The sequence below is a fragment of the Micromys minutus genome (assembly GCF_963924665.1).
Source record: "Micromys minutus genome assembly, chromosome: 21".
Classification (NCBI taxonomy): domain Eukaryota; kingdom Metazoa; phylum Chordata; class Mammalia; order Rodentia; family Muridae; genus Micromys; species Micromys minutus.
Genome location: NC_137956.1, coordinates 3,385,370 through 3,441,945, shown reverse-complemented (window position 1 = coordinate 3,441,945; position 56,576 = coordinate 3,385,370). Strand labels below are relative to the sequence as shown.

Here is a 56,576-nt window from a genome sequence, read left to right as displayed (position 1 = left end):
GTAGCAGAAGCCAGAGGCCTCAAGCCAGACCAATGACTCACTGCAACGGACATTGCAAGTAATGCTGTTTGGCCAACAGGGGATGTACACTGTGTGACACACCGTGACACACTGTGGTTTCCATGGTGAGATTTTCTTTTTCAAGTTTGTTTTTTGTTTTCTTTTGTGGAGGGGGTTGCAAGGGAGGAGGACAGATAGAAAGGGACGGGGAGATGAGTGGGGACGGAGTGTATGATGTGAAATTCGCAAAGAATCAATATGTTTAAAAAATAGCTGACGGAGCTAGTTGTTCCCTTATAATCTCTGGCCAGTCAGCCCACCCTACTTGGCCAGCTGCTGGCCACTGAGTGATCCTACTTCAAAAGAGCACCCAAGGAAATGTAATAAAGGCTGTTCTCTATGCACACATGTACACACACATACTCATACACACTCACACATTCACACACACAGTCACATACACTCACACACTCACACACACTCATTCACATATACCCTCATACATACACACATACACACATACACACTCACACACTCATATACTCACACACATTCATACACATACATTCATACACTCACACATTTACACAGTCACACACACACATACTCATGTACACACTCATACACATTCACATGCACACTCATGCACACACATACACACATTCATATACACACTCACACATTCACACACACTCACATACACCCACACATACATATTCACATACACTCATTCACATATTCACTTGTCTTGGTCAAGGTTTCGATTCCTGCACAAACATCATGACCAAGAGGCAAGTTGGGAGGAAAGGGTGTATTCAGCTTACACTTCTATTCAGCTTACACTTCCACATTGCTGTTCATCACCAGAGGAAGTCAGGACTGGAACTCAAGCAGGTCAGGAAGCAGGAGCTGATACAGAGGCCATGGAGGGATGTCACTTACTGGCTTGCTTCCCCTGGCTTGCTCAGCCTGCTTTCTTATAGAACCCAGGTCTACCAGCCCAGGGATGGCTCCACCCACAATGGGCTGGGCCCTTCCCCCCTTGATCACTAGTTGAGAAAATGCCTTACAGCTGGATCTCATGGAGGCATTTCCTCAGCTGAGGCTCCTTTCTCTGTGATAACTCCAGCTTGTGTCAAGTTGACACAAAACCAGCCAGTACAACATTCATACATACACTCCCACACACATACACACATACACACATACACACACACACATGCATACACATTCACACACACTTGCATATGCACTCATACATGCACACACACACACACACACACACACACACATACACACACACACTCACACACGCTCACACAGGAAGAGCTCTCATCCCAGCCTGACAGCAGCACTTTGTAAAAATGTCCGGAAAGCTTTGTGGCCAGGTAGGCCTCGGAAAAGCCAGTTTTCTCCTCAGCTGCTCTAGCACTGACTCCCTGCAGTGGCCATTTTACTACCTTTAAGTTTCTTCAGCTCTAGCAACTCTGGACTTGTAATAAGACCTCAGGCAGTTAAGTTAAGTTCGTGTCATGACCTAAGCCACATGGAGGCCACCACGTGGACAAACCACTTTGTTTTAAGTTCAGAAACATCTGCAGGACACCATTGGTGTTCTCAAACATCACAGGTCCTTTGTCCTCCCCCTAATTTGTTACAAAGCAGCTGGAACGATTTTGCTAAAAGGCATTTCAGGGTGTTTTGAGTTTGTCTGGTTTGGATATTATTTGTTTATGAAGTAGGGTCTCATGCTTCCCTGGCTGGACTTGAATTCACAGAGTACTCTAGGATGACCTGGACCTCTGATCTCCCAGTCTCTGCTGCTTCAGTGCTGGGTTTACGGGCGTACATCATCACCGTTGCATTTTTATAATGGCAGGATTGAAACCAGGACCTTGTGCACACTGGGCAAGCACTGTATCTGCTGGGCTACACCACCAGACCTCTGACAACTTGGCAAAATGACCCACATTTCTGACATTTTTTTCCCTTTGCCCCGAGGATTGTGCCAGGACTCAGGCTGATTCTGTGCATGCTTCTCTTCCCTGTGCACACTTCTCTCCCCTGTACATGCTTCTCTTCCCTGTGCACACTTCTCTTCCCTATACATGCTTCTCTCCCCTGTACATGCTTCTCTCCCCTGTTCATGCTTCTCTCCCCTGTGCACACTTCTCTCCCCTGTGCACACTTCTCTCCCCTGTGCACACTTCTCTCCCCTGTTCATGCTTCTCTTCCCTGTGCACACTTCTCTTCCCTGTGCACACTTCTCTCCCCTGTTCATGCTTCTCTCCCCTGTGCACACTTCTCTTCCCTGTTCATGCTTCTCTTCCCTGTGCACACTTCTCTCCCCTGTGCACACTTCTCTCCCCTGTACATGCTTCTCTTCCCTGTGCTCCATTAATCATTCTTAGGCCAACTCACAGGGATGCTTCCTGAGCTAAAGACAGCTTACTGTTTCAATCTCTCTCTCTCTCTCTCTCTCTCTCTCTCTCTCTCTCCCTCCCTTCCTCCCTCCCTCCCTCCCTAATTTTTATTTTATATGTATGGGTGTTTTGCCTGCATGTATATCTGTATACCTACCACATGCATGCCCTATGTCCACGAAAGCCCAAAGGGCATGTTGGGTCCTCTGGGATTGTAGGCACTAGAAAATCTTAGCTATCTGGAGGAACAGCCAGTGAGTGTTCTTAACCACTGAGCCATCCCTCCAGCCCCCAGCAGCTTAGTTCTTAGTGCATTTCACCGCAATTGAGGGAATGGGCAGTGTTGGGAATTTAACCCAGGACCTTTCAAGTTTGGGAGAAGTATCCTAGCTCTTGATAGTTTTTAATATATTTAAATTTTAAATACCACATTCCATTGGCTGTAATTTTAAAAAACAAAAGCTAAACAGAGTATGATATTAGTAATTTGATTATATCCATGTTATAATGTAAATACATAAATGTGTGTGGGTATGAACATGTATACACAGGTGTGTGTAAGAACACAGAAGAATAGAACAAACTGATAATGGTTACCTTTTGGAAAGCACACATCAAAAGAATGATCACCTTTTAAACATACTTAAAAATACAAGTGTATTCATTTATTAACATGTGTATAAATGTTTGCCTGCACGTATGTCTGTCTATACACCACACTAGTGCACAGCCTACATAGGGGAGAAGAAGGCATCAGATCCCCTGGAACTGGAGTTAGAGGTGGTTGTGAGCCACCATGTAGGTGCTGAAAACCAAAGTAGAGTCCTTGGGCAGGGCAGTCTGTGCTCTGAACCACAGAGACATCTCTCCAACCTCATTATATTTTGAGTAGTGTCTCATGTATACCAAGCTAGTTTGGAACTTGGATCTCTATCTCCCAAATGCTGGGATTACAGGGACATGGCCCCTCTCCTAGTTTTATGCAATCCAAGCTTCATAATATGAGGCAAGCATTCAGCCAACTTAGGCACACATTAATATTTAACATAACTACTTCTATAATATTAGAGAGAGCTGAAAAAAGAAAACAGATAAACAGCCAGGTAAAGATGAGACGCCTTCTTAAGACATTAGGATTACGATAGACTGTGATGGCTTATATATGCTTGGCCCAGGGAGTGGCACTATTAGAATGTGTGGCCCTATTGGAGTAGGTGTGTTACAGTGGGTATGGGCTATAAGAAACCCTAAATGCCTGCAAGTCAGTCTTCCAGTAGCAGCCTTCAGATGTAGAACTCGCAGCTGTGCCTGCACCATGCCTGCCTGGATGCTGCCTTGCTCCCCTCTTGATGATAATGGACTGAACCTCAAATATATGTTGTCCTTTATAAGACTCGCCTTGGTCATGGTGTCTATTATGGCAGTAAAACCCTAACGAAGACACAGACAGTGCCAGGACTGGAGGAACACTCAACTCTCTTAAGAAATGTCATTATTATGCCTGCGAGTGTATGGTACATGTATGGGTGTGCACACCTCATGCGTGGTGGTCATCAGTTGTCTTTTTTCATCTTTTCATGGGGTCCAGGAACTAAACTCCGATCTCCGGACTTATGCAGTAAGCACCTTCTTCACCCACTGAGTCATCTTATCAGCATTCAAATATTTTTAATATATTTCCTTCACACGAAGGAAATCCAATTATTAAGAAAAGCATCTGTTGATAAAGGGCAGGTTGGAACACCATAGCACTCTCTGCTGACAAAGAAAACACTGCAAACTTAGAAGACGAGGATATAGGAAAAAAAAAATCTCACTTGAGGTTGAACCTCTTGAGGTGATTTATGATTGGACAGTCAAGGCAGGGCGTACATGGAGAGTTTATGGAGATCACAAGAACATGCTGTCACATAACATAACAAGACAGGTGGCGGCACGAAGTTTACGGGAGGGGTACAGTTGACTCGGTTCCCACGACTCTGTCTTGCTTGTGTTGTGTCTTATCTCCTGGTGCTATGCATGTGTGTTGGGCTTTACTCTCAGATGAGACGCTGCCAGGTCTTTTTTGTAAAGCCCTGCCCCTAGCCAGTGTGGGCCTCCTAACAAATGCCTCCGTGCTGGGGAGCTGACCTAGTCAAAAGGGACTCTAGTGGGCACTGGGAACATGGAGTAGCAAAGGAGCATCACATTCTCTTTTAGCTTTAAACCTAGATCCTTGATGTGCACAGTGTGCTCAGTTTAGGTTTAGTGATCTTGTACCCACATACGAGCACTGATTCACAGAAACAGGCTTTATTTATTTATTAAAAAGTATGCATATGTTTTTCTAAGTGGAAGTGCTTTGAATTATTAAACACTAGCCAACAAATAGATCAATAGATCAGTTTTTTCCAAGTATAATTAGACTTTGTCTTTTTCAGATTTGTTTTCTGTGAAAACCAGAAAGAGCACCCCTTGTGTTAGTGAAGATTACTGCCCCTTCACACCATGGGTCTTATACCCAGGTGTCCAGACATCTACTCACAGCAAACCTGTGAAAATGAATCATGTACTGAACATGTACACCACCCCCTAAACAATACACTAGTACAGCTACTTACAGGGTGTTCACCTTACATTTGATTTTATAAGCAATAAAGACGGTTTAAAGGAAGAATGTCCAACCTTTTCACATTGCAACATCATGTCACAGTGTGTGAAAATGTTGGGCCACGTTGGAAGCTCTCTATGGGCTACAGGTTGCACATATCTGGAAAATACATGGGGCAGTGTGCACACCTATAATGGGAGAGTGTGCAGATACCATGTCATTTTGTGTAATTTTATTTTCATTTCATTTCAAAACACTGGTATTAAATAGAGTCCAAGTGGTACTGAGTTGGCCTTTGGCCTTCATTGTTAAAGATGAAGCAGATCCAAGCCCAGGAGCACAAGAACACCATCTTACAGAGGCGACTAACCGAACAGGGGGATCTAGCATCAAAATCATCCGCTGGGATAAAGCACGTGAGCACCGGCTCTTCTTCCTTTTATGGTACTGACTGAGACTGACTCCAGCAGGAGCTACTTAGATGCCATCAGGGAATCACTGGGCCACCCGTGGTTAGTCAAATGGCATTGTCATGGGGTGGGATGCTAGCCCCTGGAAGGGAAACTAATGGGTCCAGTTTCTACCCAGGCTGTTCCCCAGCTTCTTGGATTTCCTCTTGTCTGGCTTTCTCCAGGTTTTCATAATCCACAATGACCTTGTTTCTGAGGAGCCAAAGACCGGAAGACCTCAACCTTGACAATTTCATACATTGTGTGTATGCCAACAGCTTCTGTCCCCAGCTTCTGTGGCAGAATGGTGGCCCTACCAACATCATATAGTGGCTTTCCACTATATTGCTCTAATTGTTTTCATTTCCTAAATCTGAGAGCCTTCCACCTCATTCAGCCATCATGAGTATCAGATATGGCAGAGAAATGAACCCCAGATCTTCTATCACTGGGTCCTTTGATGGCATTTTGCCTATTGGAACTACCAGATTGGTTGATGTGGTCATAGATCAACATGGTACCCCCAACCTTAGATTTTGGGGTGAGCCTCAGAATTGCATTAGGGACCACACAATTGTCTACAGCCAGAAACCAGAAAAACCCAATTGGGAATGTCACCTTCCACAGTGCCTACACTGCATGAACATGGTATCTGTCCTGCAGTGTCACAGGCTGACAGGGTCAGCCATGCAGGAAATTAAACCCCAGCTGATCAGCATGACCTGGCCCTATGCTTTGGTCAAAGTTAGCTGTCTCAGTGTGGTCAACGATCTGGGCTAGTGCTAACTGATCAGTTAGACTTCCTAACTCGTTGCTCAGTGTAAGAGAGAAGCCATCAGACAGCATACTAGAATCATATGTAACTCTGTCCCCAGGTCTTAGCAGTGCCTGCCCAGTGACTTTGAATTTACCTGGTCCAATTTGCTCTGTTTCTAGACTTCATCTTCATGGTTCTCCTGTGTCATTTTAAATAAAGGAACTGAGCACCCTTAAATTATGTTACCTCTGGGAAGGGGAACCCCAGAACTCATTTCAACATATTGGAAAACAAGGACTGACTATGTACAAGAAGTTAACACTTTAGTTCACACTCTTTGGATTATAGGATCCCAACACGTTTTCAGATTCTGCATTATTTAATTGTGTATCTGTTATTAAGAAATATTTTTAATTGAACAACTTTATTTTATAAAACAAAGATAAATGTACAGATTTTAAGCATTTTTGTATAAAAGGATACGAATACATTTTTGTCAGTGCTTTGTTTTTTTTTTTTAAGGTTTAATAGTGTGCATTAAGTCTTACTAGTTAAACGAGCATAAAGTACATGTAAAACAGGATGTAACCTGGAATTAGTCAAAGTTTTCTTGGTGTGTAAGGATTAAGCGTAATGGTTTTTTCTTTTCTTTTTTTCTTTTCTTGAACTTCATATAGTCTGTGAGTTGTTTCTGGGATGTTCAGAGCTTTCTGGGTTTAGTATCCAATTATCAGTGACTGCATATTATGTCTGTTCTTTTGTGACTGGGTTACCTCACTCAGGATGATATTCTCTAGATGCATCCATTTTCTTAAGAATTTTGTTAAGTCATTGTTTCTGATAGCTGAGTAGTACTCTATTGTGTAAATGTACCACAATTTTTGTATCCATTCATCTACTGAAGGACATCTGGGTTCTTTCCAGCTTCTGGCTATTATAAATAGAGCTGCTATGAACATTGTGGTGCATGTGTCTTTGTTGTATGTTGGAGCTTCTCTGGGGTATATGCCCAGAAGTGGAATAACTGGGTCTTTGGGTAGTACTATGTCCAATTTTCTGAGGAATCGCCAGACTGGTTTCCAGAGTGGTTGTACCAGTTTACAACCTCACCAACAGTGGAGAAGTGTTCCTATTTCTCCACATCCTCGCCAGCATCTGCTGTCATCTGAATTTTTGATCTTGGCCAATCTGACTGGTGTGAGGTGGAATCTCAGGGTTGTTTTGATTTGCATTTCCCTGATGGCTAATGATGTCAAGCACTTCTTCAGATATTTCTTGGCCATTCAGTGTTCCTCCACTGAGAACGCTTTGTTTAGCTCTGTACCCCATTTTTTAATAGGGTTATTTGATTCTCTGGTGTCTAGCTTTTTGAGTTCTTTGTATACCTTAGATATTAGGCCTCTATCAGATGTGGGGTTGGTAAAGATCTTTTCCCAATCTGTTGGCTGCCGTTTTGTTTTCTTGACAGTGTCCTTAGCCTTACAGAAACTTTGCAATCTCATTAAGTCCCATTTGTCAATCTTTGACCTTGGAGCACTAGCCATTGGTGTTTTGTTCAGAAAATTTTCTCCTGTGCCTATGTGTTCTAAGGTTTTCCCCACTTTCTCATCTAATAGTTTCAGTGTACCTGGTTTAATGTGGAGATCTTTGATCCACTTGCACTTGAGCTTTGTACAAGGAGATAAGAAAGGGTCTATTTCCATTCTTTTGCATGCTGAGTGTCAGTTGGACCAGCACCATTTGTTGAATAGGCTGTCTTTTTCCATTGAATGTTTACAGCTCCTTTGTCAAAAATCAGGTGACCATATACGTGAGGGCTCATTTCTGAATCTTCTATTCTATTCCATTGATCCACGTGTCTATCTCTGTACCAGTACCATGCAGTTTTCAGCACAATTGCCTTGTAATATAGCTTGAGGTCAGGGGTAGTGATTAGTGGTTGCTGTTTCCTGCTATTTTTGCTTTTAGAGGTAGAATTGTGCCTGTGTGTCTTTCTTCTTTTGGTTTTCTTGCTTAGGAGTTTTCTTGTTTTTACTAGGATGTAAAAATATGGAACACTTCACGAATTTGCGTGCCATCCTTGTGCATGGGCTATGCTAATCTTCTCTGTATCGTTCCAATTTTAGTATATGTGCTGCCAAAGTGAGCACAAGAAATATTTTTTATAGTCAAATGAATTTGGACAAAGTTATCATCATCATCACCATTATCATTGACAAGAGTCTCTCTACATAACCCTGGCTATCTGGGAACTCACTATATAGTCGAGGCTGGCACTGAACTCACAGAGATCCACCTGTCTCTCCCAGATGCTTGGATTACTGTGCTTGCCAGACACAGCATTATTAACACCAGAGAGCTGTTAAATATTCTTGATGCCCTGTACTGGCTGGTTTTGTGTCAACTTGACACAAGCTGGAGTTATCACAGAGAAAGGAGCTTTCCTTGAGGAAACGCCTCCATGAGATCCAGCTGTAAGGCATTTTCTCAACTAGTGATCAAGGGGGCAGGGCCCAGCCCATTTTGGGTGGTGCCATTCCTGGGCTGGTAGACCTGGGTTCTATAAGAAAGCAGACTGAGGAATCCAGGGGAAGCAAGCCAGTAAGTGACATCCCTCCATGGCCTCTGCATCAGCTCCTGCTTCCTGACCTGCTTGAGTTCTGGTCCTGACTTCCTCTGGTGATGAACAACAATATGGATGTATAAGTTGAATAAACCCTTTCCTCCCCAACTTGCTTCTTTTTGGTCATGATGTTTGTGCAGGAATAGAAACCCTGACTAAGACATGCCCTGTATTTCTAACAATATGTGACATGCCTCTGAGAACATGGGTAGACAGCTAGAGACAGGTGGGGGACACAAGGCTATCACCATCAATAGGCACAGCGAGAGCAGGAAAGAGTAAAGAAAGATTGTTACTCACAAGGCCAGAGCTAACACAGAAGGACTAGGCCATAAGAGGATGCAGGGAACTGAGGTGGAACTCAGCTAGATGCTGACGGAAGCCTAGGGCACTATATGATTCATTAACAATATCTACAGGGTGTGTGTGAGGGGGTGTAAAGCAGAAACAGGAAGTGAAATCAGGCTCCACAGGTGGAAGAACAGAGAAACTGCCAGGAGGGAAGTCAGGAAGGGGGACGATAGGCTGCATGTGGGCTAAGGGGGTTCACGTGCTCTGTGATGCTCACTGCAGGGAGACAGCAATCAGGTCTAGAGTGAACAGCTAGTTACAAAGTCACCTCTGCCATTTCTTCAGAAAACAGAGCCAGGAGAGAACAAGGAAGAAATGGAGACTTAAGGATGAAGGGGGAGGTGAGGGAAAGCCCAGGAGGGTGGATACTGTGCACAAAAAGATAGGGTGGATCTGGGTTTCTGCCCTGGGTACACCTGGGGTTTCTTACCTTCCCAATGTTAGTCTCTCAATGTCTGGGAACTATGCATTTTGGCCCAGGTTACCTTGAAGTTCCTTACAATCTCTCTAGTATTATTCTTACTAAGACTGTTAGATTAATCACTGAATGATTCACAATCCAGCCTTATTACTTGGGTGATTGAACTTCAGCACCATACTTTAGCATGCCAGCATCTGTTTTTCCCAGAGCAGCAGGGGATACCTCACCGCTTTCTAAGAGGGTGGGTCTCAGGAGTGTGCTAGAAGACAACGGCAAAGCTATTCACTCAACCCTAGCTGCATCTTTTCTCTCTCTTCTTGGTCATCCCCACATGCCAGTGCTCTACTCCTTGATCTGGAGCTTAGCCAGATGATCTCACTGGTCTTTCCCGAGTCTGGTTTCTATGATTCATCAGCTATAGCAACCAGGGTGGGGTCAAAGACACAATTCCAGCCTTAGGCTATGTGGCCCAGAAGGAAAGACTCAGAAACACTGTTAGGATGAGAGAGAAGAGGAGGGAGGGAGAAGAGGGAGAGAGGGAATTAATTTTCTTTCTTATCAAAATTTTTATAAATATTTTGCTATGAAATTTGAGACAAAAAAAGCTTATTCTGTAATAGATGAAAACATTCTTGGTTTTGATCCTCAGTGTACCCCCCCCCCCCGCAAAAGAAACCCTGCCAGGATCAATCTGGTTATAACTGTCATGGACTTCCAGGATGGGTTCATCCACTGTAGCCATCACTAGACTTCACTAAGTGTCTAGCACTGGGCAGGGCTGGGTAACAGGAAATATGGGAGCAATAATTATAGGTTAGCAAACATCAGAAAAGACACACAAGAGTCCAAGAACACAGGGGGTGGGGGAAGACTAGCCCTGTAAGGGACAGTTAACCATTAGAGAAAAGCAAGCCACTCCTTTCTGAACCAATGCTTCAGTTACTCAGAATTCTTTGAAGTTACTGTACAACCTAAAAGTCAAAGAGGAAACAGAATACACACCCATGCACTCTGGATAGGCAGGAAGTGGCTGGGCAGAGTGTGACTGTTTATTTTTATACAACCCATCCAGAATAAAGGCTGGTGGCAAGGCTGGTCACTAGGGATATGATTAATCACTCCATTGTGAGACTATCTTCCTCTGCTTAAGTATTTCTGTCAAAAGCAAATCCTGGTCACTGGAACAGAGTTTCGTGGAAAAGCTAATGACTATTCCCAGCCAAGGCTGGTCACTAAGAGGGTAGAAGTTAGCAGGAGGATGAGCAACTGTCCAGTTGGGGTTAAAGGTATACAAATCGTGGCCAGACCCTTAGCTGAGGACACATATTTATGAGTGCAGCAGAATTGCTTTTGTTTTAAAGACATTTAACCATTTCGATGAGGTTCAAAGTAGAGATCTATTGGCCCAATCAAGCTTTTATAGTTTGCTGATACACTAAATAATTCAGAAAGAGCAATATTACTTTAAAATGACCTGTTTCGAGGGAAGGATAAAGTGGTAAAGGTTCAAGGGCTGAGGTGGACTCTTCAGTGGTGCCATAGTTATGTAAGGACACAACAAAAGACTCTTAAGAGCTAACCCTCCAGGGTCTGAATAGGGGCACAGACTTGTAGTGCTAATAGAGGCAGGAAGATAGTCCAAAGCCTTTCTCAGTCACATATCCAGGCTAGCCATGAGCTCAATATATAGCCAAGGATGATCCTGAACTGATCTTCCTACTTCAACCTCCTCAGTGCTAGGGTTATAGGAACACACCACTATACTTAATCAAGCCATGGTTACATGCTAGCTGGGCATTCTCCTGAGATACAAAAAAAACAACTTATGTTTGAAAATGCATTTTTTAATTTTTATTTTGTGTGTATGAACCATTTCCCTGTGTACATGTATGTATAAAACATGCATGTCTTTTGGATCCCCTGGCATTGGGATTATAGATGGTTGTGAATCATCACATGGTACTGGGAATTGAACTTGGGTCCTCTGAAAAAGTAATAACTGTTCTTAATTGCTGAGCCATCTCTCCAGCCCCTGAGCCATTATTTCTTATGCGACTTTCCTAGAAAGTCACCAGTCTTTTTCAGCATCAGTTTCTTCAAATGTTGCATTTGGAGTTCAGTTCTCCATAGAGAAAGCGTGGAAAGAGACCTGCACTTTACTTAGCTCTATGCTCTCAAGTAATCACAGCCATCTGCACAAGAAGCTGTAGAACTCCACACCCCATGACTTACCTCTCTCTAGTACATTTGCCACTGAACCTCCCATTAGGGCATGGGAGCATTCCAATAAATTATGGCATTAAAGACATAGGGTAGTTGGCTTGCCCAGGGAAGTTTTCATTGTGCTTTTGGGTTTACATCAAAAGGTAGCTTCCCAATACTACCCTCAGACTTCCTTCATTCCCAACCTTCCCCCATCTCTTGTACAATGAATCATTTTAGGGAAGGTCACCTATGTTGCCTACTTTACCCAAGTCCCATGAAAAGCTTTTGATTAACCCCTAAATCAGCACAATGGCTCACAATGTTCCCCCCACCCCAGAATGTCCTGTGGGCTGGCTCTTCCTCTCCTTCCCCAATGGAGAGGCCTTCATCCCACTGGGTGACCTATATTGCAACAGCTCATGATTATACATGTTCCTCTGCAGTGCTATACTTTAGCTCCCAGCTTAAAATTTCCAAAACTTCTTTCAAAGTTTAATCCCAATGATAGCATTCCTTTTATTCAATCTGACATCATCTCACATTTACACTAGCTTGCCACCTAGAAGGAAAATTTCTATTTATTATCTATTAAGTTGCTACTCGGTAATTTAAGTATTAGTGGCTAGCTTGTAGAATATGCTGAAAAGCATGAGATCTTTAGAGATAAAAAGGCCGAGGCTTGAGGAGAGAAGGGATGGGTCATATCCACTGGTAGGGTTGAGTGTCAACCACTCTCTCCCCCATTCCCTCTTCCAACAGTGGCCAGCTCTGGAGGGCTGGGAGAGAGCTCATTTGGTAAAATGCATGCTGTACAACCCACAGAACCCTCAGAAAAAAAGCTGCACATGGACTTTCTGTGAACTTGGACACAGAAAGAGACTCTGTCTCAAAAACAAGGTGGAGAAAAACTAAAATGATACCCAAAGTTGACCTCTGGCTTCTACACCCACCCCACACATGGCTGGCTACCTCAGAGCTTACCCTCTCACATTTCTTAACCCTTCGCGGTGGTAGCTGACAGCCTGAGCCAGCTGGATAAGAATTAGCAGTAGCAGGGGCTGCTGGGAGGCAGAAGGCTTCCTGTCAGCAAACTCAGCACTCCCCTGGATACAGAATGACATTTTGGCCCCAGGCACTGACTAAGTTACACAGTGCTGGCTCCTTATGAGTAAAAGTTTCCAGGCACTGGGGTGTAGCATTAGAAAGAGCCAAAGTGAATTAGGGCCTGACCGACCACTCTATTAGCCTCCCCACCCCCACTCCCGCACACACTGGGACACTAAGACAGTCAAGCCTAATGCTCTGTGATTTCACAACTTCCTTCAGCACTGTTACTGTACTCTGAAGCCACTAACTCGTTGTGCAACTGTGAGACTGTAGGCTGGAGCTGGACAGAAAGAACTGTCATCTGCCTACAGAGGCACCGGGAGTTACAATTCTCACTTTTGGTGGGGCAGAGGGCAGACATACTTGGGAAATGCATTCTGTCGTGTCATTTTGCACTACAGCCAATATGTTTGCAGTATTTGAGGCCCTAGACTACCTGGTTAAACAGCAAAAACTGATTCTATAATATACAAACTAGATGCAAAATAGACTATATTTCAAAGGACCTTTTATTTTCATGCAGGCTGTTTTGCCTGCACTGTGTACTATGTGCATGTAACGTGCAGTGCTTTTGGAAGCCAGAAGAGGCGGTCCATATCCTGGCACTGGAATTAAAGACATTTGTGAACGGCCATATTGGAGCTGGAGCAGCCGGAGCTCTTAACCATGGAGCCATCTCTTTAGACTCAATGTTTTCTATGTCTCAGCCATACAGGAGAATTAACTGTCGCCCAAACACACCTTAAAGCCATCAGTAAATCTGAATCCACTTACATCCTAGCCTCTGTTACTAAAGATGCTTCCCAATGATGTTTTTAGTTGACATATGAAACTCAAGTAATTATGGAGTATCATCTCATGTCTTAAGTCATATACACATAATATTCAAACTGGGTGAGCATATCTGCCTCGTTAAGCATTCTCCATTTAAGTTTCAATCTTTTTTTTTAAATTATTGAAATAAAACAGTAGCATGTCTTTTCCCGTTGTGCCTCTGAGGGGTAGCAGCACTTCAGAGCATATTTCTTCTACCCAGGAAATGCTCTGTATCTACTGATTAGCCCTTTCTCACTTTCTGTTGAAACCCTCAGAGACAAAGGTAAATACTGCCTCATAAATTATAGAGGCATTAAAACTGGTAGTGGACACCATATTGGCTTTGTTTATTGGAATCATAGCTAATAGGAGAAATGGAAAAAAAGGTTACAGTTTAAAGTCTGTTTCAGCAGTTCATGTCGGACGCAGGTCTGTGCAAAGGACGGACAGTTTGCAAACACTCACGGTCACTGGAGAACATTCTGTGCAGGTATTTTTCTCAGCATTCCAAGAACTGTAACAAGCTTTCGGCCCTTGGTGGTGGTATTGCATGAAGAAGCAAAGGCTATATATTCAAGTTCAGACAAGCTTTGCAGCTGGGAAGAATGTCTTCAAAGTATGTTATCTTCCAAATTGTTGACTCTAACCTGAATCTTTACTTTTGCTCCTTCTCTTTTCTTGGAGACAGGGTCTCACTGTGTAACTCAGGCTGACTTTGAATCCATTGAGTTAGGCTAACATTTAACTAGTATTGTAAAAATGTGTCTGAAAATGCAAGTTCAGGCCGTTCTAAAATCACAAAGCCCTTCCCCTAGTACTCTTTCTGCTCAGGGCCTCTCAACTCTACGGTGTCCTTTCTCACCATTCACTCTCCTTCTTTGTCTTTATTTTCCCCAAATTCCATGATAATGCAAACAGTACCTTTCAAAACGATCTAGTCTGCAATCTGCCCTAATTCATGACAACATTGCAGAAATACATACAAATACATACACTGCTCCCCACTGTCCTTAGACTTCCATGTCTAAGTCTTCAGATTTGTAAATAAATTAGACATATCTCATATCAATATACACATAGGCATTTACTTCCCAAGCATGGCCACTTTCTGGCCTCGCAAGGTTAAAATGAGATTAGCCTTCATCTACCAGTACTCACATGTGCCCAGGAAGGCTGCTCTGATAATACCCTCCACTGGACCAGGAATCAAGTCCAAACCATGGCCAATGAGTCAGTTAGCTAGAGTCCACATAAAGAACAACTTGGCAGCCTTCCTCTGTCTTTCATAGAAAAGATGGGATTTTTGAAAATCTCCAACCACCTACTTTATAGACTGTCTTGGTTGGGTCCTCTGGGTGTGTCCATGCTGCACACCTTTATGCCAAGACCCTACATGACTGACATCACTTCCTCCAAGTATAAGCAGGGAGCACACCTGATACGTTCCTCAGTCTTATTAGTGGCCACCTTTCATCTTAGCATAGTTCCTAACACACTTCTTAAACTCTACGTAAATTAATAAACACACTATATTTACCAAATAATAACAATTTTCAGGGTGATTCTTTACAGAACTATGTAACTGTTCCTATTTATCATCAAACTCTTGCTAACTCTAACATCTGCTGACTGCTGAATAACTGTTACTTTAGCACTAACTCCATCATTCATTTGCTGTGTGGCCTTCTGTAGAATGGACAGCCTCCTGTTGTTTACTCATTTATGATCAGTACAGACTCTTGAATTACTAGTTTACCCAGAGGACTGCAGATTACGATAGTCATTTACTGTTTAAATGTTCCTGCACCTGGGACTCCTTTTCAGCTAGCCCTGTGTCCTTCTGATTTGCCCTCGCCACTCTCTGGGCATCTTCTGGTACAATCAAAATGTCCATTTTCCCTGCTACCCTTTTTCTTATTCATTTCTGCTGGTCTGTCTTGCCCTTTGCTTCGATTTCAATCACCATGGAACACAAGTTGACTCTGAAATATGTATTGATGTCCCTTCTAGCTCAAATTCAAGTCTTTAAGATATAAGTCACCTGTGCCTCAGTTTCATGTGTTGATAGTAACTGACAACTTTTGAACCCGGGTCCTGTTGTGTAGCTCAGGTTAGCCTTAGCCTTCCAGGTGCTGAGATGGTTCCTTTAAAAGTTTCTTTTTTCCCTATGTACTAGGTCTCTTTTACACCCCTAAATGTGTACATAACATGTATGGCCGCTTAAAAATATTCATACCTGTGGGCTACCATTATGGCTACTGGTGCAATAGCGGCACAAATGGTATAGAAATAACCAACTACTGTCTGACTGGCTTTAAGTCCCACTCCATGAGACAGAACTGTATCTGCCAGAACTGTGACTAGCTAGGTCATAGGCCCCAGGAGAGAATCCTCCATTAGTTTGCTAAATGAACGTAGTATTAAAAAGACTCATAATAATTTTCTGCTATTGACACAGATCAGTGCATCTTTTGATCCTCATCAGAGACGCTACTTCTTAGAGCAGATGGACATAAACAGAGACCTACGGCTGGCCAGCGTACAGAGAACAAGAGAACAGGGAGTGCTCATTCCTAAGTGGAATGCCTATATCACACCCTTTGCCACAAAGGCTCCAGGATCTTCATGGGAGAAGGGGTAGAAGGATTTTAAGAGCCAGAATGGTGGGCAACAGAAAGGAAAGAGCACTTCTGAGGCACAATAGAACAGACGTACACATGACTTTCAGAGACTGTGATAGCGTGCACAGGCTCCAGCCAGACAAGCCTCAGCATAGAAGAGGGAAGGCGAGGACCAAGGCTTATCCCTAAAGCTATTATTATGCCACTGACAACTATTAGAGCTGCTGGCAGAGGGAGTCAGTTTTCTTTCAGGGTGTGACCCTTGGTAAGCTGACCATGCTCTAGGATAGGTCTTAGAACTAAGAGCATCTGGACAACACAAACCAAAACAAACAAGCCATAATCCAAAATTGAGTAGGAAGGAACATGGAGTAGATCCAGGAAGAGCTGGAGAAGGGGAAGTGAATATGACCAAAACATACTGTATGAAATTCTTAATTAATAAATGTTATTTAAATACTTACATAGTCTACTTCTCTCCTTTCAAGACTGTGGACCTAGTGACTCATTTCTAACCAGAAGAATATGGCAGAGATCAGTGCTTGACTTCTAAGACACCATCACTGCCTGCTGCTCCTTTCTGGGGCTGCTAATGCTGGGGGATGTAGGCTGCTGTGCCCTGAGAACATTTAGGCAATGCTACACAGCAGTCCAGGCAAAAAGGGTCCACAGTTTACTGCCAGCAGCAGAAGAACCGAGGCCTTCTACCTACATCATACACCTGTGTGAACCTTGGCTTGGAGGAAGTGGATGTCTCCACTCAACGGCATGACTGCAATTGCAGCCCTTGAGCTTGGGGGAATAAGCAGGGCTGCACCTGGACTCCAGCTCATTAACACTATGAGTCAGCATTTGTCATTTAAACATGTTGTAGTAGGTAACTTAACACTCAGTATCCAAACCTTACTTAACATAGTATCCAAACCCAGAATCCAGAGTAGAAATGGTTAAAGCAAATACTTTCAACATGCGTTCTTCCCTAACCACACTTCTTTCTTCTTTCCAGTGAATAACGTCATCATTACAAATGCTTGAACTTGTTTTCTAAGACATTTATAAAAATACTTTCACATAGAAGAAAAAACTAACCACATTTAGGTTCACAGTATTGCAATATCTCATTTTCTTCCTATGCATGTAGGCAGAGCTTCTGGTCACAGGCATTGTGAGTGCTTTTACCATTGACCTAACTCTCCAGCTTGGATTAAGTAAAATAAATAAAACAACAATAAAAATGTTGCTATGGTATTATCAAAATTACTGCCTTGCTTACAGACCCTTCATATCTGTAGCAATATAGAACAACAGACACTAAACATGTGTGTGTACTGAGCCTTTGCTGAGGGGAGACCAGCTCTACGTGGTCAGAGTTGTCTGGAGGGTCACATGGAGACAGAGGAAGCTTGTGACAGGCAGACTGCAGCAGCACTGTCCATCTTTGGAAAAGAGTTCATTTCCAAGGGATCCTCTACTGCCACAGCCCTAGGCTCAAATTCAAATGAGTCACAACTAAAACATTTCTGGCTTTGTACATATGTCACAAAAGTTAGGGGGAGGGTGAAATGTTTTAAAAGGAGAATGGTAGGCTGAGGAAATGACACATTAAAATTTATACAGCTAGGGGGCTGGAGAGATGGCAAAGCAGTTAAAAGTACTGACTGCTCTTCCAAAGGTCTTGAGTTCAATTCTCAGCAACTGCACCGTGACTCACAACCATCTGTAATGGGATTGGATGCCCTCTTCTGGTGTGGTCTGAAGACAGTGACAGTGTACTCATACTAAAAAAACCAATACAGTCATTAGATGTGTTATACAAACTTTTAATCCCAGCACTCAGGAAGCAGAGGTAGGTAGATTCTGTGAGTTCCAAGATAGTCAGGGCTATGTACCCCATCTCCCACCCCCCAAAAAAATCTGTATGTACTAATAATTTAGGCAATCAACTCCTCAGAAAATCACTGCAAAAGAAAAGTTGATAGTAGAAGGTAAGAATTTCACTTAAATTATTTTTGAGGTTTTGGGTCTTCCTTTTTTTTCAAATTAAGAAAGGTTTATGTGTATGAATGCTTTGTTGCATATATAGAAGTGTATCACATTCATGCAGTGCCCACAGAGGCCAGAAAATAGGTCATCTGATCCCCTGGAACTAGAGTTACAGATGATTGTGGGCACCCAAATGATTGGGAATCAAACTTGGGTCCTCTGCAATAAGCCACTTGTCTAGACTCCAATTTTTGGGTATAACATGGAACACACACACACACACACACACACACACACACACATACCAAAAAACAACATGAAAATTGCCTCTAATGACAAAGCTTATATTTCTGAGATTACAAACACATTTCTGATGCGTTTAGTGTTTATAAAACATGTAACAAAAAGTAAACCTATCTGTCCTCGAAAATCCACTGGCCACACCCACTGCTGATGCTGCTTTCTGAATTAATCACAATAACAAAAAAAAAAAGAAAAAGAAAAAAAACTCCCAGGGGTAATGGCACCTTCACATCTATGAAGGAAGGTCAGGTCTCCCCGGAAGGCCCGCACCCTCATGCCACTTTGGCAGTGCTTCATCATAGTTCCATGGAATTTGTGAAAAGCAGTAGAGATAGTGTCACTGAAGCTGTCACACCACAGAATGCTGTATGTTTTTATAAAACACAAGGGTGGTGTCTAGCAGGAAAATATTAATCTGCCACTTTTCAGAGATGAGGATTTTTCTTGTTTTCATTTCCAGTGCCCACAAAAGAATTTCAACAAGTTTTCAAACACATCAAGAGCAGTTTTACTGCTGACAAAAATGGGTCATACGTAATGCGCACAGCTGTTTCTAACATTGGCAATATTTAACTGTTTGGGCCAGTCTCATCTGAGTAGCAATATAATCAAATTGATAACATAATATATAACAGTTTCTAAAACAGCAAGTGATTTTCTTACCTATGATCTTTAGAAAAGAATGCTATAAAAATAGTTCTCTTATTCAGTTTGCTGCCATGCTAATGGAGCATTCTAGAGTCTCCATGCACCAGTGCTGAGGGGTGACTAACTTCCGCTGTCACTGCCCTTCCCGCAGTCAGTAGGTTTGTTTCCAAGGCACTTTGTAAGAACTCCAGGATAGCGAGAGGAAACACTCTTCATGCTGGCTCATCTTTTGGGCACATTTCCCCTTAAAGTTCAACATTAAACACTGTTATAACTGAGTTTTCTGAAACTTCATTTTCCATGGTCCAGCCCTTACATTATTTTCCTTTTATTCCGAGCCACTCCTTCATTTTCAACTTGCTGAACAGGCAGGCAACTGCTTTTGGTTTCCATGGAAACTGGATTCCTGTGGTTACGGGTAGGCATTCTTGTCCCACCAACCTAGGAGATGAAGCAAGAGCAGAATAACTTAATACATTCACAACTTGCCTGCACACAACCTACTCTGCATCATTTACCCAGAGACTCTCTCAACTTGGAAATGACCTTTTGTAAATTTTTAAGTCCCAGCCACATGACTAACTTAAGAAGTTTTAATCTGACCCAGTTCTTAAAACGTTAAACTTCTGGTAACAATGAGGAAAAAAGCTAGAGTAGGGCTCAGCTATAAACTGCTGTTATGTTTGGAAGATGCTGAGATGTGAAATTAGAAATCGAGGAAAGGCCAGATCTTTTTGAAAAACTGCAATTCTGTAGAAGGGAAAGAGAGGAAGGAGAAAGTGAGAACAGGAAGAGGAAATACAAAGGGATGGAAAGACAAACGAGATGGAGCGCAAGGCAAAGAGATAAGGAAAGAAGGTGGGAAAAGAGACAAAGTCTAAAAAGAAGGAATAAAAAATATGAAAGGAAAGAAGGGGAAAACTGGAGAAGGAGAAAACTGGAGGTGGAAGGGGGAAGAGGATGCCAACAGAACAGGGAGGAAAAGACATGGTAGGGAAGAGGGGATGGCACAGGCACTCCAGTTCCTCTTCATACCTGCTCCAACTTGTACCCAGCCCAGGACCAGAGTCCTGCCTAAAGAGAAGACTTGGAAATGCTATTTCTTTCCTGACCAATTAGAGGCCTCTCACAGGACCAAAGTCGTATATAGCCTGCAACCATTTCCACAAGCAGTGTTTCTGTACATCCCATGCAGCCAGTCCCGCAGACAGGAGGGGAAGATTATGATGTACACATTCAACCCCACTCTCTCCCAGTCTAGCCTAATGAACAAAATGCCAGCATTGAGGTTCACTAAGAATGTGCCCAAATCTAGTGTCTCTATTTTCTTTCCCAAGCTTTTTTGGTTTGTTTTTAATTACATGACTAGAAATGGAGCAAACTTGAGTGCTTTGGTCAGCCAGTGTGTCTGTCAGTCTCTGATGCTCATGTCTAGCAATAGGATGGACTGGCAAGTGCTGGTTGTCAGATGCCTGTCACTTGCCTACTCAGCAGACATTTTTCCTGAATCTCACTAATTGGGTTTTTGAGGAAGGCAAACATTCCAAAAAACAGTGTGTTCAGTAAACGTCTGTTATAGTGGTGAAAGGGGAGCTCTGCAGTACAAATCTTGCTTGGTGTAGAAGGCAGATGCAGGTCTACTGGTATATGCTTCACAGTTCAGGGCTGCAGACCTGATCCGAGAACAGTAGAGATGGACAGTCACACTAAGGCAAGGCTACACCAGAAAGGGATGCAGACAAGTAAGTACTTTACACAGGTTCTGAGTTCCCAGTTTTCAGAAAGCTCTGATCTTTCTACATACATGCTAAGACTGGAACTCTACAGGTGCTGAGAGTTTATTAAAGTCCTGTTTCTATGGCCCGGCTAGGAAGGCAGGGAGGTGACATGAGGGAGAACTGCACAGGATACACAACCCTATGCAATATGAACACCAACACCCAACAACAACAAAATCAACAATTAAAAAGTCCTCAGTATTTGTAGAAAAAGCTATTTCTTAAAAGGACTTTAGGACACTCACTGGGCATAACAGAGAAAGAACAAAACAGGGTGTCCAGGGAACACACACGAGTTTCCTCTAGGCTGGCTGTGGTGGAAGGGGTTCTGCTAACTTTCAAAGCACACCAAGGGAACAACAGTGATCTAACTGTCTATGTCCCCAGTGCTGGGCTATGCCACAGTCTGGTCCCTGAAAATCTCAAAAGCATCTGTCCCTGTGCAGGACACTGCCCAGTAATACACATGACTGAATAGTTAGAGTGTATATTTATGTGTTCACAACTCAGTACACAGAATTTCTCCGTGTCTAACAGAATTTTCTTGTTATACTGCAGTATATTTGACCACTCTACTGAAAAAGTTAAATCTTCCAAGAAAATCTAAGGTATAATGAGCATTCAATATTTATTGTTAGCCTGTACACTCACTTATTTTTTAAATTTTATTATATACACACACTCACATACATACACATGAGTACACTGTAGTTTTCATCAGACACACCAGAAGAGGGCATCAGATCTCATTACATATGGTTGTGAGCCACCATGTGGTTGCTGAGAATTGAACTCAGCACCTCTGGAAGAGCAGTCAGTGCTCTTAACTGCTGAGCCATCTCTCCAGCCCCACTCACTTCTTTTAAAAACACCTTGTATAAATGTGTTTTCTTCATTCGGGGGGAAGAGGCAGGCAGATCTCTTTGAGTTCGAGGCAGCCTGGTCTAAAGAGTGAGTTCCAGGACAGCCAGGGCTACACAGAGAAACCCTATCTTAAAAACAAACAAAGAAAAAGTTCTCTTCAACTTAAAGTTGTTCAGTTCTAAGATATTAAACTGCTCATTTTCACCAAAAAGGAATAAAATACCCCCATGCAGAATTATATGTTATAGTTGGCAGACTATAATTAGTGTTTCTAAATTAAAAGAAAACTGTCTTTTTAGAATATAGGTTTTCAAAAACATTTTTTCAATTATTATTTTTAAGTTACTTAAGAAATTTCCTTAGATTATAAAAATCACTAGTTAGAGTATTTATAAATTAAAAACAATCACCAAAGCCTAAGATAAATACAGTGTTAACTAACTTTCTCCATGCTCCCATTTTCTCAACCAGTTTTCTTGTGAAAGCTCACTAGGAATGAGGTGGAATGGCTGCTTGGCAGGCACCAAAATACTGACAAGTAAATAGAATGATCCTCCCAATGGTGACATCAGGGTAGAAAACTGAAGAGCGTACACAACCCCATCCAACGTGAACAACACAAACATCAACAATGAAACGTTCTTGGCAACTGTAGGAAAGCATTTTCTCAAAAGTAGTTGGGGACATTTACAGAACAGAGAAAGGGAAAAAGATGACAGTGTTCACAGGACACACATGTGAGCTCTATGTGGGCTTTACGGCAGCGCTGTATGTAGGAGCTCCCAGGGAACCAGAAAGATGTTGAAAGAAATCCGTAATTTGCCTAGAGGGTGTTTAGCAACATGGTGGGGCAAGGCACTTACTGGACATTTGGAATCATTTGCAGACAGCAGCGTCTTTTCAGTGACTAAGCTTAAACTGGACTGGTGACACGACAAGGAATGGGTGGCAAAAAGGGACAGTGCAGAGAGTGTCTGCAGCTGCGTTTTCAAACGCTAGGTTAAAAAGTTTACTCGACTGATATTTGTAGAAGGGTTTTTATAATGCATGTAACATTAATAATAATTCAATAAACCCTGTTATGAAATTCTTAGCATAATATAACTTAGCTCCTAATATTTTTACTGTATTCTTAATAATCCACTTTACTCACTAATTACCAATACCTGCTTTTAAGCATTTATCTTACTAATCAATTTTTAATTACATCATAATTTTATTATATGGACTCTTTTGCAAATTGTCTCAACTGTTTAACGGAAGAGGATATACATAAATAGTAACTAAGAAGGTACAAGTTTGCTTTGGGCAGAACTACCTCATGTGTGCACACATACAGCAAATAGAGAGTAGAATATCAAACTGTAAACAGATCTTACCTTTGGTTGTGCTGCAGGGTGTAGTGATTTAGGTGGAAAAGTACACGGTATTCGTCCATGGTGGATGTGATATGGTAACAGGTAACTGGGATCTAATGGGACCCAAGGAACCGAGAGACTGGAGGGTACGCCAGGAAGGTCACAATGTGCCTTATGCAAATTATATGCTGTTCTAGTCACTTTTCCGTCTGAGGTCTTGTAGATCAAGAGTGAAGAATCTTCTGCTGCATGAGACAGCAAGTAGGACCCTTCCTGCAAGCTGCATCCAACACTGAGATTCAGCTTTCAGGCTTATGGTGTCAATCTCATCATGTTCTCCCAACCCCACAGAGCAAAACTGAGCTGCCACAGGAAGAGAATGCCACTCTGGAAAGTATTTCGGGACTAGCAAAAGTAAAGATTTCAAAAGTCTTTAAAACTGCTTTATATGCTTCAGACAACTAACAAAGTTTTTACTCTGAAATTCAAAAATAACTGACCATTTACTTTTTACCATTTTATCAATCTGTAAAATCTATCTAATTCTCTAAACCATGATATACTCCAACCATATATTTTCATTCATTTAAATCTATACTTACATTGTTTCTAATAGGAAAGAGAACAGAGACACGAAAGAGACAGAAACAGGCAAGGAACATGCAGGGTAATGTAGGAGTCACAGCAGGCTTCTGTGTTAACGAGCTACCTGCTATACGACCCACCACCCACTTCCAAATTAAATCTTTTACACAGCTTTTGAGATTAACTCCAATTGGGCATAAACGAATATGTGAGATGCTAATCAGTTTGTCCAAAGTTCTGCACATAGTAGGGCTCAATACAGATCTGCCTTTTTAGTCTGCACACACGTCAGAACCTCAGTTACAATCCTATTAACACAAAGATTGACAATGGCCAATCTACTACAGTTTCTTTGTTTTTTGAAAAGTTTCAAAGGATCCAATGGATTACCATAAAGAACAAAAGGCACATGGGTAGTGGGCTAAGTTTTCTTGAGAATACACAATCTCTAGGTGAAAGAGCCAAAGAGAACAATTCTTTTCCACAATATTAAAATGAAGATGATCATATTTTGTTATACAGAGTTGCCCACAAACATAATGGGCTACATTTTCACTAACTTTTAAAATTGAAAGTAACTAGTGTTGACAAAGAAGGTCAGAGAATTCTTAGTTTCTATGGAGGCTTTTTCCTCTCTCATCACTTTCACATAAGGAAGCAAATGACTATTTGGTAGAAACAATAAATAACATTTCAAATATTGAGTTTCTAATCAATGAAACTCGTGTATCTTAGAAGACTGACAGTTTGAGGTCAAACTGGGCTATACATAGCAAGCTGCCGTGTGTATGCACGCATGTATGTGGTGTGCATGAGAGACACATAGACAGAGAGAAACATGAACAAAACGAATACATCTGCAATTTCCTTACAGCAGACACTATCTTGTTATCTTTCGCTCCTATTTTTAATTTTCAACCCTAATAAAATACCTTTTCACTTCTAGTTTTTTTTTCATCTATTTCTAACAGCACATTATCAAAGCTTCTGGCAAAGAAAATCAAAATATCTATGCAAATACCAAAGTACTTACCTACATAATTTCTTTAGAATGTGCTGGAGAATGTTAAATAAACTTGAAATCCTGTTAAACAGAAGAGAAACTGATGTGAAATTAAACTGATACAAATAAGCCTAGGAAGTATAACCTCACTGATAACACATGTGGCCTATTACTCACCGCCAAAGGCAGCAGCAGGCCACTAATGCCAAACGCGGACCAGCAAGTAGATTATGCTGGGGTGAGACATAAATTCCTTAATTTCCTTTCATGTTCATGAAGTGTTTTGTGCTAAAGCAGTTATAATCATATACTTTAAAAATATCCAAATAAAAGAAAAAATATAAAACAGTTGTAACCAGCTGCCAAAAACCCTGACTTTAGTCATGTGTGGTGACAAAGAGAGTGGATCAGACCAGCCAAAGGGAAAGTAAACATAGCATTTTAACTATCTGGTGCCTCATCTACATACAAACTTATTCCCACTATTATTTCTCTTTAAAATTTTTTCACTGAGAAGAGTGAGGCAAGGGGTTAGTCAGTAATGTACTCAAAGACTTTTCTCTGCACATATACAAAGCAATTCTTAGAGAGTGGACTCTTGTGTAAGCAGGGTTCAAGTGTGACTGTTCCTTCACAAATCTGGGTCAAGTCAAGTGGAGCTTCCCAGTTAACAGTGGTGACTTTAGCACTGTTGGAATGAACCACTCTCAGTCCCAGCTTCTCTGTAGATGAAATGGCCATGATGCTACCACCATAGCCTTTCCTGCTTGTATGATAAAATGAGATCATCTGCATACGCTTTTCCCTCACAATGACGCACCCAGAGTTCCGAGTAACTTACTTCTGATTAACATTTGGTAGAAAGGAGAAATTTCAGAAGTCAGTCACACAATTCTGAGGGCTGACAGTCTGTGGCCGTCTCATCCTCCCCTTCTCCAGACAGTGCTAAAATGTATGTTTCCCTGCACTTTACAACACACTCTCTGGCTCTAGCCTCCTTAGTAAGAAGTGGAAAGACTGGTTTTGCTAGCAGTATGTTTCTTTGCAGATGGAAACAAAGTAAACTGGGTTAGGGGACCTCAAGATCTAAAGAGTAATCAAACATCATCACTACTTAGAGGTAAAGGAAGAACCACAATCACATTACATGAGTTTAGTCTTTGCAATGCCCACCACAAAGCACTTCCTTACTTGAGTGCTGCAAGTTTTTCTTTTAATTCTTCTGAGGTGATTTCTTCTAGCATGAAAAGCTTTGAAGTAAATGCATCAATATGCCCTAAAAGAAAATATAAAACTTAAAGAAACCCAAGTCATTGTTGTTATAAAATAAAACAAAAAACAAGTTAACTAGGTCTCTCTATATAAAGATGTTCAACTATAAAGGACTCTGTATTTAAAAGAAGAGATATATTTCACTGGGTATCAAGTAAACCTGAATTTAAAATGATATACAGATTATGGCATGTTTCATGGTAAAATATTTGTTAAATATAAAAAAATCGGCACATGTTCATATACCCCAAGGAGAATGATACCCCAAACCTCTGGTTGAAGAGGAAACCCTGCTCAGATATTGGAACTTCTGGCTCTCACTACACTGCATCTTCATGAAGTTGTAAAGAGACACACATGTTCACCATGTAAACAAGCAATTAAAAACCAAAGCTATGTACTGGGTATGTTCCATAAGTATCAAAGACACATCATTATGAAACTTATTATAAAAATATAGCTTATTTTTTAGTAAAGCAATCATCTTTGTGGGTAAAGCAATCTATTCAAAGTCTTATTGTCTTGCTATTACTATCGTCTGAAGGTTAAAAACATCACTGTGTAAGAGTAACATCCAGGGGCTAGAGAGAAGGCTCAGTGGTTAAGAGCACTGACTGCTCTTTCAGAGGTGCTGAGTTTAATTCCCAGCACCCACACGGTGGCTCACATTATCTTTTGGTGTGCATGAAGACAATGTACTCATAAACATGAAATCAGTGAATAAATCTTTAAAAAGGAGTAACACCCACCAATTCGAGAAATAATGCTTTAGATTTATTTATACTTTTATGTTTTAGATTTTACTTATATTTTTAACTCCTAATATTTTATTGTCAAAACAAATTACTTAGAAAGTAGGTATCAGTCATTAGGACTACAAAAATTGCATATAGTTTATTACCTCCTTTCCATATCTAGCCTACTTTAATCTCATTTGCTTTATGATCAAAGAAGTTAATTAGAAACATTTTTACCAGAAGTCTTCCCACCAAGACAACATATCTGTTTGTTCCCACAGTCATTTATTATTTCTTTGCCAACTTAAGTTTCACCTCTCCATTTCTAATGCTCATTATATGTGACATTCCTAATAATAAAGACACATTTTAATGGTTTAAAAGCTATAAAAAGAGGATATTAAATGCAATAATGTATTTTTGGATATTTAATAAATAAACCTGATACTAATAGAACTTACCTTTAAAAAATTCAATAATAAAAGTATGTAGTATAACATCCAGCAAATGCAGTCTATCAAAGAACTAACTAGACAGGGAATCCTGTACTAAGTGCTATCAAGGCCTTCTTCCTCAAGGAAGCTGCAGCTCTCAACAGCAGAGCTTTCTATCTAACCCGAGGGTTCATGTGAGCTCTATTAGAGCCCGAGGTACTTGTCTCCTCAGCTTTTGGGGTACTTGAGCCAGATTTGAGAAGCTGAAAGCTCTGACTACTGCCCTTCAGTAACAACCAATCTCTTTTAGATCATACTTTAAGATGAGTTACACTTGGGAGGCATTGCTTTAGATAGCAGAAATGAAGCCTATATGGTTGTGAATCATTTACACATAATGCATATAGGTATTCCTAGCTTTAAATGCAGTATAAGTTTGTAAAAACAATCATACAAGCAAAAATCATGTATTTTGGTAATAAATGAGAAAATTTACAATTATTTCATTATTTTTACATGTTTTACCAAAACAAATTCTCCATTAATTGTATTTACAGGAATAAAATTTTAAAAAGGATGCATTTAATACACTGCAATTTAAAACATCAAAAACAGCATGATTTTATATTTTCAAAGAGTCTTACCAAGAGTGGTGTGAACAGGGCTCACTGCCTTCTTAGACAGCTCCTGATAGAGGAGCATCTTTCCTCACCGTGCAACTGTCAAACTCCCATCTAAGTTAGGATCAACTCCCATCCTCCACCCACAAGTCCCTTCAGTTAAAGCCTACACTGGTATTACCTTGTCTTTCGTGTCCCAGCACTGCTCTTGTTTACGTCATTAGGTAGTGAGCCTGCCACCAAGTCTCCATGGCGGTGAGTCTGAGCAGTGGTCGTGTTAACACTGAGTCAGCTCCACGCAAGTTTGAGTATAATTTACTTCTAGCACTATTACCTTTTGTGTTTTCCCTCTTTGCTAGCTAATCTTTGCTAGCTAATTCCTTTATTATCGATTTTCATAAATTCTCAAATGGTTGATCTCTGGGAGACAAGGAAGTGCCACACTACACATAGGATTTCTGTACATGAACTGGTAAGAAGTACACAGCAACCTCTTTCACAGACTGAAAGAAGGGATGTAGGTGGTCACTCATCATGTGTGTCTGTAATCTACTTCATAATTAGTGGACTGAGAAGCCGGATGTGAGGTTTAGATGCAACCTCTACTCTTAATATACTGCCATAACCAAAGGTTGTGCTTATAAGGACTGTGTAAAGTGAGGACTGACTGAATGGCACCTCTATAGATTTGATAAACATTCTAACACTGGACACAGATGAAGAAGCTGTGATGAAACCACACATTTTCTTAAAGGAGCAACTCAAGGTTTTTAAGGTACAAGAGACACTGGAATCTAGATTAGCAGCATTATTAGCTGAGATCGGGTTAGAAACATGAAGACCCAGAACCCACTCTGGACCAATCAGACACTCTAGGACCAGTGCTAAAACATTAGCCAGGTATGGCAGCATGGAACTCATTTCAGGACTTGGGAAGCTAAGGCAGAATTGGAAATATGAGGCCATCCAGATGCTACATAAAAAACAGTAAGAACTCCCCCAAAATATTGATTACTCAGAATGGGGGCAACTTTTCAAATAAATAATCAGTTTCTAGAGCAGGCAAGAAAAACACATAGCACTCGCTATCCACAGGGCATCATGCCTAGGCTCTGGACAAGGAATACAAGGCTCTACCAGGCTCCAACTTTAAACTACTTACGGTCTAATGGGAAACAGTGATGGCCTGAGAAAGAGCGATGGTGTAGGAAGTTACAAAGGGCAAGTGAAAGAACCTTTAGAGGTCAGAAGACTCAGGGAGACGGGGGGCTGGCAGGGCAGATGGATCAATATCACCTTGTGCTGGCGCGGAGATAAGACATGAGATGACAGAGATATTCAGTGTGTAACATTCCAATGTGAAGGAACAGAACGAACGATGAGAGCTAATAACTTATCATGTGACACACACTAACTATACAAGAGCCCTGGCAACATCTTTCAAAGTCCTGCTAATTTCCTTATGCTCAAAACTTCAAAACCAAAATAAAGTCAAATGCTGTTTCAAGATGAGATTTCTAAGACAATGTCATTACAATTGTAAGAAAATTACACAATATATGTTAATTAGTTTACTAGCTCACCAATACTCTCTGTCACTGTTTAACTACAGAGTCGACATAGGCAGAGAATGGAAAACAAAGAAGTACAAAGTGAAGTGTGCACAACTGAATTTAAAGGTAAGTACTTAAAGGGATTACATGGGGAAGAGGACTCCTATAGACTCACCAACATAAAACGAGCAGTTGGAATGCAATAAACTTTCAGTCCAGAAGCGACAGAGCTCGCTTTCAGTCAGAGCTTCAACTCCATAACAACCTTGATACTCTACTTTTGGTAGCACGTAAACTGGAAATTGCTGCAATGCAAAATTGCATTTTGTCAAAGCTCTAGATCTAATCTCCATACACATTCCCTGGTACACACGTGCCCACAAATCATACATACAATGAATCAAAACCCAAACAAAAACAAAATTTGCTTTCCAAAGAAAATACATTTGCCTATACAGCCATTAACTTTTGAATGTTTGCAGGAAATTTAATTTAATTTATTTTGCATAGTGTAGGATCTGGGAAGAAAGATACGGACATATGTGCCTCCAAGGGATAGATTCAGGAAGCAGAGGAAGGATAAGGGATCACTCACCATCACCCTCATCTCCAACATAAACAGGCATACTCCCTGCCAGGGAATATGATTCACAGCAGATTCTTTGGGACAGAGCCTAGTAAATACAACAACTAACATATACTAATAATTCTCTAAAGAAAAGAGACATCAGCCACTCAAATTCCCTGAGCAGCTGGTTTTCTAAGAATGAGCATTAATAACCTCTAAGAACAACTGTGGATGTTACTATCTTTACAACACAAAATGCTTTATTCGAATTACTAAGCATGTGACAAATCCATTTAAACTTACTGGTCAGGATGTCAAGCAGATGGAGCAAGATGACTATGCCCATTACTGGTCTAAGGGAGGATGTACAACACAAGCATCTTCTTGCAGAATACTGTAGCAGCTGTGTTCTCTGCCAGTGACAACTTAATTCTTTCTGATGGTGCTGGACATTAAACCCAAGGTCACACGCACGCTACACAAGTGCTCTACTATTGAGACATGATACACTCCCAGCCTGAAAATTCTACTCTCAACAGGATTTTCCATTCTCTGCTATGAAAGAAACAAGGTTCATAGTACCCATTCAAGTGACTTGGCTAGTTAGCACTTTAAAATTAAAATAAGGTACTGTCTTTCACAGATCTAAAGACACTTAATCACTGCTTCTTAGTTTCTGGCTTTCCTAACAAGGTGTAGTGTCTTTTGCACACCAGTGATGCTAAGAAAAATCCAAACACAGCAATTCAGCCATCAGCACATAGAATGGTATGTTTGTGTGACTACTGATTTCTGTAAGATGTTGAAGTAGTAACTCCTAAAGGTAATACTGTATATAATGCAATGCATGCAATAACCCAGTGACTCTGCTAAAATGTAGACTTAGGTGGTGCCTAAGGTTTTGCATTTTTTAGAAGTTGTGGTTCTAAGGACCATAGTTTACATGCAGTAAGGACCACAAAGTGGCTTATCAATAAAAAAAATTGTGATTGGATTAATATCATTGTATCATATGATAATTTCTTAGCAAGTAATAAATATGATTAGTCATCCTAACTTTAAAGCAAATAGAAGCTGGAGATAAAATTTCCATTTTCTATTTCATCTCCAAAATGTTGAGAAATTTGGGCCACTGAGATAGCTCAGCAGATAAACTGCTGAAAAACCTAACAATCTAAATCCACATGAAGTATAGAAGGAGAGAACAGACTCAAGCAAGTTGTCCTTTGATCTCCACATGCTCTGTGGCACACAAGTGCCCATATGCCATTTACATACATACAATAAATCAAAACTAAAACAAAAGCCTCAAGCCTCATGTTAGAGAGCTAAGGAATGTGTTCAATGACATGGTGATTATGAGAAAATGGAAAAGAACAGATGGTGATGCAAAGCAAAGATGATTATCTTTCTGGATCCTCAGGATTATAACATCACTTACACACAAAATAATCTTCAAGATACAGGTATCTATCTACCTACATGTCTGTCTTCTATCTACATCTATATATTTACACAGTGTGTGCGTGTGTGTGTGTATTTGAGGGCAGTGTGTTTCTGATATATAACCAAGTCTTAAATCTGACTTTATTTCTGAGTGCATTCTACTGCCATCTCCAGGAAATCAGGGGAAGGGCCTGAACATTTTCTCTCCTTTGTATCTACAACTGAAGTGCAAATCATAATTTGCATCAAGATTTGTGATATAAAAGTTTCCCATTTCTCCAGAAAGGTGGCTGTAGTCTGAGCTGCCCAGGGGAAAGCTTTTCTTGCATCTGTTTGCCAGTTTTTACATAAACCTCTTAACCCTATGTCCACCCAAACAGCTTACATCTAGTCTTCTCAGTACCATTGAGTAACTTCTATTCTTCCTAACATATTGCACTTTTAAGCAGCCTTTTTCCCCCTTAGGACTTAGGATGCCAACTTAAAATTTCAATAACTGTATCTGAAACTGTTAACCATTTTAAAATACAGCACCCAGGATATGTGGTTAGTTGACAGTCAAGAGCTAGTAGCTACTTAGTGGTTAAGAATTCACAGTTCTACATAGAACCTGTAAGCTTCAGTTCTGCCTTGGTCCACATCAGCCTCTTCACTTCTGTTCTCTCAAGCTGGCTGCTCTTAAAGTTCTCTTCAAACAGGAGCGTTTACTAATAAGCACAGGTGTTGCCGGCTTACTTTGCTTTCTTTTTTTTTTTTTTTTTTCCATTTGCTTTTTTTGAGACAGGAACTTATTACTCTGTAGCCAAGACTACATACAGGATGGCCTGAAACTTATTATGTTGAGTAGCTGGCCTCAACTGCTGACAATCCTCCTGCCTCAGTTTCCCCAGTGCTGGGATTATTATTAATCAGAGTTTTATTGAGGAGCATATCAACAACACAAAACTGCAGAGCTAAGGGGAAAGAAATCAGAGATGATATCCTTGAACACCAGGAGTTAAGATTTGCAAACCTGAAAACCTTGTCTAAACAAGATGGTTCTCATGGAGTACTGCAAAGATACATTCTTTTTATTTTAAAGTTTTTCAAACTAGTATGGATTCCTTACAAAGACTCCTAGCCTCCAAAACCATAACGTTTTCTCATCTCTTTACTAAGTTTCTGTGTTGCTAACATTTCAGAAAAAGAGAAACATAGGGCATAAGTCCAAGGGGAATACATTACAGTACGGGAATTATACTTTGTGTGCTGACCTACCACACAGAGAGAACAAAATATACAAGGGGAAAGCATTCCCAGCAAAGCTTTCAAGTTTTACTTCGAGTTTGACAGTCAAAATATGACTTCTATTTAGATATTCTTTGGGGTTCAATTGTTTTGACATTTTGATAAATAATTTTCTCCTAGATGATTATAGCTTAATATTTATAATTTTAACTTTTTGAGTAAATGACAATGATCCTACCAAGTTATGTTGAACAAGAATTAAACTGGTGTCCAAAATTTCCCCGTGCTATTTTTACTTAGAAAATATTGGCATCAACAGTATTTTGAACACATGAATAAAAAGACAAAGAGGTATGGATTCACAAGGTAGAGTGTGAAATAAAGGAGGTTGCCTACAAAATATGAGAGCACAAATAAGTATAGAAATAAAACTTAACACACACACACACACACACACACACACACACACACAAATGGGGGCTAGATTGTTCAGCAGTTAAGAGCACTCGCTGCTTTAGGATCTAGGTTTGATTTGCAGAACTAATATGGTAGCTCATAAATGTCTGTAACTCTAGTTCCAAGGGACCTAACTCCCTCTTCTGGCATCTCCAGACAATAGGTACACAGACATGACACACAGAGACATGCAGGAAAAACACCAAAGCACATAGAAAATAATGAAGAAGTTTTTAAAAGAACACAGTTTAAGAAGTTCTCTTGGCCTGGTGAAATGGCTCACTGGGTCAGTTGTTTCCCACCAAGCCTCATGACCTACATGGCAGAAAAAAAGAACCAATTTTCTAAAGTTGTCTCTGACCTCCACACCTCCATACACACATGTATGTGCATACATGTATGTATACATGTGTACAAACACACACCCTCTCTTAATAAATGGAAATTTCAAAAAAAAAAAGAATGCTTTTAAGAAACAATAAAAGACACTTTAGTACTCCTTAGCAGACACTTCCGTACCTCTTAGCAACCAATTACAAAACATGCTTCTCTTTATTTACCAGACTCCAGAAGTCATAAGCAGAGTGTCAAGTGATCTAAGAGAAGCTCAGTCATTTTCCGAGGAGACTTTATATCACACTCCCAGAGGAGCTACGGGGGAAAGAGCAGAACCTGGCACCCCAGCAGCCCTGAACTCCAGGACTCTTAAAACTTCAGCTTCTAAAAGATGTTGAGAAATGTCTCAGGTAAAGAAAGGGCTCATAGGTAACAAGGAAATGCAGTCATACACATACAGGAATGCCAGTCTGGTCAAGTCAATCTAAATGACATTTTTCCTAGGGTTCATATGGACTAGTCAAGGCAATAACCAGCATCTATGACAATAGTGTATATATCATATTAAGACTGATTTCAACATCTGGCTAGAAGTTTACCCAGAAATATTGTAAGAGTGATCAGTAATTGAAAACCACACTTTGTTAGAATGCCATGCTCAGCCTTTGGTATTATTACTCACACTATCATATCACAAATCTCAGATAACTTACTCTTCTGATCTTCTTCCTTTTTTTGGAGCGTGGTCTGGTCTCTACCCTCTGGACGCTGCACCGCACAAGTAACAACAGGTCTTGTAGGCTGAACAACTTGTAGACAAAGTTTCCTTCTTGAGGAGCTATATATTCTGATGTATCTTCCACATAGTCTTGAAGTTCATATGGCAATCCTTTAAAAACATTTCTCATTACCATTTAAAAGTATTCGGCCCATTTATGCATTGTAATCTGGGATATAGCAACTCAACTCTTGTGACTGTCAATTCTCCACCTTGGGCCATATTTACTTACTGACACTACATCAGAGAACTGCCAACCAGAGCTTTAAAGTTTTCTTACTTCTCAAAAATAGCTCCATGAGCACTGAATAAGACATGTGTCAGGGTGATAAGCATCAAGAAGGAAGAACTTAAAAGGTCCTGCTGTTCCCAGGCCAGGAGGATGGAGAAGCACTGTCACACATTCTGTAGTGCACTACAGGGCAGACAGAATGTATGGGTAGGCCAATGATCAAGATCCCCTCTATAAGCTTAGTAGCCTAGGTGCATGCCAGGCAAACAGGTTACAGCACACAAGTCAATTGGATAGATATACAAAGAGAACAGAGTAGAAGCTGAAACAGTGATCAACAGACTGAAATAAAATGTTAGTGACTAGGCAAAAATTACAAAATGGGTTATAATAGTATGAAAGAAGGGAGGAAAGCTAGGGAAGAGAAATAGACAAACTGGCAATTTCCTGATATTCACTCACGTCCTTTAGGCTTCTGAAAGGCAGAGGGCCAACTGGATTTTGTCCAGGTGGAGGCATCCGAAGCGGCAGAGGGTTGCTCAGAAGCAGATGGCTGTTTAGATTCTTCTGAATTAGTCAAGGGCAACTCAGGTACTTTCCTGGAAATTGGTTTTAAAAGTTCATCCTGCATTTTTAGAATTTCTCCAACTGGATCAAATTTTTTATAGACTCTTTTGATAGGTTTCTTTAAAACACAAGATTCCTCAGAAACAGCAGTAGTGGTCTGGTTTTCCGCAGAAGCCTGTGCTGAAGAATTTGGACTAGAACCTAGATCAGCTGCCTTTCCATCACTATAACTCTTACTCTCGGTATCAATGATTAAGCAGTCCTCATCTGTATCACTGCTACAGGGTATCTCTTTCTCAGCTTCAGCTGTCTCTGATGCAGTAGCTGTTTTGTTGGGATTGTCTGCCTTTCCCTGAACACTCTGTCTTTCGTCACTGGTACACAGCACACCTACATCACTCTCCTTAGACATTCCCTCAGTTCTGTGGACTTCATTATCTTGTGTTAAAGATTTTGCAGTGGCACTTTGAACCTCTTCACCACATGGTTCAAGTCCTTGATCATCTTTATTTTTGCATCCTTCAGGTCCACTTTCCACACCAGAGAATAGCTGTTTCTCCTTCTGTAATTGTTTCATCAGAATCTGACATAAACTTCTAGAATCATTAGCAATGTTTGGTGTAGATGGTGCCACAGGAGCAGCTGCTCCTTTGGGAGCTGTGTGAACATTTGTCATGATGGGTGCAGAGGAGTCACTTTCTGAACTTGGTGATCTGGATGGACTAGTAGTAGTTACTCCAAAGGTTTCAAGTTCTGTGACATCACCATCAAAGTCCAGATCCAAATTTTCCAGAGTCTCAATTTGTCGGCACTCACTAGCTTCCGTAGATATCTTAGAAGAAAATATATTGATAAATTATTAGGGAAGAGTCAGGTCATAGTTACTTAATGCCCGTATCCTGAACATCATAGTTCATGTTTTTAAAAGTAGAAAGATGTCTCAGTGAGTAAAAGGATTTCTATGCAAGCATAGGAACTGAGTCTAGATCTCCAGCGCCCAAGCAAAAGCCTGACATGGTGATGTGTGCCAGCAATCCCAGCGTTCTAGGAGAGGAGGGAGCACAATGAAGGAAGATTCTAGGGACTTGCTAGCCAGTCAATTCCGCTGAAAAGGTCACCCTCAGGGTCAGTGAGAGACTGTATTCAAAAACTAAGGTAGAGAGTAATAAAGAAAGATGTTCAATGTTGACCTCAGGCTTCCACATGTACATACATACCCCACATGTCCCTCCTACCTTCATATTCACAACACAGCAGAAAGAAAAGTCTAATGACTCCAAAATGTACATAATTTACATTCAAGTACTAAATTTTATATTCTCCTTGAAAATGTTCACATAGACAGACTGTCAAGGTATAATAGCTCAGGAAAATGAATTGTGAAATGCCAGACCTAAAGAGGAATATTTACAAATGAGGAAACATACAAGACCATCAAGAAGGGGCAAAAACAAGAACTGCTCATGCTCACTTCCTATACTCTGGAAGAGAACTTTAAACTTAGCTGACCAGGAAGACAGTTTCTTCATTGCTGTTAGGCAAGGATCTCTCTAATATCAATCAGTGAAACTCTCTGTCCATCCACTTAGGGTAAATACTGAGTAACATAAGGTAAAGATGGATAGGAAGTGGCTCTTGGTATTCTAGGACACAAAGTCATTGAAGTTGTAATCTCTATGTACTATTTTGGTGATAGCAAAACTATAAATAGCTTTAAACTATCTAAGAATAATCTACCCTCTAGTGAAGCACCAAAGATCTCTCCTCAATCTGGAAGAGCCCTTCATTTTAAAAATTAATTTTAGGTTTTTTTCAAACAGGTTCATACATAGCTTAAAGCTTGAATTTCTTATGTAGCAGAAGCTGACCTTGATCATTCAAAGTTGCTGGCTCCACACACCAAAGTGATAAGGTTTCAGGTATGCCAGACTGTATCAGGCTAGTTATTTTACAGTTTGTGGCACTGAAGATGGAACCCAGGGATACTTATATAGTAAGCAAGTACCCCGCTACTGAGTTGTCATTTTTCAGCCCTGGCAGAGTGAGGACTTTAATAAATGCTATGAAAACTTGACTATGGGCTAAGTATATACTAGACTTGTAGAGTAGGATTTGGGAGAGGAAGTCTGGCAGCAATTAAACAGAAGAATTGGTCTATAGAAATTACCTGATCTAACTTCAGATTCCATATTTTTAAGACAGGGGGAAATAAGGTTACCTTTTGCATCTGTTCAAAAGATCAAATGAGAAATTATATACAAGGATTTTCTTGACATTATGTCTGAGACATAGTAAGCAGCCTCTCAGCCACAACACCTCTAATTAAACGAACAAATCCAGCACAAAGGGAGATTGTATGCCATCAACAGGGAGATAATCTCACATAGTGAAGTTAGAACAGAACTGGACATAGCACCAAGAAATAAAAAGAGAAGGAATAGAGGCAATGTTAGCAGAGTTCAGAGCAAGAGAAAACGGAGGAAAAGATGCAAATGTGACAGAAACGTCACCATGCTTGATGGCACCGTAAGTAAGTAGATGCAGATTCATAAAGGGTAAGTATTGATAGAAACAAAGACATAAAGAACTGAAATGTATATCCTAGACATTCTATCCTTTTATCCTCTGAGAACCCAAGGGCCATTCTAAAAGTAGAGTATAAGTAAAATCTCAACATTCCACAGAGCAGAATTTGCTAAGGTTCTGTTCCAGTTAAAAAAAGAAATAAAATTAGAAATTATTAAGAAAATCTTAAAATCTTAAAAATAAATCCAAAAGCCCTGAAAATAAACACATATCCAAAACTATTGGATAAAGGAGTAGAAAATTTTAGAACACTTAGGCAACAAAAATAAGCTTAAACATTTGGGGTAAATAGTGTCACAATCTGCCTGCCCCTCAGAATTATTTCTACATACTGTTGCTGGAGTCTTGGGAGGCACTAGCTATCTCAGAACCATACTACTGCAAACACAAGGCTGCAAAGGTTAGGCTGCAAATTTCTGAGGAAACAGGGTCCTTCTGTGCCACCCTCTCTCACAGGTAAAAATGAGGTAAAAGTCTTGCTGGGAAAGTGAACTCTGCAGTGTTTCCCTCATCCTGTGATATTGCCAAAGCACAGGCCTTTTGGTTGTTCCTTCAAAAGTAGCAAATACCATCAAAAGCATAAGTGACCATAAGCTGTGGCTGCCTCCTAGACTCCCAACTCCCTCTATTTCAGCTCTGTGAATCCTTATTATCTTATTAGCCTCTCCCATGCTAGTAAGAAATATGTTCTTATACTTTGTCCAGCAATAATTTTTTGGTGTCATCAGTAATGGGAAGGTCCATCACCAGAGTCATTCTGTGACTTTTATCCTTCCTAATCTACTTTGTTTCTTTGTGGCACTTCTCATCTCCTGATATCCACCTGCCACCAGTGTACATTCCAAAATTAAAATGTAAAAGACTAAAACATAAAACAAGTTAGAAGTGCTTTATGATACATCAGTGCTCAGATGGCAAACAGAAAAATTATAGACATGTAAAAATGGAAACACCAACAGCCTTAAAAAAGTGTAAGCTCTTGGGTAGAAACAGGCTTTTATCTTATTTTAAACTGTTTCTTACATGACTAAACATCTTTGACCATACTTACTATCCCTGGGCCTTCTTGGTCCTTACTATAAAATGGCCCCATCTCTGCCCATCTCCCTATTTTTTCTTAATGTATCCTGTCTTTCTCCATAATATTTATCAGTACCTGCTACTTCTGTTGTTGCATATTCAGTATGTGTTGTCTACTACAGTGTAAGCACAGAGACAGGCTGCATTCCTATTTACCTAGTCTCAGCATACAGAACAGAATCTACACAGTAAATATTTGCAGAATGGATTATTTTCTACAAACAAAATATTTTACTTTAATAATCATAGAAAATTACCTTTATGTACACATCATTAAAAATAATATTTATACAATATCAACTGTCACTCTTATGTTTTATGTAACTTGAACTTAAATCGCTAATAAGTTAACATGATACCCATTTTACAGATGGCCTCTGATAAGACCACTTATTCTCTGCTTGGTTTTAAACTACAAAGTACTATTGACTATCACTGCCTTCTTGTATTACAGAACCATACTAACCTTTACCTCTGTGTCACTGTGACTGTTCCTATTAACTAATCTCTCTCCAGCCTCCTTTCCAACTGCCTTCTTGGCTTCTGGGACCACTGCCCTGCTGTTTACTTCTATGACATTTGTCACAGTAGAAAGGGAAATCATGGAATTGATTTTTCTATAACTGGCTTATTTAACATTCTGATCTTCAGGTACATCCATACTGGTGCTAATGACAGATTTTCTTATCTTTAAAGGTTTACTAGTATCCCAGTGTATTTATACACCCCATTTTCTTGACCCAGTTGCCCACTCCTGGACACTAAAGTTGACTCTGTATCTGGGCCACTATGCATAATGCTGCAATCAACATTAGGCACAGGGTTCAAGCTCTCTGGTGTGCTGTGTTCGCTAGACAGCTGCTGGGACATACGGCAGTCTTATTTTTAAGAGACTTCCTCACTGTTTTCTGTAGTGGCTGAACTAATCTGCATTCTGAACAAGTGCTCCATATCCTCCTCAGTATCTGTCTTGTTGTTACTTAGAAATTCTGACACAGGTCTGTCACTGCCTCAGCTTTCCAAGCGTTAGGATTACCATACGAGCCACATGCCTAACTAGCACTTGTCACTTATTCCTGTAGTTATTTGCAATCTTCTCAGAGAAGATGATACTCACTGCAGTGCTTGTGTAGGTGAGTGTGGGTATGTGGAGGTCCAAGGCTGAGGCCATGTGTCTTCTTCCTCAGTCACTCTCCACCTTACTGTCTGAGAGATCAATACTCTCATTGAGCCTAGAGTTCTCTGTTTACCTAGGCCGGCTGACCAATAAAATCCAGAGATCTACCTGTTCTCTCCTTACCCACCCAGTGCTGTGTCTACGGGTATGTTCAGTCATACCTGCTTTTTATATGGGTGCTAGGGATTAGAACCCAGATCCTCATGCTTCTGTAGCAAGAACTACTGACTAAGCCTTCTCCTCAGCACTTCATGGCTTTCACTTGCATTTCCATGACAACTGGTGATGGTGAACATTCTTTCCTACATTTGTCAGCTATGTATATATCTTGTTTTAGAATGTATACTCAAATCGTCATGCTGGTTTTTAAATTTTATCTTAAGTAAGGGGTTCAGAGAGATGGCTCAGGGGTTAAGAACAATTGCTGCCTTTCCAGAGGGTCCAGGTTCAGATCCAAGCACTCACTTCAGGTGCCTCACAACTGCCTGCAACTCCCGGGAATTTGAGGCCTTTGGTCTCTGAACACACTGCTCTCATATACATATTCAGATTCAGGCACACACCTACATATAACTAAAACTAAAAATAAATCTTTACAAAAACTTGTGATACATAAAAACTGCAGTATTAATCACATAACATGTAATATTTGATTACATGTATATTAAAGACTATATGTTTCAAAATGATAAAGAAGGATAAACAACATATCTTAAACAGTGGAGAAAAAGTATTGCATACCTCAACCTCAGAGGTGTACTCTTCCGGTTTGTCCATAAAGACGGCAGAGACTGGAACAGATGTGTTTTTTGATATTACATGTTTTAATGGAACTTCATGGAAGATTTGATTTCTTTCTCTCATTGTCATTTGCTTTCGGGGAAGTGGTGAATTGACATATATTACTTTGACTGGTTTGGAACCTGAAGATAGAAACAGAAACAAGTGGTGATTACTATCTGGTAGTTTTCAAAGAGGAAAAAGGACATATGGCAAAAGGATCACTGAACAGAGGCAGGATGGGAAAATGCTGCCATGCTCCTGCATCTGTCATTCTTGGACTACATGTCTTTAAGCTAAAGGACAAGAGGACCCAGCCAAAAGGAAAAATGTGTTCTACCAATGTTTAAAGGTTTCTGGGTGTTAGAACTGTCCTGTTATTATTTTTCTTTCAGGAACTTGCAAAACATGATAACACTTTTACAAGAGATTACACTTTAACTTATAGTTCTATTTTGTCTTTATGATGGAAGATAGTCTTTTATTTATATTCTTGTATTTAATATCAATTTGGAAGATAAAATGACCAAATATGAACCAGATTGACAGGGGAACTAATGTGCAAACAATAATTTACTGATGACAGAGGTTTTAATTCTGGTTCCCAATTACAGAAGTCCTGGAAATTTGCCCACTGCAAGCTGTCTAATGTGATGCATTCCTTCATCTCAATGACAAAATACAAGTCCCACACCTTCCATATATTTCTGTCTAGCCTGAGTAATAATTCCTTCTCTTTGTCTCACACCTACACATGGCTGCAGGTACCATAGGTTTCAGCAGGCACTTCTATCACAACTTTATAGCTAGCTAAGCTCTACTGAGTTTAAATGTCAGATTCTCATTCTCCTTAAACAAAGATGGAGATCTGTGTGTGGCACATAGCCATCTATGTCTGCACAGCTGAAATGAGGTAGTTCTATCCCTTCTGAGTACATTATCTGGCATACCAAATCACAAACCTTCCACAGCTATCATCTGAACACACACTGGAATTTCCCACTGCTCCTTGTAGCTTGGTCCATGGTTATTGAGCAAGGTGAATAATGCTTGGCTAGTCAAAGCTATCTGCGGATGGTATCTTGAAACGAGCTTCTCTGCATTTGGGTCTTTACTAATATCCTGAAAAACAATTGTATTCTATATTGTGATTTATGCCTCATAAATAAACAGAACAATGTGCACCTTAATATCTAGGTCACTCTCAACATTTCCACTGTGTAGTACAATTATTAAGATTATTTTAAGTATTTAGGGAAGCCACTTGAAACTTACGCAGTGCATAGCTTCAGCTTTTTGCTGTGGGGTCTCAATGGAAGACATGTCCTCTTTTGGGAGCTGCAATTTCACAGGCATCGAGGGAAATGCTGTTTTTACAAACTTTGCACTGCCCTAAATAAGTGAAAAATCAACGTTATTGTGAAAGCCTTCATGTATTTTTCTTGTAACACAGGAAACTGAAATTTCAAATGTCAATCTTAGACCCTCCTTAAGCCATGGTTTTCCTTGACCACCATAAGCAATGTTTTTGTTATTGCTATGTCATCTAAAAAGGTCCAGTGGAAGGAAGTCTCCCGAAATCTTCCTGCCACTGTAAGTTTCACTTTTTTAAATGAAGCATAAATCACAAAACAGAAGAATGGAAGCACTAAAACACCCTTTTCATACACTTATTTTTCAAACACTGTGAATAAATTTTCTTTAAACGGAATTCCCTGCTTTATTTGAAAAATGTTAAAGAAAGTGGGAGGAAAAAAGTCAAGAAACAAAATTAGTTCCTGTACTTTAAAAATGTAAGTCCTGCACCTGCACTGTGTATCTCAAAGGCATAAGCACTGTCCACGTGAGACAAATGAGGTTCTAGCTGAAGCCTGCAGTCACCCCTTCACACTCACAGAATAAACCTTACCAAAACAAGAAGAGTCTTTTCTAACTTCAGTCCCATCTCTATTTTGAAGGGGAAGAACCCCATTAGGCTGGTAACTTCATGAAGAGTATAAAATTCTGGGTACTTTTTCACTTGTTCAATGCAAGCTCTTAAGATTTGCTGAAAAAATAGAAAATAAATTATTTAAAAAACTATTAATTTGTATTATATTTCCCTAACAAATATTCGTTGGTTACATATGACTATACATTTATTAACTGCAAAGTTAGATTCATTTCATTCATCCCCTCTTCTTCAATAATCCACACATTCTGTTTATTATTTGATCTAATCTTTATTTTCATAACAAATTTTAACCTAATTTCCTAAAATAATGATATTTAATAATACTAAAATTGGTGATCTTATTAAATTTTAAAATTAAATAGAGAAGACTTAAGATATTTTCTATGCTTCTTAGGAAACTGACAAAAGAAATGAAGCCACATGAAAACTTCTGCATAATGTATTACAGTAGATGAAGCCAGGCCTGGCCACGTGCGCACATCCCTGAACTCTCCGTACCTGGAAGGTAGAGGAAGGAGAGGGAGTAGTTTGATGTCAGCCTGGGCTAAATAAAAAATCTGTCTTTGAAAAAAATGACTAAGTACGTGTCTTTTCTAGTTTCTAAAATATTAATGACTAGCCAGGAAATGTATTTGGGAAGGAAATATTCATAGCATTAACAACAAATGCATATACCTATGGTAACATGTAAGTAATTCAGAGGAGCAGTGCTATCATTGGGGGAAGATTTGCTCATTTTAAAGCGCACACATGCTGGCTTCTAAGGTATCTGTCATCTTTTGTCAGTGGGTGGTATCTAGAACTTTTAGGAAGTATTCTATTGTATTTTTATTTTTCAGTTAGGCTTTCACCGGATTGTTCTGACTGGAACAGAATGCACTATATAGACCAGGCTGGCCTGGAACTCACAGAGATCAAAGATCTGCCTGTCTCTGCCTCCTAAGTGCTAGAATTAAAGGCATGTGCCATCACAACCAGCTAGGATGTATTTTAGATTAGAAGTTCTAACATCTATGCCTCCTCCTTCTACATAGTTACAAATGTTTCAAGTTACAAATCAATAAGTAGCTTAGTACACTTACATTATTTATTGTGTGTGAGAGAGAAAGAGAAGGAAATACAGAGATAGAGACAGAGAGAGAGGCAGGCAGGCAGGGGACAGGAGAGATGTGGAGGCGTCAGCTTTCTCCTTCTACCACGTGGGCAGGGGTACCTGGGATGTAAATCAGGTAGACGGGCTCAGTACACGTGCCTTTAGTGGCTAAGCCAAGGCTTGCAGTTCCATATCCTGTTTCTTTTCCTGAGACACACGTCCCACTGTATATAACACTTGCAACTGTATTCACTTATCTCAGCATTTGCTCAAAAAAACAAAAACAAAAAACAAAAAACTAGCTAGCTCTGAGAGGAAGCAGTTATGGCACCACTTTCATAGGTTATGTTGCCTGCTATCAAATAAGGAATGAAAGACTGGTGGAAAATTCCAGAAACAAGGAATTCCTAACTTTTAAACTGTGAATAATTTCGAGCAGCACATTAAGGCCTTGTGACACCCAGCTCCGTGCAAACAAATCTTTTCCTCAGTAGCAAGCCCAGGTATGAACTGCAGCCTGTCTACCTCCACTCCGCCTGAGCTGTCAGAAGTTCTAATTTACACACGGAGTAGCGTGCTGGCCTCTGTAACTACACAGCTAAAGCAGATGATTCCCTAAGCTGCGGGGTCCTCACATACTTTAGAAATGCAGCGATCACCACCAATTACTCAACAGTTTATGGAAATGTGATCTTTTTACCTCCGTGAAGAGACGGGCCTCATCAGACAGCATATTATAATCCTGTGCACATTTCTTTGCAGAATTCTGTAAAAACTTTAGGAATTCATTAACTTCTTCATTCACATGTTTTTTCATATCCTTTTTAAAAGAGTACACATATAAACTTTTGTTAGAAGTAATCACCCATCAATAGTTACCCTAATACCTTGAATTTCAAAGAGTAAAACAAAGTCTAGAGTGAAAACCACAAAGAAAACAATTAAAATACTACTATATAATAATGATAACCTCTAGGGTATAATTTACTGTCAGATTGTGGACTTACTATGTGCGAGGCATGGGTTCAACCCCGAGCCTGTATGCATGTACACACATACACCCATCAAAAACTCTTCAGGAATAGAAAAGCAAATAAGCGAAGTAACAGAATATGCTGTCTAGGAAAGTTACAGAAGTGCAAGTGCCCGTCGCTGGGTGTGGTGCACACTCTACAACCATGGCAAGTTGGAGGTGGTGCAGCACCAGTGACTGCAGACAGTTTGGAATATGGAAGTCACTGTTTTGAAAACAAAAAAGTAAGAAAAATAGAAAACAATAGTTTATAGATACATGGAAGATTTTATTAGTACTCAGTGTATTTATTTAGGTAAAACAAGAAATCACCCATTTCCTCATGCAAGAGGCCAAAAAAGAGAAAACAATATCTGGTGTTGGTGAAGGTGCCCGCACAATCTCTTGTCTTACGGTATAAACAAACAATTAAAACCTTCTGAAGAATAATTTATCCATCTATAACTACAGACCAATGCTTTAAAAACATGTACAGCCCTTGATCTCAAAACTTTAAAAATACTTTAAAGAATCTGTCACTGGAATCTTTATTTTTCTTTAAAAATCACTGGAATAAACAAAGATTTTGTTAGAAAGATATTCAGCATAGTATCATTTCTGTAATTAGCGATATTGACACGATTTACTCAGGATGGTCCCAGCAGGCTTGTAGAGGTGTCTGCTAGGAAGTAAAATGAGCTGGAATAAGGCCACCATGCAGCAGAGCAGGGGCCAGGACTACACACAGTAAAATCAACAGAAGGGCTGAAGTGCTAACACTGTAATAAATCTCACTTTCATTTCTGTAATATGACTACCTAATAATAAGAGAAATAAATAAGTAATACATTAACAATGGCAAAGAGAAATGAGAGGTAATGTAGAGTTATTTCCTAACTCTTGATATTGTTACTGAAGCTAATGGACAGAATATATACATAATATATACATACCAGATACTGCAGAAATTCATTTGTATTTGTTCCAACAGTCTTGGAATTTGAGGGGATCTTTGCATATTTAGCCAACAAATCCACATAAGTCCTCTGCTCTCTCTGTGAGAACCGAGAGAAACGAGGATATGGAACTCTTGGTTTAGGAAGGAGAATCATCCCAACTTTTTCCTTTGCTTGAGTTGCTGAACTAACTGCAGGCTCATTTTCTACAGAACTTGCTGAGACACTCAAATTTTCTCCTATACGTCTGGGGAAAAAAAATACAATTTACGAATATGTGCTTTTCACATGAAGATTACTATCATAGAACTTACGGTTCTCAATCAAAAGGGAGAATAATAAGGCATGATTAACAGTAACTTCTGGATTATTATCTAACTCTGCCACCTGCATTTTCAAGTTCAGTCACTTAGTGCAGATTAAGTATTCTACATGAAAAAGACCTCACTGCAGGTTTACCTTCAACCACCTGACAGAGAGGCAGAGGCACACTTCAACTAACTATCCTATTGGAGCTTTCCCCTGAGATTACATGGGGAAACCATGTTGTCAGGTATACTAACGTTTGCTAATTACAGTGCTACTTGGTTATTAATGCCCACTTTCTTCACTAAAGTGGACCAACTAATATGACAAAGAACATTAAGAACAGAATGAAATGGGGTCATAAATTTGAAGTTAATTAATTCTCTAAAATTCTTAAATTTTCTGGTTTCCATCGGTTATCTCAGGACTTAGAAATAAAATTCCAGTAACTGTCTCATTTTATGGAAGCAGTAGTGATTTTAGAAAGATTGGACAATCCTCTATCTATCACATATATGGCTAAATTCACAGAAATGTCTATGCTTTTTATGGATGCAAAAGAAAAATTATGGCACATCTGTAAGGAGGTGTGCTACAAGAGAAATTGACGGGTAGCAGCTGGAGAGCCTGACATTAGACTTGTTTGTAAAATGACACCCCAATAAGTAAAATCACCTATTTCTACTAAGACATATAACTATAGATTATTATCTTGTTCATACATTTTGTCTATTTTTGCTATTCAGTTACTTAGTCTACACTTTCAGTAAGAGGTAGAAATCTACCAAAAAACTCTATATCCTTAGTCTCTACAATTCTGATTTCTACCACTGTCATTGCTTCTTTAACTTGACTCCAAATTAAACAATAATTCATGGAGGAAAGGAAACTAATAAAAATGATGAAGTCTACTGACTCATTTATTAATATGTATTGATATTTATAATTACTAGTGTATGCTATGTCCCAGAGTTTTAACAAGAGATCACACCAAGATGTTAATTTAGCCAGTGGTTTGACAAATGAATGAAAGACAACTATATCCATATGAAAGAAGGAAACTATACCCATTCATACACATATATAAAAGCAATCTGATAATCTTGGGTTTCCAAACTAAATTTACCAAATAGGTGGCTGAGAAGAATGTAATGAAGATCGTGGAGCAAGAGGAAGCTTCAAATGGAAGGGAACAGTGATCTGAAATCATGACACTATTACTTTCCTTATGACATTAACTCCTTAAGCCAGTAGATACATTTAACTCACCACAAGAGGGAAAGGTTGACCGCACTTTGGTAAGGAATACTAGATGCTTAGCATGTATGACACTGTTTCACACAACTTATACAGGTCTTTTTTCTCTTGCATAAAAACAACTATAATTGTTACTCTGACACTACATTTTTTTTCCCCCAACGATTATTTCTTAGTATGCTTCATTCTGCTTCTCTTAAATACAGTTCTGCTCATTATGGGGTTTTGGTGCTGAGAATTAAGTCCAGGGTCTTCTTACAGGTTGCACACATGCCATACACTGTAAGTGGACCATCTTTGCAAATCATCCCATGCTTGTTGAAAATGCAACATAGTTATTGTTTTTATTTCACAGTATGTATTTAGGACATCATGCTGTTTTTAAAAGTTATGTTTGTGTTAATAAGCTATCAATTTAATTTCTAATAAAACGTACATTAATTCTTACAAATGGTTGTTAAAAATGAGGTTTGGGCCTTATTATGTTGGGAAATGGTAATTTATAATAGTATAATAAATATAGTATAAATTCCAAAGTCTGAAAATAGGAAAAGGTTTTGCAAAAACCTTCCTCCCTCAAATAAAGCAGTCATTTAAAAACACTTCAGAGGTAAGCTATGAATGAAAAACTCAACAAATATCTACTTAGTTAAAGGGGAGAGAATTTTGGAAATTAAAATTGCGATATTCAGACTGACAAATACAGACAAGAAAACACAAACTTAGCTACCAAAGTTTCTCCAATAACTGTATAAAATAAGCTCGTTTTAGGTTAACAAAATGAATATTAACTGCTGATCTTGGTAGAAATGTATTACAGCAAATTGATTTCTCACTAGAATACGTCTTGAGAGCTATTCAAACCTAACAGTATTGTGTCCGCAACTCTTAACAATACTGCTTCACAGCTGTCTCTCTAAATATGAGAACATGTCTGTCCTCCTGGCACAAACTGGCAAATTTAATTAAGCTGCAGCAGCAACGAGATGCTGACTCAGATATGCCCGAGTAGGAATGTCAAGACATTCTAGCAGTTTAAATTGGCTACGTACAGCAGAGAATGAAACGGCAGCACATCAAGACCATTTTCAAGTGCAGTGCTGTCAAAATCTTCATCAGGTGCACCCACAAGTACCCACCAGCACTCCCCACACACATTACACCACTGCACTGTCTTTCAGCTGATAGTTTGAAGTTCCCTCCTTCATTTTGTCAACTACCATTTTCTTTTTACTTCCAGTTGCTAGGAAATAAAAGGTTCCAGGCCATTTGCTAGACTCTTAAGTTGCCTAGTTTGGCAGTTTCTTTAAAAACCACATTTGGAAATGGTATTTCTGGGCTCCATCTCAAATTCTACCTAAATCTTGGAGTTTAGTTTTCTTTTATATTAATCAGGTTAACAACAACTATATCTCCACATCAAATTCAAGACTATTCAGTCACTTGTTGGCTTAAAACTCAATTATAAGGATCTATAATCAGAATGTTTAATTTTAAAGACAAGTGTTTATGTTTCCATGAACAGCTCTTTGTTTTTCTAGTTTACTCTTCGATAAACTTTACAAATACTGTAATGAACTTGATCTTCCCAGGAGCAAAGCCATACTGACTTTCTACCTAACTCACACTGCTTATACCATGTTAGTCTGATGGTCATTTTATCCTATAAACATGCATGTGAATGCAGCAAGTCTAGTGAATGTTTCATATCCTGAAATTAAGAGTAAAACGCCTTTTGGTGATGAGATGGGACTGATTGCAGTTTGAAATCAACACAATTAAAGGTGTATTTTCTTCCAACATGCTAGAGAACATAAAAATTACTATATTATGGATAGTAATGAAGAATGTTTTTCCCCAACAAAGTTTTAAATAACTAAACCCCAAAATCAGTTCCTTGATACAACAACAAAAAAATCCAGAATACATATTAATTCAATGCTTTGTGCTTTTCTTTAATACTAATGTAAATCATACTAATAAATCATGCCATATAAAAAAATCTAAAGAAAGAAAAGCATATTCTAAGAAAAAAATTTTAGGTTTTCTTTTTTTGTTTTGTTTTGTTTTTGTTTTTTTGGCATAACTGCCAACAAAATATTGTTTCTTTTAATCAACTCATGCTTAGGAAATGCTGAGACTGCAAAGTAGTATTGAAGTAACTAAGAAGCAATGGTAGGATGAAGACTACTAAAGTCAGCCACACATGCAGTCCTAGCACTCAAAGAGGCAGACGCAGAGAGAGTGTCAGGGTCTAAATGATGAGCTCTGGGCCGGCCAGAGCTACAGAAGAGATCTTATTTCCAAAAAAAAAGATGAAGTTAGTAATTTTTACCTGAAACGATGAAGGCAGAAACAACTATAAGAACTTTAAAAAAAACACACACAATGGAATTTTATACAGCTATAACAAAATATGAAATCAGAGTTATCTACAAGAAAACTAGATATTATTCTATTAAGCAAAATAAACCCCGAATAAGAAATAAGGGACAATGGACTTACATTTAAAACTTTATATTTATGTTCAACTTTGTGTATGTGCATGCGTGCGCCAGTGTGTTTGCTGGTCATAAAATTAGGCAGTGAATCACTGGTGGAGAGGAAGTTTTTTTAGGGAGGTGGGAAATCAAGGATAGTGGATAGTATGCACTGAGACAGCAACACGTTGTTATCTGGGGCAAGAAGGGAACCAGCCTGGGTAACAGGGAGAACATGGACAGAGAGAATGCATGGGAACACAGTATAATGGAATGTATGTATAAAGATGGCATGATGGAACCCATCAGGAAAGGCACTGGGAAAGGGAGAGATCAGAGAGTTTTCAGTAACTTCTCTCATTACAAGACACATGTGCTCTTTGTAGAAGCAGAAGATCAATCCTGGAGGAAGGAACCTCCAACAGGTGGAATGAAAAACCAGGGTACCGGAAGAGAACATGCAGCACAGAGGCCTGTGCTCCCTGCTCATTATGCATCATCCTAGAAGGGGGTGGAGAGATGGCTCAGTGGTTCAGAGCTGGCTGCTCTTGCAGAAGACCCAGGTTTGACTTCTAGCCTGATTCACATGGTAGTTCACGACTGTCTATAACTCCAGTCAAGGGCATCAGATATTCTCTTCTGGCATCTGCTGGCACTGCACATACATGGTACAGACATGGCAAAATGCCAATGCACATTAAAAATATCCTCAAGAGCCTTGGAGATAGGCCCTTAAGAGACTAACATGTAAATTGACATTTACTGGGTCTAGTGACTTTGTAACTTTCCGATACCATAATTTATATAAATTGAGATATTAAAGAAAAATGAAAAAAAAAAGAACACTATGCTACATTAAGGAATACAGCTGTAAGCAGTTTACTTTGAAGGTGCAATGATACAGAAAAGGGTTAAAGGTAGATGGATAGAAAAGTGAATTTAATAATATGTTCACAGAATCCAAGAATTGGGTATAAGGGTATTCCCTGCTAAAGCTTTAACTTTGCTGTGTTTGAGTTTTTTTCTCTACAACGGTGTTCTTCCACAGTTTTGTGATTTTGAATGAATTTCATGTTAGCTTGTACAGACTTAACTTTGCCCAATTACTACAGGAGTGAGAACTTGTACAAGGCACCTTCTCTCTCCAGATTCTTTCATTCCCTGTTCCTCTGACTCTGGACCACAAGGTGACCGCACCCTGAGCATCTTCATGTCTTAGCTCTATAGCATAAGATCCCTTTTCTCAGTGTGATGAGGTGATTTAACGTAGACCCTGAGTGACACGACCGCCTATGCTGACATGTAAGATGCTGACATTTGTTTTGCTATCAAATACCAGTTAATCTGATTGTGTGGGTAGGTATTTTCCCAGATGATGGGACACTTTGTCAGCTGTTCTCAGGCATAACATTATCCATTTGTCCTAAACTGGGGATCTGTGTGTAGAGATCTTCCTGAGACTCAGTCTATTATTAGAATCTCGTTAGTCTGTCAGAGACCTTCTGTTGCTCACAAGTTTGAAATGACATTAAAGAGACGAGCATCAATCCCCTTTCAAGATTTTGTTATAGATATTGAACTCTAGGATTTTTTTTCTTTCAGGAAAAATAAAGCCAATGATTTGTACACATAATGTTCCTGCTTTCTCTCTACTAAGAGTAGTACATTGTCCTTATGACTGGGCATTGTGCTCATTGTTGGGTATTGTACAATCATCTCATGGTTGTTGCCACTGTTGGAGATTTTTGTTGAGTCACCATCTAGCAGTTTTGCTGCATCATCATCATCATCATCATCATCATCATCATCAAACAATTTTGCTGAGTCATCTTTTGGAATTTTTGTTAAGCTACTTTTGGGCAATATATTTTAGATTCGCCACCTGGCATTTCTGTTGTGTTGACATGTTTGTCAAGTCACCCTTAGGGTTTTTCTGAGCCATCATTCAGCATTTTGTTGAGCTGTCTTAGGTAGGGTTTCTATAGCTGTGATAAAACACCATGACCAAATGCAGCAACATGGGAAGAAAAGGGTTTATTATTTCAGACTAAAGTTTCATATCACAGTTCATCACTGCAGGAACCTGGAGGCAAGAGCTGATGCAGAGACCATGAAAGAGTTTTGCTTACTGGCTTGCTCCTCATGGCTTGTTCAGTCTACCTTGTTATAACACCTAGGAACACAATCCTGGGGGAAGCATAGCCCATAGCTGAGCTGGGCCCTCCCATATCAATTATCAATCAAGAAATTGTACCATAGGCTGCCTACCAATTTGGTCAATTTGGCAGAGGCAATTTCTCAGTTTCCTATTTCAAAATGACCTTAGCTTGTATCAAAATGACATTTCACTTGCCAGTACACTGAGTTACTTGGCATTTTGTTGACCCATAGTTTAGTGGGTTTTGCTAAGTTCTTAGACATTTTTGAGGAGTCACTTTTGAGTATTTTGGTACATCATTTCTGGGCACTGTGCTGACTTTGCACTCTGGCTGCTTCCCTTGAAATTTTACAAGCAATAACCTGGAACTTAGTTTGGAACTCTCAGCAATTCTCCACGGCCATGGTTGGAGCATTAATACCAGACTAACCCCAGACTATTTCTCCTTTGGTCTTAAGAACATTTTAAACAAAAGGAAAAAGATGTAAAGGTTAATAAACATTATTTAGTTTAAAATAATCAAAGGTACTGAATGATTGGAAAGTTTTAAAAACTTAGTTTATCACCAGGAAATGATAAAAATTGAACATCAAAAAATAACAGCTTAAAAAACCCACAGATGCATATATAAAAATTTTAACTTTCTAAAGCTGACACTACCAGAGACATTATTAATAAAGACTTAAATATCAATGTGGCAGGATCTATCAAAATAAATGCACACAGATGCTTTACTCACAAGAAGTTATCCAGGTGCAGTCCCATAATGCATACTATCATAACTCCTATTATATAAGGAGGGTATTTGATGTGTGTAGTAGAAGACACAAAACCACACATTTATTATAAACTAAGTCATGCCTACAGAAGCATCTTTGATTCTCAATGGTTTGAATTCAATAGACTAGGTTGAGAGCACAACACCAGTATTTCTTATGAATTTACAAATAAGTCTAGTGATCAGGCGCTGTAGAAGCATGGGGATGAAGATGGCAAAGGAATCTGAGAATACTACAAAACCACCATCAAAAGCTCACTGATCGTGCCATAGGAGTAGTTTCAGAAAGAAACTTGTTCCTGTTTTTAGTCACCTGCTGATTTGCCTTAAGTTGAGAAGTCTTATCTACGTATACTTAGGGTAATTACTGCTGTGGAAGAACCACCACGATTGCTAATGTTTGCGATATGCCTTACTTATCATTCCTCACTTCTTGTCAGCAATACATACCTCTAAAGTAGTATGAGTTCAAAGGAGAGATAACAGAAACGAATGTGGAGGGATCATTAAAACAGGAATTTAAGAATATTCAAATGTTGGTCAAAAGCAAGAGAAAATGAAGACAGAAGTGTAAGCAGAATAATGGGCCGAGAGAACACTGAGAATGTGGAAAAGGTGGGGAGAAAGTTCTTCTTCTGGAAAAGCTCACAGGATCCCAGAAGATCTAAGCTCCTTTGCATCTCTTGTCTCCAGAGTAACCCGAAACAGAATAGACACAGTCAATCAAAAAGGGAAAAGGAGATGCTACAGGCATGTGCGCAAGAAGATCGCTGAGTAGTCACTTTTACACCAGAGAAGAAAAAATTTTTGTAGTGATTTGGTACCATCTATTAAAATATAAAATAAAAACATAGTCTGACTAAATTTGTATGAGTTTACCTTGCAGAATTGCAGAGTTTCTTTAAAAATTCCCACACAAGACTTGCTACAGGGCTTTAAAGTACATATATTAAGCATAGACAATTATTAATTAAGATTAAGGGTAAAACATTATATGTATTCATGGAAAAAATACAAGACGCTGATTTTTAATGATAAAATTATAATGTTTTATGGTGTTCTGAGGTAATTACAACTATGATCTCATTCTGTGTATATAAATATACAGCTATGTGTGGAGTAAGATAAATACCAAAGAGTTATCAGTAGCTTTCTTTTATTTTTCACATTTTTATAATTTGAATGTTTACTAATATCGTCATAAAATTTAAGTTATCAGAAAAACAGCAATGAAAGCAAAAATAAATAACCAAATGAACATTACCTGTTGGACAAAACATAGAGTTCTTTTAAACTTGGAGCCATGGAATGATCTTTATAATTTTCTGGAGAGAAAAATGCTTTAAGGCCATTTTTGGGCGTCACATCCCTGTGAAATAAAGTAATTTACTTGTACTTGACAATTCAAAGTCTCATGTCACACAAAGCGTAATGTCAGAGCTGTAATTTACACCGTTACCCCAGCTTTTCCCAACCCCTTCTAGCCAGCTTATGTTCCTGTGCCTTATCTTGTGTATTTGTTTTACTTCTTAGACTGCTTTAAGGTTGAGGCAGCATGAAACTCTCAAGCTCCAGCAGTCTGCTTTCCCGTAGAATACAAATAAACTTCAGAGGAAAAGAAGGACATGTGACCAAGGATCTGTCAGGGTCAGGGCTCACTTCTGGCCATGAATGGTAATGGTAAAAATGCAACAACTTATTTTTGTTTTGTGTACTATTGTGCCAGGTGAAAAAAAAAAAAAAAAAAAAAAAAAAACCCCAGCTCTCGTATTTATTAACGTGATTTGACTTGTTTAATGGGGTAAATGTCCTAAACCCACCCATCCCTAAAGCGATAAACGAATTTTATAACATCAAAATTAGTTTGAGACAAATATAGCCAGTGTTGGTTAGATGGAAGAAATAAAGAACTGAAATACTGAGATTAATCTAAGGAACTTTGGTTCACAGTGCCAGAGGTGTGTGGAAGTATCTGAACAGCATGGGAATATGTCTCCAGTACTAGGAGGAATTTTGAATGATTCAGTACAGGCTGGGCATGACGGAACACACCTTTAATCCATCACTCAGGATGCTGAGGCAGGTGTATCTCTGAGTTCAAGGCCAGACTGGTCTCCATACTGAGCTCCAGGTAAGTCAAGGTTACACAGAGAAACTCAGCCCCCAGCCCCCAATCTCATTATAATTGAGACTGATATGTTATGGTTAGTGTTGCTTGGATGAATGAATTAATCTGAAACGTTGACAACAATTTCAGCACTTCTCCTCCACAAGAAACCTATAATTACGATATGAAATTATAACTACAAACTTGAGTGTTGTACAATCTCTGCAGGCCAGAAATCTCTCTTAGGTACCCACCATCCCCTGCTCACTCCTCCGCAGTGGATCAGGAAGAGGTCCAACTCACCAGTTCAGCCTTGGTTCACTCATGGTTATGCTAGAGCTCATCTTCCTAGAATTCTCCTTCACTCTAGTTCACAATTATTTCAGCCTGGAAGGGAAGACTCCCAGAGAGTGAGAACTGGATCCTTCCTAGAATCTACATTCAACTGCAGAAAAACAAAAGGTCAAGATTAAACCCATATTAACTCGGGTGAGAGAGAACCTTTGCTTAATTATCTACCCCCTGACTAAAACACAAAAGGCAGGCAGAACGGTTCTATGGAGCAAAGATGACACTGGGGTCCCTTCCCTTTAACTTATGCAAGGAGCGTTGCCCTCAACATTAGCTGAGTTAATAAGAACCAAAACCAGAAGGCTGTTTTCACATTGTTTATAGTATGACAGAGCTGGCTTCCCTTTACTTCACTCCCTTACCACCAGAATAAATCTTGTTGCTATTTCCTCCAGTTACATACAGTTACGGGGGCAGTATATGACATGCGATACACACAGAAAAGGCAGCTTTGCATTTATGAGATTCAGGTACGAGCAATTTCAGAAAACAGTTCACAGGCACCCTCAGCGCAATCATCGGGATTAAGACGTAGCTTGACTTCTTCACGCCGGGTGCCTGTCCTGTCACCCCGTGCGGCTTTGAGGAGTCAAATACAAGACCTGGCCTCTGGGTACGGGTGGTCTCACGGGCTTCCCTCTTCATCTAGTCTACCTCTCCTTTCCCCTTAGTGTGGGGCTGCGGTGGGGGGTGCGGGGGGGGGGGAAGGGACGGTGAACGCCGAGGGAACTGCAGGGAAGCAAAGGAAGACAAAAGTATGGGGAAGGAGAGGGGTCGAATGAGGAAAGCCACTTAGGGCCTGTGAGGGAAGCCGCCGAGGAGGGCCTCTGAGCAAACCGGGGTCGCCATGTTCCCTCTCCCGCCCCTCGCGTCCCGGAGGAGCCGGAGTCCGCGCGCAGCCGCCTTTCCGCCCACCTCCGGGTCCCAAGTGGCTCTGACCCCGAGAAAAGTCGACCTTTCCACACACGTTTTGCTGAACTCACTGCGGCTCGCCTAGGACGGCCTCATTTAAAAGCCCCGAGGGCGCCCGCACGGCCGCGCGTGATGACGTCACGCGAGCGCCGCGGGAGGGGCCTGCGCGCGAACGCACAGAGGGGACAGGCCACAGTGTTAGGAGCCCAGGTAGACCGGCTGTGACCTCAGGCTTCCGTAATGCTGATCCTGGCTCTTAATTAGTTTTTATCGGTGTGCTTGATTTCTTGTCTGTCTGTCTGTCTGTCTTAGAGATAGTGTCTCAAGTAGGCCACATTAACTGTAAACATCCTGTGTGGTACAGCCAAGGCTGATCTTGAACTTCTCACCCTTATGCCTCCACATCCTGAGTGTTGGGATTACAGACTACATCACCACACCCCATGTATACGGTGTTGTGAAGGGAGTCTAGTCTTTA

The 56,576-nt window shown here is 40.0% G+C and overlaps 1 protein-coding gene across 1 annotated transcript; it reads right to left on the bottom strand.

Moving 5' to 3' along the window:
* Positions 1 to 18,563: 18,563 nt before the first annotated feature.
* On the bottom strand, positions 18,564 to 56,165 carry ICE2 (interactor of little elongation complex ELL subunit 2). Its single transcript, XM_080934895.1, has 16 exons — positions 56,102 to 56,165; positions 55,139 to 55,280; positions 53,993 to 54,097; positions 45,747 to 45,996; positions 44,482 to 44,601; positions 42,644 to 42,781; positions 42,010 to 42,126; positions 41,697 to 41,856; positions 40,696 to 40,877; positions 35,007 to 35,943; positions 34,248 to 34,423; positions 29,677 to 29,806; positions 26,077 to 26,161; positions 24,916 to 24,966; positions 23,319 to 23,577; positions 18,564 to 19,738 (listed from the first exon to the last, which is right to left on the bottom strand). Exons 2-16 carry the CDS (start codon positions 55,177 to 55,179, stop codon positions 19,610 to 19,612), a joined length of 2,880 nt encoding a protein of 959 aa, XP_080791021.1. The 5' UTR covers positions 55,180 to 55,280; positions 56,102 to 56,165; the 3' UTR covers positions 18,564 to 19,609.
* Positions 56,166 to 56,576: the final 411 nt, after the last annotated feature.

Coding starts and splice junctions, on each gene's coding strand:
- ICE2 (XM_080934895.1), bottom strand. CDS start 55,179: ATGAGCTCTAGCATAACCATGAGTGAACCAAGGCTGAACTG. Junction 41,857..42,009: donor AAGCTGAAGCTATGCACTGC/GTAAGTTTCAAG, acceptor ATTGTTTTTCAG/GATATTAGTAAAGACCCAAA. Junction 29,807..34,247: donor AAAGGAAGAAGATCAGAAGA/GTAAGTTATCTG, acceptor TTTGCATTGCAG/CAATTTCCAGTTTACGTGCT.